Source organism: Macaca nemestrina, chromosome 7 (assembly GCF_043159975.1).
Source record: "Macaca nemestrina isolate mMacNem1 chromosome 7, mMacNem.hap1, whole genome shotgun sequence".
Taxonomy (NCBI): Eukaryota; Metazoa; Chordata; class Mammalia; order Primates; family Cercopithecidae; genus Macaca; species Macaca nemestrina.
Genome location: NC_092131.1, coordinates 6,153,842 through 6,223,875, shown reverse-complemented (window position 1 = coordinate 6,223,875; position 70,034 = coordinate 6,153,842). Strand labels below are relative to the sequence as shown.

Here is a 70,034-nt window from a genome sequence, read left to right as displayed (position 1 = left end):
AGTAATGTCCAACATCTTTTCCTGAGAGTCCGCACTCTACAGTCTGAAACAGGAATACTAAACCTACAGCAAGCATGCCCTAGCTTGTACCCTCCGTACTCATGGCAGACATCATCAATCAATCACCAATCAATCTTTCCCACTAAGCTCATATTAAACAACAGAATCCTTCTCCACACAGTGTACAGGGCAACCATTGGATCAAAAGTAACATGTAAGATAAAACCTGTCAGGTGGCCAACATGGTGAAACCCCATCTCTACTAAAAATACAAAAATTAGCCAGATGTGTTGGTGCATGCCTGTAATCCCAGCTACTAAGGAGGCTGAGACAGGAGAATCACTTGAACCTTGGAGGTGGAGGTTGCAGTAAGCTGAGATCTTGTCACTGCACGCCAGTCTGGGCAACAGAGCAAGACTGTCTCAAAAAAAAGAAAAAAAAAAAAAAAGATAAAACCTCTCTTCCATCTCTGGCCTCCCCAAGGGAAGCCTCCATGAATGGTGACTTCTGACTCCTGCTGGCAAGGAGCCCCAGGCTGCACTGCATCCACGCCTGTCTTCCCATCAGACCAGAACCCCATGACCCAGCCACAAGACCCAGGCCCTGCAAGCACCCTCAGAAAAGTTTGCCAAATTGCTGTCTCTGATGATTCCTTATTTCTGAGTGTGTTTAATGCCAACACCTCCTTAAGTATCAACTCAGATTTCATCTCGTCTGGAAGTCCCCCTAAGATTTCCTCCCCGGTGTGAGTTAGGGATCCCTGTTGTGTCTGTTCTAACAGTCCTGCTCTCCTTCCATTGATCAACAAACACACAGTGTTGTACTTAGGTCGATGCAAAATTCATTGCGGTTTTTGCCATTATTTTCAAAGGCCAAAAACCGCAATGAATTTTGCACCGGCCTAAATATTTGTCTCTGAGTCTGTGAAGACACTGCGACCCTTCTCTGAGCCCAAAACCCCAGGCTAGAAGAAGGTGAGTGAACCTGCAGGGAGAGACAGGCCGACTCACCTGCAAGCAGGCACGGCTCATGCATTTCCTCATTGATCAGATGCATGTTTCTGGAATGCACAGGGATTCCTCCCACGCACCATCCTTGCCCTCTGGAACTTACACGCTGGTGAGGAAGAGACTATTTAAGAGACAGTTATACATGTAATTAAGGGGCCATAAGTAGGAGACTGTTTAAGAAGGGGGCTGCGAAGTGGGGGCTCCCTGAGGCTCTGATGTGTGGCCAGAGCCCACCTTCTCTCATTGGTCTTCTCAACCACCATTTTGCATAGGCCCCAAGAGGGGAGCAGGCCCAAGGGCCCTCAGCCGGGAAAGAGAAGCAGATGCGGGTACCCAGCCCCCAACTTCTCTCTGTGGTCAGACCCCACACTCGCCCTCGAGGGGAAGCACCCGGCGCCAAGCTGGGTCCCCCTGAGTCTGCCTCCAGCTGTGCTGGGGACCAGGAGACCATTCCCTGGGAAGCAAGGTGCCCTGTGGGTGGCAGTCGGCCCCAGGCTGCCGGGGCTGGTGGCAGGGCTGATTTCTTATGCAAGGGTGACTTCAGCTCCATGAAGAGGGTGGGCAGGGGCTGGCGGGGACAGGGGACAGTCCCTACTCCAGCCACACCTCGCCAGCACAAAAAGGTTGGCAGAGGAGTCTCCCCCAGGCCCCTTCCACCAGTGCCACTGGGTTCGTGCTGCCGTTGTGGTGCGGGCAGGCGCAGCGAGCAGGTCTGACAGCTCCCCCACCCACCCTCCTGCCAAATTGTACTTAATTATAATGATAAATGATGGCAGGCATCCACGACCACATCACAGAACATGACAAACACTCCACGTCGCCGAGCCAACAAGCCCCGCTCCCCCCACCGCCGTGTTTCTGAACAGGAGGCTGAGAGGGGGTTATCTGAGGCCACGGCTGGCTCCAGCGGGGCCTAGCCCAGCCTGGACCCTGCCTGCTGGCTCAGGGTAGGTACTACTGGGTAGCTGAGGGCCTGAAGCCTCGCCCAGCCCGGTGTCCCCGGGCATCACCTGCTCCTCCTAGCAAAGCCTGCCTCTGCGCATGAGACAACAGCCCACCGCCCGCGGGGAGGAGCGGAGCGAACACACTCAGCAGCCACTTTCTGGAGCCACGCCGCCCACGCAGGCGTCACCAAGGGGACTCTGAAAGGGTCTGGGGAGGCCACAAAGAGCACCCAGGGTGGGCGAGGCCTGGGGGCTCCTCTCCCTGACCGCAGCAAGTCCTCCTCACTCCACGAGGGTCGTGGGCATTCCTGGTACTGCTGGATGGAGAAAGGCATTTATCTCCCCGGGAGAAGTCCCTGATGTGGATTCCAGCTCTATGGGGTGGAGGAGGGAAGGGGCCTTTGCCTTTCTTCCTAATCATTGCCACAGGCGGGGCTCCGGAACAGTGTGCTGGGGTCCTGGTCCCACCACGTGGCCTTAACACGACTGACCGCCAAGTGCTCTGTGCGGGCGTGCGGCCTCATCCCCACCATCCGTCTGCGTGGTGAGCCTTGCAGCTTCTGAGAGACAATAATAATATGGCAGCTGCCGCGGAGGTGGCCCTTCAGCGGAGATGGGATGTGTTAGGCGGCGAACCAGGAGAGGAAGGGTGACCATGCACATGGAGCTTGTGTTTAAGGGCTCAGGGTCAAAGACGGCCTCAAACATGCATGGGTGGAAATCACCCGAGACGGGAGGCTGAGTGGCAAGGGGCTGAAGAGGGGGCTTGCCAGGGAGGGGAGTTAGCCCAGGCAGGCCCCATGGGTGGCAGGCGGATGGCAGGGAGGAGCTGCCTCCATGCTGGGGAGGGGCAAGAACCTGGCCTGTGGAGATGGGAGCAGAGATGGCAGGTGGGGTCAGTGGAGGGCAGTCACGGGACTTGGGGACACAGGGAGGTATAGCGGGAGGAGAAAGATCTGATTTGCACAACCAAGAGGATAGTGGTTCCACCTGAGAGATGGGGGTGGCCCAGAGAAGCTGGTCAGCAGGGCATTTGGGCTTTCCAACCCCCCCACCAGATGTCTCAGCACAGGCATCCAAGGGGCAGCTGGGGGCATGGGGCAGCCTGACCTCAGCAGGGAGGCCTTGGAGCCAACAGTGTTCAGCGCCTATCCATGTTCAAGAGTGGGCAAGGTGGCCCAGGCAAGGTGAGAGGCAGCGAAGACCCAGGGGCCCCTGGGCCCAGCCCCTGCAGGTCAGAAATGAATGCCCCGAGCAGAACCCCGCGCATCCCGGGTTTCTGGGCTCAGGATGAGCCTACCAGGGAGAAAGGAAACCAGAGCATGAGGTCCCAGGCACCTGGAGAAGAGAAGGTTTCAGGAGAAGAGGTGTAGATAACCATACCGAAGGCCACTGAGAGGCCTGAGAAGGGACCCCTGAGTGGCAGGACAGAGGAGCCATGCCAGTCAGGGCCCGTAAGAGACCCCAGCCCACACAAATCAGGTGACATCAGGAAAGCCTAGTAAAGAGGAGGGTTAGGAAGGTGTGGGAAGGGTGGGGGCACTGCAGGGCCTGCTTGTCTTCCAGGGTAGAGACAGCAGGGACAGCTCCTCCCCACCCAGGCAAAGAAGGATGAGGGGAGGGACGGTTACTGGAGCCTGGAACCCAAGGGTGGAATCGGGTGGAGAGGACCCAGGGAGGGTGGGTCCTTTGTTCAGGGGAGCAGCCAGCTCACGACACTTGGGCAGGGGGTGAGGGTGTTGGAGAATCAGTACCCCAACTCACTCTCTACCCTCAGTGTCTGGGCAAACCCAAGCGGAAGCCAGTGGGCCCAAGTGCCCTCCACCACCACGGGGCAACTGGGACCCCCTCAGGACACGGAGCAGGTAGCAAGCTGTGTTCTTGCAGTGGTTTCCAGGGGTGCACAGCAGCCGTGGGCAGAAGCCTGCTGCAAGGAGGAACCTTGAGTGGAAGACCTCGAATGTAGATTCTTTCACAAAAAGGAGGAAGGAGCTAGTAGGAGCTGGGGAAGCTGAGACTTGAGGGCAGATTTTGCTTTTGTTTTCTAAGTGCCTGGAGAGCATGGCTTCAGGAGCAGAGAGCAGGGACACAGTTGATTTGGAGAAGACATGGGAGGTGGTGGAACTGACAGCGTGATGAGAGGGGGCCGGAGCGGGTAGGTCTGAAGCCAGCGGCCAGGCCATGGGGAGGGCCCGGGTGAGTGTGATGGTTTGGCAGCAGGAGGTGTGGAAGGGATGGTCTGCATCAGAGGGGAGTCTGCGCCCGCCAGCCCTGCCGCCTAGCTCGGTGTGCAGCAGGCTCAGGGCTTTCCCGGGATGGGGTCCTGCCAGTTGGGGGTGGCAGTGAGGGAGCTGAGGACTGGCTCGGTGGAGCCCGCCCAGAGGGACTTGACATGGCAGGGCTGGGTGGGAGGGAAACTCAGAGAAGGTAAGTGGGGGACGGGGGCCTGGGGCAGCAAGAACCAGGTACAGGGCATCCTGAGTTGGGGGTTGGGGTACGGCCAGGGAGATGTTGGGGGACCCAGGCTTCCAGAGGCAGGGCATGCCGGTGTTGATGCAGTGTGGTATGTCACGAGAGGGATGGGGAAGCACACTGGGGAGGGCTGTGGGAGCCTCGGAGCCCAGGACTGAGAGGCCAGGGTGGTGACTGAGGCACCCACAGGGACGTGGAGACTTGGGAGACAGCCAGTGCAGGGTGAGAAGGAAGACTGAGGTAGGGCGGGGGCAGGGTGTGGCTGGTAGAAGGGTGGTCACGAAGTCCTAGGGGAGAGGAAGGCAGAGGTGTGGGGGCTGGAGCCACAAGCAGGTGGCCTGGGGTGGGAGGAGGAGGGGTGGGCCTCCCCAGAGGGGCCGGGAGGAGGGTGTTGACTAGCAAGTTGGGGGGCACTGGATGGGGCACATCCAGGCTCCCTGGGCATCCTCAGCCCACTGCACAGATGGGGAGACTGAGGCTCAGAGAGGCAGAAGATGAGTGTCCACCCCCAAGGCCTAGACCTGCGGGACCCAGAAATTCCTCTCTGAGACCCCACTTCACACACAAGTCCCCCGCTAGATTGTTTCTGCTCTTGTTGCAGGGAGGGAGAGGAACACTGGGGCAGGGGGTCCACCAAGGCCCCTGGAAAGCCCTGCCTGCAGGACCTGGGGGTCGAGGGGTGATGGGGGGGCAAGCCTAGGCCTCGCGGGGTTGGGGAGGGGGCTGTGTCTGTGTGGAGGACAGGGCATGCTGGCTGGGTGGGTGTTTGTGACCGCAGGGGTGCCTGATGTCTTTCAGGAGGAGGCTGCAATTGTGTCTCCAGGCAGTGTGGGCAGTGGGAGGGGAGATGTGGGGGCACGTGGGGTCGGCTGCTGTGGGGGCTCTCTGCAGGGGGCATGGAGGGTCCGGGGTGGCCGGGGCGGGGTGATCTGGGGTGCATCGGCAGCACGCACACACGTGAGCCTGCGTGTGGGAGGAGGGAGGATGCGGGTGGGTGGGAAGTAATTAGCTGGAGCCTGGTCTCCCTGCAGAGCCTGGACGCCAGCCCGTGTCTGGCAGCCTCATCTCTGCCTGCACCGCCCCCCACCCCTCAGTCTTACTGTGGCTCCCCCATCTGCCCCAGAGTCCCCAGCAGCCCACCGGGTACAGTCAGGCAGTCCTCACTAGGGTCCGCCCATCACTGTCAGCTGGGCTGGGGCAGGGGTCAGCACAGAGATGACGGGGGAGGGCAAAGAAGGCTTCTGGTTTATCTCTGAGGTTCACATCCCCACGCTGGCTCCTAGAAGGCACAGGGGCACCACCCAATCCAACCCATGATGGCCCATATGAGAAGCCCAAGGTGGAGGGAAGTGAAAGCACTAGTCCGGATCATACAGCAGGTGGGAACAGAAGCAGTTCTGCGGACCACCCCTGCCCCACCCACACCTCTATGCTCAGGATCCTCTGGGAAATTCAAGCTCCTGGGCCAGCCTGGGGCAACAGCTGGGCTATCTGCCTCAGGCTGGTCCTGTCTCTGCTCCTAAGGTCACGTGAAGCTTACATCTGCCCCTCTGAGGCAGCTCCTCCCCTCTCACCAACCCCAAAGGCAGCTTCCTCACAAAAACAAGGCAAACAAAGAGTTAAGAAAGGCAGGAAGGACTAACCCAGCCAGCCAAGTGCAAAGCCGAATGCCCCAGGGAAACAGGAAAGGGGCCCCAGCTCTAGGCTACAGGCTACAGGGTGGCTCCCAATTGTCCTGGAGCAAGCACAGGCCTCTGGATAGAGCCAGAGGTCATCTAGGACCTGCGAAGGTCATCTAGGACCTTATCTGCCCACACCCCTCCACTCCTTCCCACTCCATTCTATGTGATTAATATCAATTCAGTAACTCTTCAATGCAAGAAGCTAAATTGCATCCCAAACATTTCTCCATCTTCCATCATCATACGGCCATCTGCCCATCTGTCCCTACACACCTCAGTCCATGAATTCATTGGCCCCACCAGCCAGCTGATAAACATCCTGTGATTTATCCAGATGGGTCCATCCATCCATCTGTCCATCCAGCCTCCCATTCCTGTATATAATTCTGTTCATTCATTGATACAGTCAACCACTGGTCCACTGTCATCTGTCAATTCATCCAGTCATCCATGGATTCCTCTACCCACCGATCCACTATCCACCATCCACCCACAGTTCACTCATCCATCCATCCATCCATCCATCCATCAGTAGATCCAGCTAGCCAGCCAGTCAGCCACCCATGTGCCCATCCTAGGACCTTTTGCCCATTCAATCATCCATGGGTCCAGACATCCATCCATCCACCCACTCACCCATCACGAACATCAAGCACTCAGGCCCCTTCAGAAGTCTGAGGAAGGCCAAAGCCCATTTTCTTCCTGGCCTCCTCAATTGCGGCTGACCCCAAACTGTGTGTCCTTTCCCATCGCCTCTAAGCCTGCTGTCTGTGTACAGAGGTTGTTCCGTGGGTTCAGCCTCGGCCTCCCTCCTGGCCTACCAGACAGAAACCAGAAACAGCAAGTGATCCCACAACCACTTCCAGTGAAGCTGTTGAGGCCACCCTGCCCCTGGTCCCTCTGACCACATCCATGCATGATGAGCAGGGAATCTCCAATCCTCAAAACCTCCTCCCTACTTTCTGCCCATGCCCTGGATCTCATTGTAATGGCATCACATCAGCAATCATCACCCTCATGTATGTGGCACTTACTTGGGCCAGATCCTGTTCTGAGCACTCTACACATATCTGCTTAGTTGATCCTGGCCATCACCCAGTCGCCCAGTCATCCTGTGAGGCTGGCAGTGCTACTACCCCCATTTTACAGACAAGGTGCGGAGAGGTTAAGAGATGACCAATGATGCTGATGTTGACTGGGCCCTGCCTATGTGCCCGGCTATGCTATGCTTCACATGCGTTATCCACTTAATCCTCGTGGAAATGGGGTTTCCATTTCCACGAGGGTTAATGCTATCCCCATTTTACAGCCGGGTTCACTGAGTCCCAGTGAGTCATCCAAGGTCACAGACCTGGAAAGCAGGTGTGCCAGAATTTGAACACAGCGGTCTGACGCCAAAGCCCATGCGCTTCACCAGCCAGGTTTCTGCAGCTGCTGCTGTGGCTGAGATGTGCCCTGGAAATGGGGTTGTGGGGACGGTTGATGAGAGCCCAGGAAGCATTGCCCATCCCATCTGCAGGGAGCACAGGGGTCCATCGGACCCAGGGTTGGGGGGTTAGGGGGATTTGGGGTCAAAGCAGGAGTAAAGCCAAGAGGGAGGGCAGGAGGTAAGACAGAGCCAGGGCAGAGCGAAGAAGGCCACTGCCAGGGGCGGAGTGGTGACTAAGCCAAGGATCTAGCCAGGTGATAGGCAGAGGCCTCAGAGAGGGTGAGGGCCCCAGAGAGCCCCCTGGCTGAGTCAGGGTCTCAGAACTGAGTCAACTAATGGGCCTATAACAGGAGTAAGAAGTGCAGGCAGGCACTGGCATTTTCAAAACCTGTTCCAGACCTGAGCGCCGTTTGGGAGGTCTCATCAGAGCCCTACCTTAGGAGCAAATCCAGTCAGGGATACCTCAGGCAGCATTCAGGAGGCAGCAGCAGACACTGGGCACCGCTGATGCCTGGCCTCCCCAAGGCCGTGGGCATCTGGAAGTTGTAACAATTAACTTTTCCTCCTGATTATTAAAATAAGATGTAATACTGCAGAAAGTTTTGGGAAATGAAGGAAAATGTGAAGAAGGAGAAAGACTCATCTGTGACTTGTGCCCAGGAAAGCTGCAGGCTGCTGAGACGTAGCCGCTGAGATCTTAGGAAACCGCTCGGTCAGAACCAGCCTGGAGACTCCGCCAGCCCAGAAATGTGCTCACTTCCCTGAGAGGGCTGTGTAGACGCCTTCTCGGGAGAGGCAGGCTCCACACAGGCCTCCGCTTTTCACATGCTCACTCATTCCTTCACAAATGTTTATTAAGCACCTACTGTGTGCTGGACTGTGGCCTGCTGGGGGATCTCCTGGCCAAGACAGGAGTGGGGATGGTGACAGGCAATGTGGTGAATGGTGGCTTCCAGGCAAGCAGTTTCGAATCCCTGAGACCTCATACGGTACAGTTTTTGAAGATGTGATTAAATGAGGATCTTGAGGTGAAGAGATGATCCTAACTTGTCGGAAAGGGGCCCTAAACACCATCACAAGCATCCCTATGAGAGCCAGGCAGAGGGAGAAAGAACTGTGAAGACAGGCAGAGACTGGAGGGATGCGGCCACAAGCCAAGGAAGGCCAGCAGCCACCAAAAGCTGGAGGAGGCGTCCTTACAGGTTCTCCTCCAAACCTACCTGGGTGAGTACAGTCTGCAGACACCTTGACTTGAGCCCAGTGAAACTGACTTTGGACTTCCGGCCTCCAGAACTGGAAAACAACACATTTCTAATGTTTTAAGCCTCTAAGTTTGTGATGATTTGTTAGTGGTTACAATAGTCAGGGTTCTCTAGAGAAACAGAACCATCAGGCTGTATAGGGAGACAGGTTGAGAGAAACAGAAAGAGATTTATTGTAAGGAATTGGCTCTCCAGATTATGGAGACAGGCAAATCCTGAGATTGACAGGCAAGCCAGGGTCCCAGGATTGCCAACAGTGTGGTTTCCATCCAGAAGGCCAGCAGCCTCGAGACCCAGAGAGGCTGATGTTTCTGTTCAAGTCCCCACTCCCACACTGGCTCCTAGAAGGCCCAGGGGTGCCGCCCCATCCAGCCCATGACAGCCAAGTCCAAAGGCAAGAAAAAGTCAATATCCCAGCTCAGAGACAGACAGGAAGCATTCTCTCTCACTCAAAGGAAGGTTGGCCTTCTTGTTCTATTTAGATCTTCGGCAGATTGGAGGAGGCCCACTCACATTGAGGAGGGCAATCTACTGAGCCCACAGATTCAGATGGGAAGCTCATCCAAAGACACCCTCACAAGCACCCCCGGAATAATGTTTGTGTGAATATCTGGGCACCCTGTGCCCTAGTCAAGGCGACACATAAAAACCAGCCATCAAAGCAGCTGAAGGAAACGAACACAGCCTCGTGTGCCAGGATAAGGAGCTCTGCCTTTGTCCCGAGGACAGTGGGCAGCCATAGAAGCGTATTCAGCAGGGATACATCAGGGTGAGGCTGGGCAGGAGGGAGATCCTGTGTGTCGTGGCTGAAAGAGAGATGGGGAGGAGGCCCGGGCCTGACAGAGGGATGGAGAGACTCTACACAAATCTCTCTAGGAGGTGGGATGAGCAGGTCTGTGTGGTGAGGGAGGGAGAGTAGGGGTGACCAGGAAACCCACAGCGTTCACCTCTCCACCCGACATCTGCACAGACACCCGTCACGGGGATGTGCTAACCTGGCGAGTGTGGCCACCGGACACTGGCCCATGCGTTGGGAGAGCCGCCAGCCCCAGCCTAGGAGTGCTAGCCCTTGAGGGCGTGACCTTAGCTAAGGCCCAGAGCACCTTAAAACTCAGGACTGGGCGGGGTGGGTGGGGGACAGGGGCACTGGGCCTGGGGGAGAAGAGGCTGAAAAGTGCCTTTTTTCCTGAAGAAGACAGAAATCCTCGCCTCACCTCAGCTGTAATAAGCTAATTTTCTCTTCTAAATGGGGCGTAATCAAATTCAGCCCCATAGCCTCATTTCCAGGCAACTTTATTCATTGTTATTTTTATTCCAAGAATTCCTTGGCATTTTCTGGGAGCCACTGAAGTGTTTAATAGCTGCCTAAGTAACGGCATGCCCTCTTTGGAGCAAAACTGAGGAGCAAAGATTCCTAACTGGGGAGGTCCTGGAAGGACATGTGAGGTCAGCTGGCCCAGGTGTGGGAATGAAGACAGGCTGGCAGGACCGAGGGGCACCTGGCTGGCTCAGTGGGCAGGACCCAGGCTGGGCCGGGGCCTGCAGGTGGTTCTGAAAAGCCTGAGAGCTTGGGCAGAGGAAGCAGTCAGGGGCCTCTGGGTTGGTGGGGAGATGAGGCAGATGTGCCATACCTGAGATGCAGAGGGTAGGGGGGGTCCTCAGAGCTCCCACTCCCCATGAAGACAGGGTTCCAGGGAACTGGGGGCTAGCGTCTGCAGCTCGGAATCCCCATTAAGCCCAGCTTTGTGGCCCACAGGCTTCCTGGGGTGGTCCCAGCCCCCAGCAAGGAGTTGCCAGGCCTTTCCCACGCCTTCTCAGAGGCCAGACCACAGGACAGGGTAGAGGAGACCCTGTCTTACTAAGAGTGGGACAGGGTCTGCACCTCCTCTGTATCCAGCACAGGGATGCCAGGCAACAGCAGAGGGCCGAGGATGAGCAGACAGAACAGAGGGCAGCTCCAGAGGCCAGCAGGGAGGCAGCCACCATGGCCGGCGGGGTCTGGGCTGGGGAGGGGGTCAGGGGAAACTTCAAGACAGACCACACCAAGGTGGCGAGTCCACCAGGCCGAGGGGACACTTGGATGTCAATAGCTTAGACACAGAGGAGAGGGCAGTGGGCGGCCGAGATGGACTGGAACTAGTATCGGGAGAGGTTGGTGGAACTTTGAGGAACCTGAGGAGGTTGGAAATGCCGGAGCCGAGAGCCGATGGGGCAAGAGGTTAGGGCTCACCTGGCTAGGGCTGCCCAGCCACTGCTAAGCTCCATGTTCCCCGACCATCCCCTTTGACACCTGTGTCCAGAGAAAGGTCGTCCACTGCCCCCAGCACTATTTTTAGCTTCTCCAGGTCCCCTCCATCCCCACCGCATGTGGCCACTGAGCCCTCCTGGGCTCTGTAAGGAGCTGTGAGACCATGGTGGGTGCGGCCAGTATGGTTCTCATTCATGTTGCTTAAATCATTAACTGGGTCTTTTGTAAGAGTCATCTGACGTTCAGGAAGCCTTTTGATGCCTTTCAAAAGGCTTTTTTATAAGTGTTTCTAATCCTTTTCTCTTAAAAACAGGAAGTTACACTTTGCAACCCTAAACACCAGAAGGTCAGAATTTGGTTGGCAAGGCAGATGCCACAGGCTCCGGATGGCTGTTAAACCCGCCCAGCCCTGGCCCAGCTCTCGGACTGAGGACACAGACAGGGGCCCAGGAGGAAAGGGCTGGGCCCAGACCACCTCGTGGGTGATGCCTCCCCAAGAGAAGATGTGGCACACAGGTCTTCTCCAGGGCCCCTCCCCGGACATCGGACCCCCACTGCCAAGCTAGAAAGCCGGGTGTCATCCTCAGAGCCCATCTTCCTCAGCCCCACCCCCTGCTGCTGCCCTTTCTACTCCCTAGATCTGGCCCCTCCCTCCCTGCCCACTGCCTGGAATGGTGTTCTGGGGCCTTCACTTGCCTGCACAGGGCCCCGCAGGACGGGGTGGAGGGCTGCTTCTCTCCCCTTCCTTCCCACCTTTCATTCAGCTCCAACTCCAAACCACGCTGTGGTTCCCTGGCTACGCCGTTCCCTCACACGTGCTGTTCCTCACCTGGACACCCTCCCTCCGCTTTTCCATGCAGTGAACGCGCTGTTCCTCACCTGGACACCCTCCCTCCGCTTTTCCATGCAGTGAACTCCCTACTCACCCCTCAGGGGCCCCTCCTCTAGCAAGTCTTTCCTTTTCTAGACTCGCTTTCCCCTGGATCCCAGGACCTATGTGCCCTGCCCTGGGCCTCCCTAGGAAAGGAGGGCTGTATCTACAGCCTCTGTGCCTTTCACATCTTCTGTTCAACGTGTCTGTGGGAACTGAAGCAACCAGCTCAACTGATGAATCTTAGCAGGAAACTATTTCACCAAAAGAACTTGGCCTCCACTCCGTCTGTGCCCACGCCACCCCCACCTCCAGAGACCAGCCACTCTTGGCCACATTCCCCAGGGCCAGGCCTGCTGCAGCACCTGCTGTGTAGCAGCTCTGGTCCAGCCAGCCTTCCCAGGGTGGTGGAAACCCAGCTCTGCCCTGGAAGAAGCAGCCCTTTCCCCTGTTGCAGGATCCAGGCAAGTGCTGGGGCCTGCAGGTCAGCCAGGCCAGCAGGGAAATGGGCTGGAGGATGCACAGCCCTGCTGAGGACAGTGTTCAGCATGGACAGAGCTGCCCAAGGCAGTGAAAGGGGGCACCCCATGCCCAGAGGTGTGCCAGTCCTGCCTCATACACCAGAAACGCAGTGAGCATGCATGCCCTCGATAGGAGTTGGATTTGAAGACCTGCCAGCTCGCTTCCAACTCATGAGTTGATTACCTGTTCATTCATTCAACAAGGAGGTGCTCAGCCCTATTGTGATAGATCTTCAGAAGTTGGATCTAGTGGCTGGGGGCACAGGGTGGACTGGGGACAGCGCTTCCTTCCAGGAGCTCCCAGCCCGTGGACTGACAGACCCAGAAATAAACGATCTCTGTCTAGAACACTAAGCTCCATTTCGTCCACCACTGTACCCCACAATACTAGGCACAAGGGCTGGCATACAGCAGGTGCTCAACAAAGATCTGCTGAATGACTAAGTGCTGTAATCGAGGCCCCACTGGGGGCTGAGGAGCTCCAAGAGCATGTGGAGGAAGGAAAGTGAGGAGAGACCTCCTGGAGGTGAGGTCCCCAGGCCAAGCCCTTGACATTTCCAGCTAATGGATCTGCCAGTCCAGGGCCAGCCAGGAGGCAAGGAAAGCAGAGTGCATCCCCGAAGGCACAGGTGGGCTAAGCAATGTGATTGCAATTCTGTGGAGGGTGCAGGAAGACCCTGGGGTGCTGGGCCAAGGAGCAATGGGACCAGATTTGTCTTGTGGAACAAGAACGGGTTGCAACACGTGGGAGGCCCTGGGGCTGGGGACAAGGATGGACCTGAGGGGATGCAGTGGGTTTGGCTGCAAGCGGCAGGCCCAGAATAACAGTGGTTTAAAAAATAAGTTTACCTCTCAAGGAAAAGTCTGAGCTGAAAGGTGCCCTCTACTCCCCCAGGTCACGAGGGCCTGGCCTCGTTCCTGTCTTGGGGACTCCCCAGAGCGAGGCTCCTCCTGGGTGGGTAATCTGCTCCTATCCCATTGGCCAGACAGAGTCACATGGCCACATCTAGCTGTAAGGGATGCTGGGAAAGGAATCTTCCAGGGCAGCCAGGTTCCGGGAGGAATTTTGTTATTAGGGAAGATGGGAGAGAGGCTGTGGAGGGACAACTGTCAGGCTGTATCATGGACACTGATTAGGGAACAGCTCGTGCTTTCCCTCTGGAGGGGAGGCATGGGGCCTGGGCCAAGGGTGGCTGGGGATAGAAGGCTTCTAGAAGGTCCCTGAGTGAGGCTGGGGTGTGATAGGGCTGCCTGTGAGATGGGGAGCACCAGAGCAGCACGGCCAGTGTGGGATTTGGCAGAGGGAGGACTGTGGGTTGAGGAGGTGAGTTGGGCCTTCTTGAGAGTGAGCTGCCTAAGGAACATCCCTTGGAGGTGTCCAGGTGAGGCTGAGGTGTGGGACCCACCTACAGGGAGAGGGCCGTGTTGAGTGATGGCTGGGCCAGGAAAGGCTGGAGAGAGAGGGGACCCTTCGGGGTTCACGAGAAGGAGGGGAAAGTGCAAAGGGTGCCTCCTATAACTCCAAGGAAGAGGCTGGGACCGCTGCGAGACCGGGGAGGGAAACTGTCTTCAGGGACTGTTTCTGGGAGGACAGAGGAAGAGGCAGAGGCTGTCTGGGAGGGGCAGCAGCGTCTCCTTCTCAGTAAGTCCTCCTACAACCTGCCTGAGGGCTCCCTCTGGAAGAGGTGGGGAGGAAGACAGGAAGGGAGGTCCCCAGATGCAGGCCCAGAAGCAGAGCCGCCGACCCACCTGAGAACAGCCAGCCCTTTGCCTGAGGGGCTGGGACAAGGTTCACAGTCTGGTTCACTCCTTGGGACATCAAGGCCCAACTCCCAAGCCTTGACATCCCAGGCCCCTCCCAGGTGACAGCTGGGCTGGGGAAGGGGACCCAGGTCAGCCACCTCACTCTCAGCTCATGGGGGAGGGGTGCTAACCCCAAGTGGGGTCCTATACAAAGGCTTCATATTCACAATCTTATTTGACCCCACAAAAATCCATCCTACAGAAGAGGAAACCGACGCCCAGAGTGGTAAAAAGGCTGCCCACGGTGGCCCACTTAGGTGAGGTGGAACCCTTGGCCGGGTGGTGGCACAGGACAAACACTCCCATTGCCCTTCTGAAGTCAGGGAAGCAGAGGCTCGGAGAGGTGCACAGCCTCCCCCCAGGTCACACAGCAGGCCAGGTCTGTGCCAGTCCTGGTGCAGTCACCCCAGTCACTGTCTTTCTAGCAGGACCCCAGCTAGCAGATTCTAGCAGATCCCCCAGGGAGGTCCAGTTGGTCTGAAAACGCCATAGGGGTTCATCTGGGGACCAGAGAGCTGGAGGGGGGCTGTGTGCCTTCTTCCTTACCCCACTGCTCCATTCCCCTCCTGCCAACAATGCCACAGCCTGGGCTGCCTCCACCACTCCCCATGCAACTCCGGGGGCCTGGCCTGGCCACAGACCACCAGTTCCTGGAAAGACTAACTGTTCCTGGAAAGCTGGAACTGCTGTCTTCCCAGCCCAGGTCGCCTCAACAGTGTGCAGAGGTCAGCCCAAGCGGCAGCCCCGGGCCCCTCTGGGATCCCTCACATTTCCAAGAAAATTGCAAAACATTTAAAAAACAAATGGTCCTCGTATCGCTCCCTCATTGGCCTAAAAAGGAGTATTGGGGAGCGGGAGACAGCTGGGAAGATGCCACAGGAGGCTTTCTAATCCCCCAACCAAGCGCATCCCCAGGCATTCTGCAGCCAGGACACCCTGGGAGCATTCAGGGTAGGCAAGGGAGGGCAGGGAGGAGGCAGCCAGCTCCTGGGGTGGGCACCTCCTGGCGGGAGGGTGGCTGAGACTCTGACGATCTGGAACCTTCTTGCAATGGAATAGACAGAGACTGTTCCCACTCTCTGCTTCCACCTCTCCCAGGCACAGGCCAGCCTCACAGGGCAGGAGCCAGGATCCATTTACCCTGCGGAGTCGGGGGAGAGCAGCTCTCAAGGACGGCCAGTCTTTGGGGGCCTCCCCCTGTGCAAGCCCTTCCCGCTGAGGGCAGGCTGCACCCTCAGCTCCACACCCCAAACGGGACTGGGCAACTGGAGCGGAAACTCCCAGATGCTTGGGTACAGCACACGTTCTCGTGGAACCTCCGTTTCCCCACCCGGGTAGTCCAGAATTTCCCAAAAGGAAGTAACGACGATTTTGAAGGGTATCCAGAAAAAGTTGTTTTCTATTTCAGCAGTTGTTTATCTGTAAGTGTTGAGAACATATATACATAACTAACATATCAAACCCAGGGTTTCAGAATCTATCACGTAAGCCATCAGTATTTATGTTTACAAAGCAAGTTGATTTTTTTAAAAACTAAGCAAATAATCAAGTTGACGATACAAGAATACAACATAAATCAAGTTGTGAGACTCCGCTGGCCTGTATTTTTTGAGCAAGGACTAAAATCTCCCCGTGCCTACATCACTGTAATTTTGCATCTTGTCATGGTAGCCAACCTGGTTGCCTTACTCGCACCAGAGGCCACGCAGAAGCCTGAGGAAAGACGTTCAAAGCAGAGAGAACAAAGAGCTGAGCCCTCTTTGGAGCCTTGGGGCTCTGCCCTTGCTGAAGATGCAGCCCTGGAGTGCTGCCGGTGGAGCAACTCGGAGCAGGACAAGAGGGCTGAACAGGACGGGGCCAGGTGGTCCAGAGCCCACCAGCCTGGCCTGCCTGCCCCCTCCCTGTGGTGGCCCAGGAAGAATCTATTCATTCTGTGAGACTGTCTGTGTCTGCAGAGGCTGGAAGCCCCCGGAGGGTGAAGTTCGTGTTATCAGCCTCCCAGCACTCAGCACCCACCTGGCAGAAAAGGTCTCAGTGGATATAGTTGAATAAATGAAAAAGGGAGTCTGGGGACCTGTGAGCTCTGCCTCCAAACATCCAGTGGGCAGAGGGTCAGCCATGTTTGAAGGGCACCAAAGAGAGCCAGGAAAGCCTGGGCAGCCAGGGACCGTGGGCTCTCTTCCCTCGGAAGTGTGGGAGCAGAGGCTGCCGGGGGCAGGACTGGGAGCTGAGTTGCAGCTCACAGCACTGAGTGGGACCAGGGAGGAAGTAAGTGAGGGGAAGCGGCCCCAGGGTGGGGTTGGGGCAAAGGTGCTGCCATTATTACCCCCCCATGCTGGGGCTCCCATGAGATCTCCTTGTCTGTCCCTCCTCAGCCGCCAGGGCCTCTGGGGCCACAGGCTGGTTCAACTCAGGGCAAACTACACCTGAGAACGAGCAGAGAGGCCATCCTCTCAGCTGGCAAGCCTGGGCCCCAGTGGCCCTCAGAGGACCCGCTGCCCTGCCCCGGGCCCAGCTTGGCCATACTGTCTTCTCTTGCTCATGAAAGAATTGTCATCCCGGACTGGGGGATGCTATCGGGACCCTATAATCCATAGATTCAAGTCCAGAGCCCTGAGCAGGGCCTCTGGGGCCCTCCCGGTGAGCTGGCTGACCCCACCCTGCTCCTGGCCCACACTCCAGGCTCCAGACCCCAGACCCTCAATAGGTTCTCAGGGCTGCCCCATGCCAGGCCCTGCTCCCAGGAACTCACAGAATTGACGACAGAGCCTCATGCTTCAAACCACGCCACACAATAGGTGCCAGGAGAAGTGGGGGAGGGAGGTGAAAGGAGCCTGCAGAGAGTGGCTCCGCGGCAGGGAATTCCTGGGAGTGCAGCTGGTCTGCACAGATGGCTGATGAGGCAGCGGGTGCAGCCTCCCCAGACACTGAGGGTGGGCACAAGGCTGGCAGAGCCGCACCTGCACTCCTTGAACGCACTGCTGTCTGCTGGGCCCTGCACGCCCCTCTGTGAGCTCCCTTCCAGCTCCTGACATGCTTATCCCTGCTCCAACCACATAGAGCCATCTGATTGGCTTAGCTTAGCTGGTATATCTGTTGGGCAGAGTCCAGCCCTCAAGTCAGGTGCCCATCCTCATCCAATCAGAGACCTCCCCTAGCTCCCCAAAGAGCCCAGATCTCCTGGGCGGTCAGGGTAGGTACCAGGCAGGTGAGGGTGTGGAGGGTGCAGTGAGTGGAACTTCTCAGCACCTGAGCTGGGCCAGAGCTGATTGACTTTGATTTCTAAAATGACACCCAAGGTGACACATCCGCAGTGGCAGGGACAGACCTTGGTGAGCCTGGCAGGCATCTTTCAGCTCCTCTATTCCGTGATGGAGTGGTTCTGGGTCTCAGCCAGCAGGGTACCTGTAGGTGGCCCTTGACTCCTGGCTTCCAAGTCCCTTCCCTCCCCTGTGCATCCTGGCCCCCAGCCCCTCCCCAGGCCAGCCCCCTCCTCCCAGCTGCAGCCAGTGCTTTCATTCACCCTCTGAGCATTCACCTAGCCCTTTTTAGGTGAGAGGCTGGGTTCCAGCCCTGAAGGAGAGGAGCCTCTCCCTGCCCCGTGGAAAACCATCAGTAACAGCCACGTCCTAGCCCCTCCACCCGCTCTGCCTCCAGGCTGAGGCAGCCCGGCCAGGGAGTGTTACCCACATCCACATCTGGCCATGGCCTTCCTCTTCCTGATGCCTCCCATGGCTCCCTGTCACCCTCGGATAAGGCTAGACCCCGTGGCTAGACTTGTGCTTGCATTACCTTCCATGGCCAAAGGGATTTTGTAGAGGTGAATGAAGCAGGGATCTTGAGATAAGAGACGATCCCAGATTATCTGGGTGGGCCCAGTGTCATCGCAAGGCTCTGTTCAGTATGGAAAGGGAGGCAAGAAAGTGGGAGTGGCGTCAGACTCCAGGGTGTCGCTGGCCTTGACACTGAAAGGGAGCCATGGGTCAAAGAACGCAGGTGGCTTCTAGAAGCTGGAAAAGGCAAGGGAATTGATCTCCCCTGGAGCTTCCAGAAGGAACACTGCCCTGCCAATCCGCTGTGGACTTCGGACCTGCAGAACTGTAAGGTCATAAATTGGTGTTGTCTTAAGCCCATTTGTTTGAGGCAATTTGCTATTACAGCAACCATAGGCAACTCCTTACCAGGTCCCCAAGGCCTTTCTGATCCAGTCCTGTTGATGTCCCAGCCTTGGAAGAGCCTCTCCCCTCCCACTTGCAGTGAGCTCCTTCTTCCCTGCTCCCGCTCCCCTACTTCCCTGGGGTCACCGCGCCTCTGGCCTTTGCTCAGGCGATCCCCTTGACCTGATACAACCCTTCCCAGGCCTGGCCAGCAGCTCCTCCCCCACATGCCCATCCCAGTGTCTCTTCCTCAGGAGGGCCCCCATCAGCTCAGGGCTTAGCAGTGACCATCCCCAGGCCCTGGATCACCACTCAAGACTCAAGTTCTGCTTCATCGTGGGCCATGTGCCCACCCGGGTGAAGATGGGGTGAAGCCCCTTAGCTGATGGCTCCACCCTGATCTAAGGGCCAAGGGAAGGGCTGGAACTTCAGGAATGCAGAGTTAGCAGGTGCCCCTGCCCTCTCTGGTCCACCTCCCAAGGCTCAGTCACCCCGTCAGAGTAAGTCTTACATGGGCACCCCTGTGTGCCCTCACCCAACTATGGGTTCCTGAAGGCTGGCTCCTGGGTCAGAGTGGGGCCTGTTGCAGTTTGGACTCCCCCAGAGCAAAACCTGAGATGAGGATGTGGGTGCAGGTAGTGAACCCAGGAAGCTCACATGAGAAAGTGAAGATGAGGAGGAGTTGGGGTGGGGGCGGAAAACCAAGAGAGGTACACTAGGCCAGTGGGGCTCAGCCGCTGGGGACCCTCAGATGGGCCCACTCGTGCCCCTGGTGGCTGAGGGTGTGGCCTGCTGAGACAGCCTGCCTGGCATGTTCCTGAGCAGGCTGGGCAGGGATGCTTCCAGATGCAGGTGCTGGAGTGAACCAAGGACACCTTGCCAGGAACCGTCACCTGCTGCTACAGGTCAGCTCAGAGGCTGAGGTCTCGGGAGGGGCATGAAACTCCCTGCAGCAGGACAAGGCCCTACGTCAGGAACAAAAGAGACTGGGAGTATGGATTCCAAGCACACGCACCACAGATCCACAGGAGCCTCCAGAAAAGTCCCTACCCTCTCTGGGCCTCAGTTTACCAGCTGTGAAAGGACTGGCTTTTACCACCTCATATCCTCCCAGAAAAAGAAAGCGAAGGAAAGAATCATGGTGAAGATGAGAAACTGGAACCCTTGTGCACTAAGTCAGTGGGGATGTGAAATGATGTGGCCATTATGGGAAACAGTGTGACAGCTCCTCAAAAAATTAAAAATAGAATGAGCCTATGACCCCGCGATTCCATTTCTGGGTATATGCCCAAAGGAATCGAAAGCAGGCTCTCGAAGAAATACTTGTGCACTCATGTTCGCAGCAGCATCGTTCACAATAGCCAAAAGGCGGAAGCTACCCGTGTGTCTCCCGACAGGCGAACAGATCAACAAAATGTGGAAAATCCGCAGAATGGAATAGTACTCAGGCCTAAAAAGGAAGGACATTCTGAGACGTGCTACAACATGGATGAACCTTGAGGACATCAAGCAAAGTGAAACAGGCGAGTTACTAAGGGACAAATCCCAATAAGAAGCACCTGACGTAGTCAGACTCATAGAGACGGGAAACGGAACGGTGCTGGCCGGGGGCTGGGGGAAGGGCAGAATGGAGAGCTGGTGCTTAATGTTTCGGTCCTTCAGTTTTGTACAATGGAAAGAGTTCTGGAAATTGGTTATCCAACAATGTGAATACCCTTAGCACTACTGAGCTGCTACTTAAAAATGGCTAAGACGGTAGCCAGGCTCAGTGCACAATCCAGGCACCCCAGCTACTCAGGAGGCTGAGGCAGGAGGATCTTTGAGCCCAAGAGTTCAAGTCCAGCCTGGGCAACATAGTGCTCATTGTTTTTCTCTTCAAAAAATGGATAAGATGGTAAATTTCATGTTACATGTATTTTACCACAATTAAAAATTTTAAAAAGGCAGTGGCTTTGAACTGCACCATCCACTCAGACTAATTTTGTACAGTCAAGGAAGTATCCGTTGATTGCTGTATTACACCAAAGCTGAAGGGAACCCCATTCCCAAAGCAGGGGAAAGCAGGGCTGCCCAGTTTGGAGTGGGGTGTGTTAGTCCAGTGGGGTGTGTTAGTCCGTTTTGTTTTGCCATAAAGGAATACTGAGGCTGGGTAATTTATCAAGAAAAGAGGTTTCTTTGGCTCATGGTTCTGCAGGCTGCACAAGCCTGGCCCCAGCATCTGCTCCACTTCTGGGGAGGCCTCAGGAGGTTTTTACTCATGCTGGAAGGCAGAGTGGGGAGCAAGGGAGGAGGAGGGGGTGCCAGGCTCTTCTAAACAACTAGCTCTCCCGTGAACTGACAGAGCGGGAATTCGTTCATTACCATGGCGAGGGCTCCAAGCCTTTCGTGAGGGATCCACCCCCATGACCCAAACGCCTCCCACCAGGCCCCACCTCCAACACTGGGGAATCACATTTCAGCATGAGATTCGAAGGGAACACACATCCAAACCATATCAGGATGGGAGCTCAGAGCCCAGTTTCTCAGCCCCTCACTCTTACCACCACACCGGGTGACCCTTGGCACTTGGAACTCCCATCTCCACACCTCTCCAGCCCCTTCCAGGCTGGTGGGTCTTTGAATCGAGGGCTCCAAAGGTAGACAAATGCATCCTTTCCTGACTTTCCTGGCCAGGGTTGGAAGAGCCCTTTGTTCTCATCTGGAGGTTTCTGAGGGATGAGGTATGACCCACAGAGCCAGGAAGTACGGGTATGGGGGAGATGAGGCAGATGGGACAGTAAGTGGGACTCACCTGAAGGGGCAGCCAGGGCTAAGGGGGCACACGGGCAGCCTCTGGGGGCCCATCCTTCTGAAAAATTCAAAACTCCTGGAAAGAAAACCCCCCTTCCTCCTCTATAGCCATTTCCAGGGATTCCAAGATCCTTCATTTAAGGGTAAGGAAAGCCTTGGTGGAAAATATTTGTTGTTACAAATGGAATGTTTCCACTCGGTTTCATTAACTCCACCGCCCTCCGCCCCGCCCCAGTCCAGGGAAAGCTGGGGATTGCAGGAAAGAGGAGGGTGGAGGAAGAAGGGTGCTCCCACTAAAGCCCTTTCACCTGCAGAATTCAATCTGGAGAGGAACCAACATGCAGGAGTGCCTCTGTCGCCGGGCCCTTATGTGTGTGATGTCATCCGAGCCTCATTCTGCAAGGAGGACTGTCACCCCCATGTCACAGAAGAGGCATCAGGGTCACTGAGCCATTCCTGACTTCCCCAGCATCCCACAATTACATGGCATGGCCAGCACTCAAACACACAGACATCCCTCCGCAACTCCAGAGCACCACAGGCCCTAAAAAGCAATCTCCACGCCGCAGCTTGCCAACCTCTGGTTAGCAACCACTTGATCGTTCCACAAACAGTTGATCAACTTCTCTATCTGGATCTATTTTAATTAGGATACATTTCGGCTACTGTAAGAAATGCCAAAATACCGGGATTACACGGGACAGGCCCCCCCGCACATAGCAGACTGAGCTTCAGCAGTCTAAGCTGGCATAGTGGTGACACGGATTCTTTGCAGCTTGTTGCTCTGTGATCCTCAACACCCAGCTTTCCTTCCATAGTCCCACGGCTGCCCCACTCCTGCCATCACCTCATTAATCCAACAGTGGGAACAGGGAGAAGAAGCGGGGGAAGGCAGCTCTCTTCTCCCTAAGAGCAAGAACCCAAAGTTTCACAGGTCACTTCTTCTGCATCATTGGCAAGGATTTGGTCAGATAACTATGTGTAGCTGCAAGGGAGGCTGAAAACTTGAATCTTTAGATGAGCAGCCATGTGTCCAGCTCAAAGCTGGGATTTCCTTTACTTTTGAAAGAAGAGGAGAAGGGATACTGTGGGGAGCCAGCAATCTCTGCCACTGAGACACAGTCTTCACCCCTTAGCCAGGACCACGGTGAGCCAAGGTCATGGGGAAAGGGTGACTGCCATCTGGGAAGGAGAGAAGTGATTGGATGAGGAATCAGAGGAGGCTTCCTGGGAGGTCCGACATTTGGGCTGAGCCTCGAAGGACAGGTAGGACTTGGGAAGATGAGATGAAAGGGAACTCCAAGAGAAGGTGCAAGTAACCAACTTGTATGGGTGGGAAATTCTAGCTCAGTGAGAGAGCCTGAACTTTGAGCCAGGTGACCCAAGTTTGAGTGCTGACACACAGCCAGCACAGCCATGCCTCGGTTTCCTGAGCCTCAGATGGCTTCCTTACTAAATGGCTGGGGGTCCTTAGTACATTCCCTTGCAGGCCTACTGGGGAGGGCGGGGATGTGGTGGGGCAGCTATGGCAACATTTCCCTTGCAGGGGATGTCAGTTCAGTGTCAAGCAGGGACAGGGGCTGGAGCTGAAAAGGGAAGCAGAGACCCTATCTGGAAGCCCTGAAGGCCAGGCCAAGCAGTCTGGATGTTTTTGAAGAGCTGCAGTCCGTTCCATGGCAGGGCAGCCTCCCAGGCAGAGAGCAGCTCTAAAACATGAAGACATCTAGAAGACAGAGAGGAAGAGATAAGATCAGAGATGTAGAAACCCAAAAGGAGGCAGCTGCAAAGTTCCCAGAGAGACAGCATGGAGGGGATCAGGCCAGAGCCAAGGAGCCCTTCCATCCCAACCAGGCAGTCAGGGAAGACTTCCTGGAGGAGGCAGCCCAAAGCTGTGCCAGCCAAAGCAAGAGCTGTTTAGAGCCCAGGGAGTGGGATTGTGGGGAGGATTTGCCCTGGAGGGGACCAGCCACAGAAGAAGGGACTAGTCAAAGCCAGGCCATGCCCGGGGACAGACAAGCCCCACCACTGCCTAGAGATACCCCTACCCCAGCCAATTTGAGCACATCCCAGAGCACAGGCTGCACCTGGCACCACATCCACATCCCAGCGAATCTTCCCAATGACTTCACAAGGTGGAGATCCTTGCCCAATCAATGGAAGAAGCAGCTGGATCCCAGAGAGGGTCGGCCACTTCACTGAGGTCACACAGCAAGGATTTGGGTCCGGCAGTCAGAACCAGTGTACCTAGCACCATTTGACCCTTCCTGGGGCTGGGGGTGTCATTCAGAAACACTCTGACATTATCATCCTGGTCTCCAGAAGGGGTGAGGAGCAAGAACTGCTCTATCCACATCCCATCCACAGCCATTCCTTACAAGGCAGGGATAGAGATGGAGTTACCCCATTGGACAGAGAAACAAACTGAGGCTCCGAGAGGTGAAGTCGCACGCGTGGGTCCGTGGCCCATCGGTGGCCGGCAGGACCTGAGTCCAGGTCCTTCTGACTCCATGTCCTGATTCTCGGTGATTCTTGCTGAGGCCTTTCTCTCCCCTCCTACCCCTCCTCCCCCCCCAACCATTGCTGTTTTCCTGGCTCCCTCTCAGGGAAAAGAACATGCTCTGAGTCTCTGTTTCCCTGGGAGAAATCCATTTTCAGAATCTGGAGGTGTTGAAATGTGTTCTTTTTTCCTCTCCAAAGAGCCCTTCTTGAGGACAGAGGTGCCCCCGGAATCCCTCCAAGGCCAGCACCGGCCGGGTGGGGGGCGGGGATGCTGCCTGTAGAGGCCAGGTCTCGGGGACCCTTGTTCACCCAGGACAAGGAGCACTGGGGGCACTCCAAGAGCTCAGAGCACACCCTGGTCCCCCAACCCAGGACCACCCGCCCTGGCCTCAGAAGACCCCACTTGCTATCCCTGCCTGGCTCCTGGCGACAGGCTTTGTGGCTCCCAGGAGTGGGACAGTCACTAAGCCTGCCTGGTGGAGGTGCCTGGGGGGTGGTCCGCGGTCTCCACCAGACTGCCACCCTCCCCATGACAGCAGGGCCCCAGTGGTCGCGGCTGCAGGAGTCTCTTGCTGTAAGGAGCACAGCCCTCCCTGTAAGCATCTCCTAATGCCTGCAGAGCCAGGCCCTGGGGAGCACGGGGTGGCGGGTGCAGGGACTGCTTGCCACGTGAGGAGGGAAGGAAAGAGGCTGGGAGGGGCAGGTAGGAAGGGGCACGAGGGGATGAGATAGAAGGGAAGAGGGAAGGAAGGGAGAGACGGGGAGGGCAAAGGGAGAGGAAGGGAGGAAAAGGCAAAGAAGGATCTAGAGAGGGAAGAGGAGGCAGGGGGAGGAAAGGGAAGAGAGAAGGAAGAAGCAGGGAGAGAAAGAGAAGAGAGGGAAGGAAGGAGAGGAAAGGATGGGGGAGGGGAGGTGGCGGCTCGGTGTCCACACACACCATCATTCTTCCTTCAGGCCCTCTGTCCCAAAGCACTCCCCTTACACTTGCCTAAATGCCTCCCTGCCCTTGTCTCTGAAAATGTGCTCTAGCCCAACAGCGGCCCACCTGTCCTGGCCTCTCTACCCAGTGCTTGCATCTCCTGCCCACAGCTTCCTGCAGCTGGACTAAGCCCTTTCAGGGTTCCAGTCCCCTCCCCCAGGCTGCCTCAGCTCCTCCAGGTCCCCACTGTACTCACCTCTCGCAGGGACCCCCGGGAGGCCTCGGTTCTTGGGTCTCCTAGAGCCTATGTCCCAGAATTGTGAACCCGTGTATCCCACAGGCCTGGAAGGCCCATCAAGGCCAACCTACCCAGGACCCACTCCCCAGGCCCCCACAGTATCCCCAAGGAGGGACTCCCGGCCTCCATGTTCAGAAAGGAACTGACAGAGCTGGAGCTCAGGCACAGCGAGTCCATCGCCCCCAAGGCTGTGTCTCCGGGGACAGCGCTGAGTGCCCGGCACCTGCCTGGGGAATGATACAGGCCCCACCTGCCTAGGTGTGGTGCCCAGACCTGGGGACTGCAGCCTTTCTCATCCACGTGGGACACGTCCCAGAGAGTGGCAGCCTCCTCGTCCTTCAGGGTGAGCTCTCTAGGGCTCTCCAAGAGATTCTCCCTCAAATGTACCACGTCCCTTCCCTTCTGAGGGACTTCCATGCTCCTGGCCTCCCAGCAGGTCTCCCTGAGAAAGCTCCTGGCCACCCTGAGATGCCGCAATTTTATCTCCAGGGCAACAGGAATCACTAGAGGACCTGAGGCGACAGCACCGTGGGAGAGATTTGCTTTGTGAGACGAGGGAGGTTGTCACTAGAGACTGGGTCCGTGCCCGTGCTAGGGCCCCAGATGCTGCTCCAGCTTGACTCACAGCACTCAGGTCCAGCCACCAAGGACACCAGGGGACACAGGGCCAGGATGTCCACGGTGACCTCAGGGAGCCCCACCACAGGGTGGCCATGAGGCTATTCTTCCTGTCCCCCGCCCCAAACCCAATGGGAATCCACAGAACCCTCTACATCCCCAAACGCATCACATGAAACTCCAGCAAAGAGATTGCTGTACAGGTCATGAAACTACCTGTAGGAAGCAAGTCCCTGCAGAAGTCCCCAGTACCGTCATCCTGTGCTGCTGGCCACGGGGGTAGACTCAGGACCAGGCTGTGCACGGGTTTATAAGGACAGCTACACAGTCTTCTCTGGGTTACGGCGCCACCTCCTCCTGGACCCTCAGTCGGTGCTCTGGGGCCAGCATCCAAGCCAGCCTGTCATTCCAGCACTCACCTCCCAGAGCAAGAGCCCCCAGAACAGGCCCTGGTCTGGGTCATCAGAAAAGTGAAAGTGCTGCAGGTGCCAAATGGATGAATGGTTGGTTGGATGGATGGATGGATGGATGGACAGGTGGATGCAAAGACAAATGGAAGGAAGGATGGATGGATGGATGGATGGATGGATGGATGGATGGATGGATGGATGGATGGATGGATGGATGCACGGACACGTAGGTGGTTGGGTGGATGGATGGATGGATGGATGGATGGATGGATGGATGGATGGACGGACAGACGGATGGACAGACGGACAGATGGATGGATGGACGGACTGGTGGGTGTGGGTGGATGGGCGGATGGAGGAACTGGTGGGTGGGTGGATAAGTGGATGGGTGGATGAATGGCCTGAAGGCTGGGTGGGTAGACATGCCATCCTGCCTCTCCACCTCTTAGTTGGACTTTGGACACATGCTCCCCTCAAAGAGACTTCATTTCACAGCTCCACAAAGGGCACAGAGATCCCTACTGCAGGATTAACATGTGAAAACACACCAAGCTTAATATGAGTTTGAAAACATCCCTGCTACTTCTGTCTGCCAGGCAGAGTAGTCAGTGCCACTGTCACTGTGCTCCTGAAAAATAACTCAGCATGGATTTTCCAGTCATCCCGGGAACTCCATTTCCAGCATCTTGAACTGCTTAACTGTAACAGGCTCCTGTTCCAAATACAACCACCCGCCCCTCCCAGGAACAGCCACCCCCCAGGAAGGGAAGGGAGACAAGGCTACAGAGCCCTGCTTCCAAGGGATCCCCCACTCCCACCCCAACCCTTCTGCCCACGGAATTACCCCACAGACCAGCTCCCAGGCTCCCAGGGTGAGGCCATCAGAACCATGGAAAAGGGTTCACATCACATACCCATCCCCCAGTCCTCAACCCCTGCACACTCCATCCCACCTCCACTGAGGGGGACTTGCAGAAGAGGAAGAGGCAAATAATTAGAGGCAGAGACTAGGCCTGCCCCCTCTTTCTCTCCATGGCTCACTCTCACCCTTACTCTCTGTCTCTCTACAAAGAGACTGAACCATAGCCCTGGGGGCTACCTTTACAAAGCCCAAGTCCAGTCTCTGTGGTAGAGATGAAGCCACGGACAGCACCTAAGTCTCCTGGCAGGAACATGACCAAGTGGGATGCTGGGTCGTTCCCTGCTTTGTCCCATACATCTGTGCCCTTTGGAATACAAGAGGCCTCTAGCCTCCCACCCTGTCCCTGAAGCTGCCTTCCTACAGCTGTGGACTCCACCAGCCTTGGGTGCGGTTGTGGTAAGAGATGAGGCAAGGATCTGTCTTTCCCTCAAGACAGGGCTAGGTCTGGTCCAGCTGGAGTACCCGGGTGGTGGGTGATCACCATCAGAAGTCCCCGGGTGACACCTTGGCTCACTCGCTGTGGCAGATTGCAAAGAGCCCTAGTCTTCACGTCTCCCTGCACCCAGACCCTTGGCCAAGCAGCCTCGCCAGGCCCTCTGCTCCCATGTGAGTGCTCACCCACGGCTGCCGTGAGCCCATGCAGGGTGAGTAGACGCAGCACAAGTGGCTCCCTGCTGCTCAGGTGTGGGTGCTGCTTCCTTCGTGTGCCTCTGCCGTTGCCATGAGATCAGGCCTGGGCAAGTTTGCAAAAGATCAGAGGTATGGAGCAGAGCACAGCGGCCACCGTCCCAGCCGGGCCCACCAGGGAGCCTGCCCTGGCTGAGCCCTGGACCCACTAAATCGATTCCATGGCACCTGAGAAATGACCACTCATTGTTTCATGTTTATTTGTTAACCAGCATTACAGTGACAAAGATGATGGACAGAGCCACCCAGGCTCTGTCTGATGGACAGCCTGTCTGATGGACAGGCTCACCAGGTAGCGCCACCTGCTCTGAGACGTACCAGCACAACGCCTCATGCAACGGAGGCTGAGGGAGGCTAAGGGCTTGCTCAAGCTCACACTGAAGTTGGTCCAAATCCAGAGGCCTCTTGGGACCTGCCCCCATGGAGAGCTGGCCTGGCAGACAGAGGTGAGTCCAACTCTGCCCTGTCACCCGGGAGCCACAGTCTGGCGAGGAGGACTGGGTTGGGGAGGGGTAGGTATATTTGGGAGTGTGTGGAGGAAGGGGCAGTTGTGTCAAGCCCAATCACTTTCTGCAGCTGGACAACGAGGAGCAGGAAGGCCCAGCCTTCTTGGTGGAAGGACCATCCTAGTCCACTCCGACCACATAGCTACGACTGCCACGGCATTCACGGCCCTTGATGCTGAGGCCAGGTGCATTTCGCCTGCCACCTTTCCATCAGATCCATCGGACACCTGCAAAGGAAAAGCAGTTAACTAAGAGCTGCAGCTTGAGCCCCGTGTGCTGCCCCACCCTCCATCTCCCAAGCTCCCCGTAAACCCGTGAGAAGAAGCTACCATGACTCCTTCCCAGATAAGCAAACTGTGACCCGGAGAGGCTCCAGACATGCCCAAGGCCACATAGCCTCTAGGAAGCACAGTCGGAATTTGAACCCCAGTCTGGGATTCCAAGCATCCCTCAGAAAGGCGTGGTCCTCATGGAATGGCCCCGGCCTACTGGCATTGGTGCCCCGGCACAGTCCAAGGCCCTTGGAAATGCCATTCTCAACATGTTTGCCCTAAAACAACTGCCAGAGAACTTCAGGCCCTGCGTCTGTCTTGAACCTGAGGCCCCGGTCATAGACGCTGTCACAGGCCCAGGTCGTAGCCTGTGCCATGCAGGCTCTGGCTGCCTTCTCCACCAAATGGGAAGTGCTTCCTGTCAGCAGCCGCCTTCCCCCACCCACTGTGAAATTCCCAAAGCAAAGCAAACAGCCATGATTCCCAGGATGCCGAGGCTCACCTCTGTCCCCCAAATCCCGAACATCTCCTGAGGACCATGGACACCTCCAACTTAGCATATGTGCCCAAAAAACTCAGCAGCCTCCCCCATAAACCTCTTCTCCAGGGTTCCCTCCCCATTGTGCAAGCCAGAGGCCAGGTCCTGGCGTCCCCTCCTCTTGGCCTCCCCACTCCCCACATCTCCACCTCCCCTCCCTCACCAGGCAGACTCCTTCTGCCCCCAGACTACCCTGGTGAAACATCTCTTGCTAACTTGTGAGTGTGAATTGTGGGGTCAGACCTTAGCTATGCATCCATAGGTAAATCACTTCACCTCTCAGAGCCTCAGTTTTGTCATCTGTAAAATGGGGATGATAAAAACCTCTCTATATCCTTAAAAGGTAGAATTTTCTGGCACACGTCATAACTTCTCAAGAAAGAGCAGCTTCTACTATTGTCACTATCCTTGCAGTGAGTGCAGTGAATGTGTGTGTGTCTGAAAGCATCTCTCCCCATCCAATCCAGGATCTGCTCAGTTTCTGTGAGTGAGGACCTTTCTCTCCCAGAGATGGGCACAAGACCCAGATCCGACCAAAGAGAGCCAACCCCCTCTCTCCTGTTTCCACCAGATTTCTGCCATGGGAAATGGTGCTTTCTCTTCTGGGGATGGCCAGGACAGGTGCTACAAGGACTCCATGAGCCAGAGCTCCTGGGGCCATCTCGCCCATGTGCGGAGAAATCCACCTACAGTGACGCGGATGCAGCAGAAGGCAGGAGCTGACAGCCTGCGGGCCAAGGTGTTGGCTGCACCTGGTGAGTGCCTGGATGCACCTGTTGAGTGCCTGGATGCAGCCGTGCCTGAAGGCATGGCTCCTCCTGGACTTTTCACTGACTGGAGCCAGTACATTCCTTCTTCGCTAAAGTTGCTAAAGTTAGCAACTTTGTGGATTAAGTTGCTAACTTTGTGGATTAAGTTTCTGCCACGTGCAACCCTAAACGGTCCTAACAAAACACATGAATGGGGGATAGGAAAATGCTTGGGACCAAGAGGTGTCACAGAGTTGGGCTTCTGTGATGGAGAAGTTCTGTGACTTATTATCTGGCAGGGCCCTGGCAGGAATTTTGTGGGGAAGGAGTGGCCAAAGGTGGTGGGCCCCTGGCCATAGCTTGTGAAGTGCCCAAAAGCAGGAGTCGTAGCACTGGCCCACAGTGCTGGCTTATGTTGGGGACTCAGTGCCAGCTGCCACTATTTCCCTACGGAGCACTCCGGTGCCGTGGGCACCATTCTGGGGACTGTGCGAACGTGCCCCCACCTGTCCTCATAACACCCTGCCTGGGAGGTGGGCTTGGATGTGCCATCCATTTTACAGAAGACAAGATGGAGGCACAGAGTTCAGGTCACTTGCCCAAAGTCACCCAGTGAGGATGTGGTGGCGTGGGAGTGAAGTGGCGCCTGTGCCGGGACACACAGCTGCACAGGCACAGCCTCCTCTTGTCCTTTGCTGTCCCCCACCTGCTCAGAAGGTACCGCAAATGACTCTTGTCCCCCTGCGAGAAGAGAGCCCACAGCTTCCTACCCAAGCAGGTGCAGCTACCACAGGTCCGTTCCCAGGCGCCGGACTTCAAAGAGGAGAGTGGCAAAGAACCAGAAGCCTGTCCCTCTGCCCATGGCCACCTCCTGAGACGCCTCCCAATTCGACCCCATTTGCCAGGTGTCCCTGCTACCTGCTGGAGCACACCCATCCCACCCTGCCCTGCCCCTGGGTCCTGACAGGCTGGGGGGCTCCTCGGGGGCAAAAATGTGCCTGAGTCCTTGTGTGACCAGAGCCCCTCCATGACCAGTGCTTTATTGAAGGGGGCCTCCCTAAATGTCAAACGGTTCAGGAGGACACCTGTCACCACAACACAGCCCTGGGCCTACAGTGTAGCATCATCAGTGAACACACCACCACACACATCACTGTCACCTGTCACAGGCATCTCCGAGCCACGGGTGACGGCAATCGAGACTCCCTCTCCTCCCTGAGCTCTCTCTGTACACCTCGTCTCACTAACTTCACACAGCCCTGGGACGTCTGTGCTCTGAGGATCGCAAGCTTCAGGCTTCAGCCAGAGCCCTGTGTGCCTCCCAAGCAGAGGGGCTGGGTTTCTGACCTGGCATGGCCATGCACAGGCATGTGTGCGGCTCCACTGCACAGCCCGTGTTTATCTTTTGGACACTGGGAGTCATAGCCAATCAGACTTTACCACCAGGGTAATCAGGGCAAAACCTGCGGCTGTTCCATGGCCCAAGCGGAGGACACTGTGGCTGTACTTTGTCCCCATATGGGAAGTATGTCCTTCCTCTTGTTTTATTTTTTCTTCTCACTTGTGGTATCTTCTGGCATTCCAAAGCTTCTTAGAGGAATCCTGAAATCCACTCTGGAACAAGGCTGGGTTTAAGTAAATAGACACACACACACACACACACGAACTCACACATGCACACATATAGACTTTACACTTGCCCCTCATGTCATGGTGAACACAACACATTCAAACATTAGGCCCGCCTCTCCAGTGAAGAAACTGAGGCTCAGAGAAGCACATGGACTTGGGATGCCTATCTGCTGGTCAGGTGAACCCCACCTTTTTCCAGAGAGGATCACAGATGGAAAGGAGGGACTGACTCGCAAGGTGGCCCTCCAGCCAGCCTCAGGGCCCAGCTCAGAGCAGGGTCTGTCTTGGCACAAGTAGCCCAGCATCCCAGTGCCCCACCCAGCTCCAGGCGGGACACAGGCACCCAAAGGCAACCTCTGGCAAGGCATTGTCCTGTGCCCTGGGATCTGGCTGAGCACCAGGGAGCACAGCAGCACTCATACCAGGAACGAGTCAGAGCCCAGGCCGGGCTGGAGGGCCCTGAGCTGCAGCAGGAAGTGGGCAGACAAAGGCGGTACTGGGTGGAAGTGGCAGAGCATGAGGCCAGGTAGGACCAGCACTGGGGCACCTTCATCCTCAAGTGGGGCTCTCAGCAGCCGCAGAACAGCAGGCAGGGCCAGAACAGGGTCTCCTAGAACTTCCTAGAACCTTCTGGCCTGCAGAATGACTGCATGGGAAAGGCACTGGAAAGTCGCCACCCAACCCACACCTGATGCAGATGAGACCTGAGAAGGGGCCAGAGATGCCCAGGGTCACACAGCAAGTAGCCAGAGCACTGCCTCCTAGGCCTTCTCCTTTCCTTGGCCGGGAGCCCCAGACCTTCTCCAACCCCCAAATGCTGCCAAACACCCCTGCTAGATCCAGGCCCTGGGGCCCTGACAAGCCGTCCTGGCTGGGATCCCAGCCTGCCCAGTCACCCCAGAGTCCTGCCACCTCCCCCATGCCTGCCTCAAACTTTCAGAGGGATGAAGATCTGTCATGTTGAGGACACCTCTCAGACCGGAGCTCTGGGTCCCTCGGCCATCTCCCGCCCCATCCCCTGCAGGGTGTCCCCATGCTCAACCTAGACAAGCGTGTGGATAGAAGAATTCATTTTTGAAGCAAATGAGAAGTGTAAACACCTCCATGGGAGGGCCCAGGTACCCGGGAAGACCTGTTTAGCCCAGAAAGGGAAACAGATTGGCCCGGTGACCAGGTGACAGGTGCATTCACCAGACACCACGCCCCAAGGGGACTTCCCAGGAAGTGTTGTCTGCTCACAGCGGCAGGTCCTGACCAATGGTGCTCAGCCCTGGCTGCCGACATGCTGCCCCAGCTCACTGCTGCAGGTGCACGAAAGGACAGAGTGAAATACCCTGAGTTTCTCCCCAAACAAGAGTTTTCAGTAAGTACACACTGCACTCATTTACTCCATTCACAAAGGTTTATTGGGTCCTCACCCGGTGCCGGTTCGGGTTAGTCACTGCAGAGGATCCATCTGGGCCAGTGTGGGAGGGGCAGGTCTGGAGTCCAAGACAGACTGGAAACCAGGGGTGAAACCCAGGGGCTGTGGAGGCTGCCATGCCGAGGACAGCTCCGGGAGGACTGCTGAAGAGGATGACTAGCGGGCAGGGAGTGGGGTTCAGCCATCTCCCGGGAGCTGAGAGGGCCCAGGTGGAGGTGAGGGCAGTGGAGAAGGAGGAGGAATGGGGGTCTCCAGGTAGAAGAAGGGAGCAGGGAATAGCATGAGCGGAAGCCCAGAGGAAGGAAAGTACCCGGAGGGTCTCTGTGCTTTAAGAGGTCAGTGGAGGGGACGGAAACAAAGGGCCAGTGGTGAAGCAGGGTTGAAACCCAGGCAGCAAGAACACTGAGGCACACACCTGTCGTTCACCAGCACTCTCCTCCAGGTGTGCACCAGCTCCTGCCCGAAGCCTCAGGAGGTCCTCCTGCAGGGGAACGCAGGGCCACCAGGACCCACCCCACCCGAGGGAAGTCTCAGTGACAGCCTCTCTGGGCCCTGGGAGCTGCTCTACTGGAATGGAGAGAGAGACTGTACCCATTGCAAACCCGTCTACCATGCCCCGCACTGGGGCAGTGAGGTGGCGAGGGCGGGGGGGCTCTGCACCAGGGTTCACCAAGCCCTACCTTTCAAGGGCAGACTGCCCCAGGAGGGTGCGTTTGGGATCAGAAGGCCATCCAAAGGCCAGCCCTCCCCTCGCTCTGCCAGGGCCCTGCTGCCTGTCCCCTCCCTGCCTCTCTCCAAGTTGTTCCTGGACACCAAATGGACCCCGTCCAACTTGTCCCTCCTTTTCTTTCCCCTGCCCGCCCCCTGCTGGAATTGTAAGAGGGCAGACAGAAAGGGAGGCAGGGGAGGCCCAGTCAGGTTGCAGGGCAGGAGAAGCAGCCCCAGTTCAAACTCTGCTTCCCCCACAGCAGAGCCTGCCAGGCCTCTGGGGGCCGAGACCTCTGGGTGATGCCTGGTGCTTCCCTGAGTCACAGGTGGAGCTGGGCCTTTGGCCAGTACTCTCCCTCCTGACCACTGGGACAGGACAAGACAGTAGGGGCAACAGGTAGGAAGGGCCAGGTCTAAGGTGAGCTGGGGGTGCAGCCCTAGAGAGAGGAAGGAAGGAGGGACAAGTGTTGCTCCGGAGGAGAGAGGGTTGAGAAGAGGGAAAAGGCGACCGGAGTGGGAGTTACTGAGCCAGGTTCTGTGTCCCAAAGGCCAGTATCACCTGCACCTTGGGTCTGTCCTCAACTGCACAAGAGGCTGCAGGAGCCAAATGGGCCTTCCAGCCTTGTCCAATATTATGGAGTCCGGAGGTATGGAGTATAGTCTGTGGGCCCAAGAAGCAGCCATAGATCCCCAGAACAGATGACAGCCCTCAAGAAGGGCTGCTTCCCTGAGCATCCCTGGGGCTAGAAAGAGTGTGGATCAGGTGCTTCTTATTGGGCTGGGCCTGCAGAGGGGACTAGAGGGGCCAGTCTTACAGCCACCCAGACCATTTCCACACACATGCACATGCGCACACACACTTGCACACACACACACTTGCACACACATGCATGCACATGCCACCAGATCTCAGGCAGCACAGAAAGGCTCTCCCAGCCTTAGGTGGCTTATGCATTTTCTGAAACTAACTGTGGAAAAAGGGCTTGGGGAACTATCCTATGTGCCTGCACCAAATGCTGTGTGGGTGGGGGCAGGACACAAGCCCTACACTGAAACCTCCCAGAAATCAGGGAGTCCGAGCTTGAGAGATTGTCCAGTAAAAGTTGGAACCCTCAACACCCCTTGACTCTGCCCAGGAGGGGCAACCTCAGAAGTCCCCCCAAACCTCCTCTCAGAGACCTGCCGAGTAGGAGGCTTCTCTCTCTACTCTCCTCCCCGCAAAAAAGAGGCCAGAAAAGGGGATGACCAGCTAACTCACAGGTGCCCTGATGGAGGGCAGCAGACAGGGGGCCTTCCAAGGAGAATTCCCTAGCCCACCTGAAAGACCCCTACCCAGAGTGGTGAGGGGCAGCTTGGGAGCATTGAGGCAAGGGGGAGAGACCAGGCTGGCTTCCCTCTAGGTGGTAAGTTCCTGGGGTGTGCGCCCCTGCCCCAGACAGCAGAGAAATCGCCGGACTGGGAGATGGAGAAGAGGGGCCACTTTCTCATGCCACCCCGCCGCCAATCCTCCAAGCACACTCGGGCGCTTGACCTGCTGAAGCCTGGAGCCACAGGTCCAGTGGGGAGCTCACGGGACAGAGGGCCCTGCCAGAGCCACGAAAACTGGAGGGGGGGACCTCCGCCCAAGGCAGGCGTCTCCGCGCGCCCGCTAGGGCCCTGGTCCTGTGGTTGGCTTCTCCCGACACGTTCCTTCGCTGCCGAAAGCGATTCGCCCGCGCCCTATCGAGCCCAGCCAGCTCCTACCTCGGCCCGGGCGGCTAGCGCGGTCTGCGTCCCGAGAAGAAGTTCCGCGGCAGGTCCCGGGGCGGCAGACGCACGGGACGCTGGCGGCGGCGGCTTCGGACTTGGGCTCAAGCCCCGCCGCTCCAGACAAATCGCCGCGACTGCTACAGTGTCCCGGGCAGTTCAGCTCCCCAGACGGGGGACAGACCCTCCTGGCCTGGTTCAGGCTTTGCCCTGGGGGACACAGCGGTCCAATGCGAAAGGAGACTTGCTCCCGGCCTCTGGGACCCTAGGTCAAGGCACCTCCCCGCCCCGCCGCCCTTGAGCCCAAGTCGCCAACCCCGCGCCGCGCGCAGCGAGGGATCAGAAGGTCTCGGACGCCGCGGCAGGGCCGGCCAGGGCCCCACGGGTTAGGGAGTTGCCCCGCACCCCTAAACGCTCAGCACCCATTTACGGTTGAAAGTACGCACTTGACGCGTCCGGGCGCCTCCGCGGTGAGTCGCGCCGCCGCGCTCGGGGTCCGCGAAGGTGGCTCAGTTCGGGCGCTCCAGTCTCGACGTTCCCGGGGTAGAGAGCAACGTCCGGGGACGAACGGGACGGGTGCGCCCAGCGGCCGGGGCTGCGCTGGGCGAGGCAAGCGGCGAGAGGGGAGCGCTCCGGCGTTCAGGCAACAGCTACCCCTAGTGGGAGAGCCGCCCGGGGCCGGCGCCGCCCCGCGCCCGCTGCCCCGCGCCCCACGCCCGTGGCGCCCCGCGCCCGGGTCGGCTGGGGGCGCAGGGCCGGCGCCGCTTTCCCCAGCCCTCCGGTCTCCGGTGCCCGGCGGTAACCCGCCAGCGGGCTCTGCCCTCCGCACCTCTCAGCCGGGCCCCGGCGGCCGCTGACCCAGGAACCGCGGCGCCCCGCTGGAACGAGATGGGACGGGGCGGGCGCGGCCAGGGCGGCGCGGGCTGGGGCAGCGCGCGGCAGCCTCGGGCAGCGGCGGGGGGCGCGGAGCGCGGTGTGCGTGGCGGGGCGGTGCGGGGGGCGGCCGTGTGCGAGGCGCGAGTGTGAGCGCGCGCGGGAGGCGGGCGGGCGGGCTCCGGCAGGCGAGCGGCGCCCGCGGGCGAGCCGGGAAGGCGGCGGGAACGCAAAGTTGCCTCCTCGCGGGCCAGCGTCCTCGGTGGGGCGGGAGCCGGGGCCACCGAAGCGGCGGCTGCGGACCCGGCCTCCCGCGGCACCTGGGCAGCGGCCCCGCACGAGCGGCAGCGGCGTGGGCGGCGTTGGCGGCGGCGCGCGGGAAGCGAACCGGAGCTCCGGCGCGGCTCGGCGGCCGCCGGGGAGCTCGGCTCAGGTGCGCGGCGAGGGGGGCGCGGGCTGGAGCCAGGCGGCGGGGACCAGGGCGGCGTGCAGCGCTCGCGCCAGCTGGAGGACCTCCCCAGCGGACGCCCAGGTCCCGGGTCGGGCTCCCGATCCCCAGCGGCAGCGGCGACCGGAGTCCCCCGGCCCCGAGAGCTGGCTGCGGGGCCCGGGCCCGCCCCCACCGGCCCCAGGCCCGGCCGCTCCGCCCTCCGCCCGCCTGCGCCCGCCCTCAGCCCACGATTTCTAGGGCATTGGCCGCGCCGCTGGGTGATCCCTCCGGGCTCAAGTTGCAAGGGGGCGGGCCGGGCCGGAGGTGGAGTCTCCCGCCAATTGAAGCCTCGGCTATAAATTGAACTCCCTGCACTGCCGAAGCCCAGATGCCTAGCCAGGCCGCGTCGCGGTTGGTGGTCGGAGAGGGCGAGGGGTCCCAGGGGGCTTCGGGGCCTGCAGCCACCATGCTCCGCTCCCTGCTGCTTCACTCCTTGAGGCTCTGCGCCCAGACCGCCTCGTGCCTCGTGCTCTTCCCGCGCTTCCTCGGCACGGCCTTCATGCTTTGGCTCCTCGATTTCTTGTGCATCCGCAAGCATTTCCTGGGCCGCCGCCGCCGGGGGCAGCCCGAGCCCGAAGTGGAGCTCAACAGTGAAGGCGAGGAGGTGCCTCCCGATGACCCGCCCATCTGCGTGTCCGACGACAACCGCCTGTGCACCCTGGCGTCGCTCAAGGCGGTGTGGCATGGCCAGAAGTTGGATTTCTTCAAGCAGGCTCACGAGGGCGGTCCGGCGCCCAACTCCGAGGTGGTTCTGCCCGACGGCTTCCAGAGCCAGCGCATCCTCGACTACGCGCAAGGGAACCGCCCGCTGGTTCTCAATTTCGGCAGCTGCACCTGACCACCGTTCATGGCGCGCATGAGCGCCTTCCAGCGCCTGGTCACCAAGTACCAGCGCGACGTCGACTTCCTCATCATCTACATCGAGGAAGCGCACCCCTCCGACGGCTGGGTCACCACTGACTCCCCCTACATCATCCCGCAGCACCGGAGCCTGGAAGACCGGGTCAGCGCAGCTAGGGTACTGCAGCAAGGCGCGCCCGGCTGCGCTCTGGTCCTCGACACCATGGCCAACTCCAGCAGCTCGGCCTATGGCGCCTATTTCGAGCGTCTCTATGTCATCCAGAGTGGCACTATTATGTACCAAGGTGGCCGTGGCCCCGACGGCTACCAGGTCTCTGAGCTGCGCACTTGGTTGGAACGCTATGATGAGCAACTGCATGGCGCTCGGCCCCGGAGGGTGTAAACATCCAACGGACAATTGACTGAACTTGGTGGGCTGGGCCTTCGAGCCTTCGAAGCCCACATGCAAGCGCCTCAAACCAAGTCACGCTTGGTGAGGCCCCAGTGACACTGATGTGCTGAGCCACCATTTCAGACTGAGTCTGCACCTCGGCCAAATGAACAGTCTCCCCTACCTCCCTGGGACTCTGCTTCTGTAACTGTGTCATTCACACCTGCCTGGCTCACTGGAAATCCTCTTCTGAGCGCGGGATACGGCTTGCCCTTGTCCGTATGCCCCCAGGACTTTGCCTCTACAGCATTTTCTTACACCCGCTCCCCAGCGTGCCCTCAGCCAAGTGCTTTGGCCGGGTGCTTCCCGCAGCACACAGACACCTTGGCCACGCCTGCCCGCCCTGAGCGCAGATGGGTTCCAGGAGACTCTCAGCTCACCTGAGCTAGTTGCCTGGCACCCACCTGTCGCGCGGGGAGAGGGGGTTCCCTGTTGCTTTTGTGTCTATTTCCTATCCCTGGTAGGGGAAGGGATGTCGGGGATGGGGAGGGGGTGGGCAGGGTAGTTTCCCCCACTTGTTTTGGGTGCACAGGAGCCCCACTGCTGATGACGAACTGTCTCTAACTGGTCTTGACCACGAGCTAGTTCTGAATTGCAGGGGCCTCAAAACAGCACCTAAACCTTGAGGGGGAGAGTGCTCTGGGTTTCCGTGGGGGAAGCCACCTTAAATGGGAGGGAAGTTGGGGTGTCTGCTTTGGGACCACAGGAAGATAGCTTGAGAGGCATTGGCGAGGTTCGCAGCGCCCCAGAGAGAGAGAAAAAGCCGAGACTCCTGGGGAATGATGTTGGGGTGATGGAGTCCGGGGAAAGAGAGGTGGGGGAAGAGCCTGAGGTCCCCAAGTGAGGGGAGTCCTAGGCAGAGCTGCTGATTGTGGGGCTGGGAGGTGGAGGGCCCCTGATTCGAAGGCCATTTGGTGAGTGTTTTGCTGGAAATATTTCTTGTATATAAACTTCTTTCAATCTACAATAATAAAGGCTTGAAGTAAACTGCTTTCTGGTTGCCTTTGGTCCCTTTATTTTCTTTTCCCTCTGAATAGCGGCAGGAATTAAACACAAATCCCTCTCTCGCGTCCCCATAGTGACCTTGGGAAGGGGAGCGGGAAGGAGCCTAGGCTGGCAGCGGCGCTGGAGGAGGATAGAGGAGGAAGAGGGTCTGCGGCGGCGCCCGGGGCTCTCCTACAAGCGCACGCACACACCTGGACGGGGAGCTCAGCTGCGGAAGAAGAGCGAGGTAGCGGAGCGCCGCGGGATCCTGGAGAGCCGCGGGAGAGGCAAGAGGGTCCTCTCTTCCTCCCGCGCGCGCGCACACACACACCGAACAGATGCAGCTGCCCCTGCAGCCGCCCGTCTAACTTAACTGAGTATCCGGCGGTGTGTGGAGGGGGTCGGGTGAGGTGGAGGGCGAGAGGGTCTTTGGACCCGGTACAGCCCTGCTCCCGACCGCCGCAGGCACCACTGCGCACCTGACTGCTCCCTGGCTCCCTTCCGGCACCTGCAACCTCGCCTCTGGCCCACCCGCTCCAGGCTGCTCAGGTCCGCGGGAAGCGCGCCGTGGCAGAGGGGCGCCCACACTGCAGCTGCGGCTCTTACTGCCGGGCCAGCGTGCTGCTGGGTGTGCCCCCTGCCTAGGACCCCCTCCTCCTGTCCCTCCTCCGCTTCCCCAAGGTCCAGTCAAACCCCACCACCCGCTCTGGGCTGGGAAGCAGAGGTGGGAGACCACTGGGATGAACAGAGAGACCAGGGAGAGGGCAATGGTGGAGTCCAGGGCTGAGGCGGGGATTCGGGTCCTTAGGCACAGGTCCCCGCCTGCAGTCACGGCCAGGGGCTCCGGCGCAATCTCCGCCCTCACTGTCTGGCCTGCTGCGCCCGGAGTGAGGGCGACCCCGGGGGCGCGGGATTAGCTTGGCCCGCAGCCCCTGCGCCAGTGAAACCCTGAACAGGAAGTGAGAGCCTAGGGACACAGTGAAGGGCGCTGAGGCGGGAGTGTGCGGATCCAGGTGAGGGCACTGGGCCCCTGAACTTCCCTGGCGCGCCGGGACAACGGCTGGGAACCCAGGACTTTCAGGTTTGCCTGGGGTGGGGGTGAGTAGTGTCGGTTTGCGCGCTTGGATGTGAGCGCGGGTGCACATGGCAGGGTTGGGGAGGGGCGCGGCAGGCAGGATGGAAGAGACGCCCCCGTTCAGCCAAAGCCGTCCCCAGTTCTGCGCCCAGCCTCTACGCTGCTCCTCCGTAAAAACTTTTTGGAACTGACATCCTAAATTGGTGGATTTTTTTTTTCCTTTAAAAGTATCTCAATTGAAAAATAACTTTAAAGAAAAATTTGGCACCCACGAAATTTCTGCATCTCCTCCCCACTACCACCACCCCCTACCCTACCTCCGCGAACGCTCCTTCTCATCCCGAAACCGCCAGGAAGAAAAGGAGATCGCGGCGGGGACGCGGCCCGGCGCCTGGGAGAGCCCTGCCTGACCTCCCCGCCTGCGCGGCTGGCAGGGACTGGAGCTTGGTGGCGCGGAGGGCGGTCCGGGACAGCGTCAGCCTCCCGGCCCAGCAGAGACCGCTCCAGCTGCTCCGCGTCCCCACCGGTGGCTTGGGGGTCTCCTGGGACGCGCCAAACGACCTCCCCTACCCGGAAAGCCCGCGCCCCCTGGGCCTCCTGGAGCTTCCCAGATGGAAACTCCGAAACGCGCTTTCGCGCCGCAGCGCCGGGACCTGCAGCGCCAGCCACTCCCCGCACGGGCCGCACTCGCTCTGGTCGCAGCTCCAGGGAAGTCCCAGAACCCCCACCTTTTTATTTCTTTCATCTTCTTCCTTCCCTTCCTCCCTTCTTCCCCTTCATCTTTCCTTTTCTTTCTCTCTTACTTTCCCTTCTTTTTCTGTTTCTTCCTTTCCTTTCTTCTCTCTTTTCCTTGAAAATGTCCTCTATGAAAGCAATGCACGCTCATTGCCAATATAACAGAACTCCGGGAAGGAACTAAAACCAACCCAAGGCGACTCTTCATGAGTGTGGAGCCCCTCATTCCACACTCGCCTGTCTGTGTCCCTCTCCCTCATGAGTGTGGAGCCCCTCATTCCACACTCGCATCTCTGTGTCCCTCTCCCTCACACTTGCAAATACATATTTTGAAAACAAGGGCAGGGTGATGTTATCCTTTTGTAGCCTGCCAGTATCTTCTGACTCCCAGGGCACCCCTTCTTTCCTGCACCCTTCTTTCCATGCCCATAAATAAGTCTTGAATGGCCGAGCCTCGCACTCAAATGGATGAACAGCAGGAGTCCATGGGTGCGCATCCCAGATGTTAGGGATGTTTCATTATTACAAACAAAGTCGGGGTGAGCAGCCTATAAGCGCAGCTCTGTACCCCGTTACCCCAGCTAGTAACATGTCTTAAAGTGAAGCAGCTCCGAAGAGAAGTATGTACACCTTTAAAGATACCTGTTTTGCCACATTTTCTGGAGCTGCCTTCAGGAAGCCTGTTTGACTTTTATTGTTTTGTATTTTCCTATTGCTCCCTCTCTCTCCTTTTATTTTTAAGTGAAAAATTACAAAGACAATGGTTGAATCCATCCTCCATATTAAATTTTAAATACAGAAGAACAGAGCAGAAAATGCAAAGCCTCCCTCAGAGCGGGAGCTTTCAAACTATTCATCAGGGCCCAGCAGCAGGGCATGAAATCAATTTATCAGCTCAAGTCAAGCATTTGGAAGGATGAAATAAAATAAACACAGTAAGAATAGCAGCGTATATTTCACCTAGGGTAGCTGGAGTTTCTGCAACTTTGGCTTCAGTTATACATATCATGTGTGAGTGTGTGTGTGCCTATGTGTATGTGGGAGTGTATGTGTGAGCATATGTATGTGTGTGTACCAGGTGGTTGAAATGAAGCGTATTTCTCCTGAGGGATCGAAAATGTTTGCAAGCCACCACCTGATCATCACCATTCCTCCCTCAACCAGGACAGCCCCTGTTGACTGTTGGGTGTGTTTCTCTCCAGATTCTATTTCACATATTGATCATCTGATATGTCATATTCTCAGATGAGAACAAGCACATTCTCAGACATATTTTCCCTAATTGGGATCACGCCACATAGTGTTTGATGACACCCCCCCCCCCACACACACACACACACTCTGTTCTCATGCCTCTCCCACCCTGGCCCCCTCACCTGTCAATCCGTCTAATCCGAGCAGGTCTTCACCTGCAGGCTGATTTGTGCCTGGCACCATCCGGATGGCTGAGGCCCCTTGAGGAATGCTGGGATCAGTGGGGAGCAGGGTGAGGAGACAGCCATTGCTGGTGTCGCAGTCATCATCACCCTCACAATTAGTATCTTTTCAAGGTCCAGTGTGGCCTTAGCAGATGGTTTAGCCTTGAGCAAGGAGAGGGAGGAGGGGCATTAAAAGAGTTCATAGAAAGGGTCTTATTTGCCCCTTGAAGGCACAGATGGCTTCCCGGGACGGCATAGATAGAAGGAAGGGCATCCCTGGCAGAGGGCACTGCCAGTGCAAAGCCCTGGAGGCCTGAAGGCATATGTCGTGTTCAGAAAGCAAGGAGTCCCCAGTGTGGCTACAAAGCAGCAGGGTGACAAGGGCAGTAAAAAGGAGGAGAGGCAGAAGGGCCCAGCCAGCTTGGGAAGAGCCTTAGGAACCAGCTTGCAACTCTGCTGAGCCTTTGGGGACAGGAGCCTCAGACAGGAAGGTGGGGCAGGCAGTCAGATGGGGAGGAGCCATGGGAGGCCCGAGGATGGGACTAGGGGCACATCCATCTACCCACCCCGATGAGGGTAGGCAGGTGTACTTTCAGGGCTCAGGCTGGCCTCTCCACCTTCCACCCAGCAACTCTCCTCTAGGAACTTACCTGGAGGGAATAACCAAACTGGTAAACAAAGGGGTGAAGAGGTACCAGGAGGTCCATGGACCCCTCTGATCCACCTGCAGGGGAGCAAGAAGAGTAGGAAGTGACATTGGCGCACTTGCTCCAGGGGCCAAGTGCTACGCAAGTGAGTTATCAGGACGGCCTGATTTGGTCATCCTAACACTCCTCTTAGATGAATGTGATCACTCACCCCATTTCACTGATGAAGACACTGAGGCTCGGCATGTTTGGAGTGAGCTGGGCAAGGCGTCACGGGCTGACCTGTGTTCCTCCAAAGACTTTGTTCCCCAAAAGTCTTTGTTCCCCCAGAAGTCATGTTGAAGTCCTAACCTGCATTTCTGAGGAAATGAGGGTTATTTGGACATAGGGCCTAGAAAGAGGTGAGAATGTTGAAATGAGGTCATTAGGGTGGGCCCTGATCCAACATGGCTGGTGTCCCTATAAGAAGAGATCAGGATACAGACACACAAAGGAAAGGCCATATAAGGACACAGTAAGAAGGCGGCCATCTACAAGCCAAAACAGACCTCAATAGAAACCATCCTGGCTGACATCTCGGTCTTAAATTTCCAGCCTCCATAATTGTAAGAAAATTAATTTCTTTTGTTCAAGCCGCCCACCTGTGGTATGTTACTATAGCAGGCCCAGCAAACCAATACCAAGGTCATATACTAGAAAGTGGTTTTGACCATAAGCCTGTCTGACCCCAGTGTCTGGGGGTTTCACTTCAGGCTCCCCAGCATCCCTTCCAGAGGCTAAAACAACTCAGGACACTGAGATTTTGCACTCTAGGGTGACAGGAAAACTCAGCTTATAGGACAGCAGGTCCGAACTGGGGCAGTGAGTGTGTGTGCTCTTTTTTAAGTATCTGCAGAGACACTCACACACATACAGCTCTAGAAAAAATGTACCCCGAGGTATTCGCAGTAGTTGTCTTTGTGTGGGTGGGATTATGAGCGTTTTCTTACTTTCTTCTTGTTGCTTCTATGTAGCCTGTGATTTTTCTATAGTGAATGTGTATTCCTCTTATGGCAGAAAAATAAAATGCAAAACAGCAAAAACAGTGGCTTTGGTAAGTGGAATCCTGGAGGCAGGGAGGCCAGGGCATGAGGCAGACACAGGTTCAGGCTGGAGATGGTGAGTTCCGGGCTAGGCCGAGGGTAGGAGATAGGGGGGTGGGGCCAGGGGAAGGGAAGAGGGGGCAGGGTGGTGCTGTGGCAGTGAAAGGCTTGGGGGGTTGGGGGGATGGCAGGGGTAAGGGCTGCTGAATAAAGTACAGGACACCCAGTTAAATCTGAATTTCAGATAAACAATTAATACAAAATGTTTCTAGTATAAGTATACCCCATGCAGTATCTGGGACACACTTGTGCTAAACAATGATTTGTTGTTTATCTGAAATTCACATTCAGCTGGACAGTCTGGGTTGTTTGTTTATTTTTCTAAATATAACAGCCCTGAGTGGAGGAAGAGTGGACAATGGTATAATCTGAGGCCCTGGGAGGAGCAGTCTCAGAGCTCAAAGGATGGGTTGAGAACAATGAAGCCATGGTCCCTGAGGTCTTCAGTTCCAATTTCCAGAAATGGTTGAATGCCTGTGGCCAGACAGAGGCCCCCAGACTCTCCAGAGACTGCATCTGATGACCTGGGGCTAAGGAAGAAATGACCATCAGCACAGCCAGCTACATAAGCTGCAGGGCTCAGTGCAAAATGAAAATGTGGGGTCCTTTTCAAAAAGCAGGGGAGGGTGCCACTAAAGGTACCAAATATAAAGCCTTTTCCTTTCTTCCATGGCATCTCAACTTGTCATGGTGCTTATTTGCTATATAATTCATTATAAACAAAGAAAAAGTAACATTTTAAATTATGTGTTAGTCTGGGTTATCCAGCGAAACATAGCTAATGGGGGGGGAGAGAGAGAGAGAGACACTTCAATTTACTGCAAGGAACTGGCTCATAAATATGACCCCAAAAGCAAAAATAGACAAAGGAGATTGCATCAAACTAAAAGGCAAAAGAAACAATCACCAGAGGGAGGAGGCAACCTAAAGAATGGGAGAAAATATCTGATGAGGGGTTTATCTCTGAAGTATATAAGAAACAAAAAAAGTTAATTGCAACCAAACAAATAACCCAAATTAAAGAAAGGGCAAAGGCTGAAGCTGGTGGCTCACCTGTAATTCCAGCTTTGAGAGGTTGAGGTAGGAGGATCGCTTGAGGTCAGGAGTTCAAGACCAGCCTGGGCAACATGGCAAGACCCCATCTCTAAAAAAAAAAAAAAAAAAAAATCAACATCTTTCAAAAAGAAAACATACAAATGGCCAACAGATACAGCTGACCCTTGAACAATACAGGTTTGAATTGCAAAGGTCCACTTATCTGTAGAATATTTTCAATCAAACACAGGTCAAAAATACAGCATTTGCAGGATGTGAAACCTGCATATACAGAGGGCTAACTTGATTTTTTGTCTATTTGAGTTCCACAGGGCCAACTGAGGGACCTGAGTACACTCAGATTTTGTAAATCCGCGAGCCCTGGACCCAATCCGCTGTGTACACAGAGGGGTGAGCATATGTGAAAACAAAAATGCCCCACATCACTAATCATCAGGAAAATGCAAATCAAAACTACAATGAGCCATCATCTCACACGTGTTACAGTGGCTGTCAAAAACCAAAAGAGACAGCAAGTGTTGGCCAGAATATGGAGAAAGATAACCCTTGCAACACTGTCAGTGGGAATGTAAACTGGTGTAGCCAATATTGAAAAAAGTACGGAGGTTCCTCAAAATATTAAAAATAGACTACCGTATAATCCAGCAATTCCACTTCCAGGTATATATCCAAAGGGAATGAAATCAGTATGCCAAAAAACAGCTCTGCCCTCCCAGGTTCACTGCAGCACTATTCACAATAGCCAAGATACAGAACCAGCCTAAATGTCCATCACTGAATAAATAAAGAAAATGTGATACATGTATGTAACAGAATAGTATTCAGCCATAAAAAAAGAATGAAATCCTGTCATTTTTGACAACATGGATGAACCTAGAAGACATCATGTTAAGTGAAATACACCAGACACAGGAACACAAATACCGCACAACCTCGCTTACGTGTAGAATCTAAAAAAGTTGAACTCATCGAAGCAGAGGGTAGAAGGGTAGTTACCAGGGGCTGAGGGTGGTGGAGAAACGGGCAGATGTGTGCTTGTCCCTGGGCTGAGCACTGTATAGGCAGCAGTGGACGCTTGCCACCACAGTGCACCAGTGACTCAGGGAGGTCATGGCCAGGGCTGGGCAGAGGAAGGTACCAGGGAGACGTAGCTGTATATACAAAGGCCAAGAAACTGCAAAACACGTCATTCAATCAGAGATGTAATGCAGGTGCGTGCCTGTATGTGATGTGTGTGTTGTCTGTGTTCATGTGTTCATGTGTGTAATGTGCAAGTATCTGCACATGTGTGTGCTTTTGTGCATATGCATGTGTGATTGTGCATGTGTGTCTGCATGTGTGTTCATGTGTGAGGATGTGTAATGTCTAATGTGTACATGTCTTTGCACATGTGTGTGAGCACGTATAGGGGTATACCACATAACATCATCACTCTCTACAGCCTTGCTGAGTCCCTGATGCCCACCAGGCCTGTCCCTGTCCCCAGTGCCATCCCAACAGAGCAGGCAGGACAGCTGGAGAAACAGAAATCAACAACACAGAAAGCCTGAGAGGTGGGAAACCCAAGGAGGGAGGTGAGGGAGGGCTTCCTGGAGGAGCTGTATCATGAAGAAGAATTGGGGGAAAACCTCCGGGATGGAAGAAATGTCGTGTATGGAGCCTTGGCAGCGAGGGCCATCCTGGCAGGTGTCGACATCCTGGCAGGTGTCGGCAATGGCAGTGAAGTCCACGAGACCAGGGAGGGAGAGGGCAAGGACAAAAGGTGAGGCTGGAAGACACTGTATGGAGTTGACCCTTTACCTTGAAGGCCCAGGGGAGAGATAGGAAAGCGCCATGCACATAAGCAGAGGGGGAAGGAGGAGGGTATCTGTGCTGAGAGGCTGCTTCTACATCATGATGGCCTAATCACCTGAAGGAAGATGCTGGGTTCCAGCTCCATCTTGGCCGCAGCCCTGTGTTCCCTGGCCTGGACTTCCTCCTCCACTTTTTGGAACTACTGGGCCCAATCCTGATACTCTGGGCAGAGTTCAGGACTGCCAAACACAGCAGTGAGGGCAACACCAGGCTCCAGGTCCACATTCACAGCAGTGAGGGCAACACCAGGCTCCTGCTCCACGTGCACAGCAGTGAGGGCAGCACCAGACTCCAGTTCCACGTGCACAGCAGTGAGGGCAGTGCCAGGCTCCAGTTCCACATGCACAGCAGTGAGGGCAGCGCCAGACTCCAGTTCCACATGCACAGCAGTGAGGGCAGCGCCAGGGTCCGGCTCCACGTGCACAGCAGTGAGGGCAGCAACAGGCTTCAGCTCCACGTGCACAGCAGTGAGGACAGCACCAGGCTCTGCCCCATGTGTACTACATGTCCCAGCCCCCCAGCACTCTCCCTGGAGAAAGAACTTGAGCCCTCTCTAACCACCCCTGCCTGTGGCTGCACCCCGACCTTCACAGCCATCCCAGTGGGGACCCATCCTCCTCTAAGGGCAATACAGAACCAGAAACCACAAAGCACTATTCTTGTATGGAATACCCTGAAGGCCCAGAGAAGATTCCACTTAAAAGTTCCACTGGTTGCAGGAGTTTGCCTACTGTTGGTCTTCCCAGATTCATCTCTAAATTCAATGCAATTCCACACAAAATCCCAAGAGGGCTATTTACAAGTGTATCCCAGCATTCACATGAAAGAGTAGGACCAGGCGTAGCCAGGAGAAATTTTGGAGAAGAAATAATTGGAGAGACATTATGCTCCCATTCCTTCCTTTGACAAATATTTATTCAAGGCCTAAAATGAGCCAGTCATGATTCCTGCTCCACGGGAAACAGTACCAGCAAAATCCCACCCAAATGGAGCTCACACTCAGCTTAGGGGAGAACAATAATAAACACATAAGCTTTGGGTGGTAATAAGAAGTCAACATTAAATAGTTTGAAGGTGTTATGAAGAAAAATAAGGTCAGTGATTTTGTTATTTATTCATATGCAATGGATCACCCCAAAACACAGTGGCTTAAACCAACAGCAAGGATGTTATCACCATTTCTTGAAGCTCTGGAGGCTGACTGGGCTCTGCCGGATGGTTCGTGCTGGAGGTTTCTCTCAAAGTTGCAGTCAGATGGCTGTTGGGCTGTGTCATCTCGAGGGCTTCACATTTCTGGTGGCCTTGGCTGGCTGGCTGCTGGGAACTCCCGAGGCCTGAAGCTGGAATACCCACATGGTATCTCTCCAGGCAACCTGGCTTCCTGACCACAGGTCAGCCTGCCCTCTGTGTGAGCATCCCAAGAGAATCCACGGGTGGCATTGTGACAGCTAAGCCTCAGAAGTTACAGAGCATCACTTCTGAAAATTCCATTTGTCCGGGCAGTCACAGGAGTCTGCCTGGCTCCAGGTAGGGGGCATGGACCCCCATTTGATAGAAGAAGTCCCAAGGTCACACTGTGGAAAGAGCATGGGGAAAAGAAAGATGGCGGCTGGCACCTTTGGAAAAAACATTCTGCCAAGTCCAGCATAAGGGAACAGAGCGACTTACAGTCAGAATGAGGAGGCCCAGCAACACGCAGAATATACAGGTAGACCGCAGGATAGAGCAGAGCCCGCAGAGAGGCTCTTCAGCATGTGGGGGCGCGGCTTGCAGCAGAGGGACTGTCAGTCATCAGCGGGAACGAACGTCTGCTCCATAAATCTCCTGGGGACCAATGAGGAGAAAAGCACAGTGGAGGAATCCCACGCAATCCTCAGAAATAAGTAGCCCGTCGATAAAGACCTGAATATGAACAACAAACTGCTCTAACTTCTAGAAAAATACATAGAAGAGTATCTGTGTGCTGCAACAAGACACCACCTCACACCCATCAGGATGCTACTATATTTTTTAGAAAGACAGAAGGTAAGTGTTGGGGAGGATGTGGAGAAATTGAAACCCTTGTGCAGTTTGGTGGGAATGTAAAATGGTGTGATAGAAAACAGTATGGAGGTTCCTCAAACCACTAAAAATAGAATTGCCATATGATCCAGCAATTCTACTTCTGGGTATATACCCCAGAGAATTCAAAGCAGGGTTTTGAAGAGATATTTGTACACTCACGCTCATAGCAGCATTGTTCACAGTAGCTAAAATGTGGGAGCAACCTAATATGGTTTGAATGTCCTGCCCAAATCTCGTGATGAATTGTGATCCCCAGTGTTGAAGGTGGGGCCTGGTGGGAGGGGTTTGGGTCATGGGGGCGGATCCCTCATGGTTGGGTGATACCCTTGCAATAGTGAGTGAGTTCTTGTGAAACCCGGATGTTACAAAGTGTGGCATCCCCCACCCCTCACTCTCTTTCTTGCTCCAGCTTTCACCATGTGAAATGTTCGCTGCTGGTTCACCTCCACCATGAATAAAAGCTTTCTCAGGCCTCCCCAGAAACAGATGCTGGCACTATGCTTCCTGTACAGCCTGCAGAACCAGGAGCCAGTTAAACCTTTTTCTTATAAATTGCCTAGTCTCATGTATTTCTTTATAGCAATGCAAGCACGGCCTAACACACAACCCAAGTGACTGGTGAATGGATAAACAAAATGTGGTCTCTCCATACAATGGAATATTATTAATCCATGAAAAGGAGTAAAATCCTGACACAAGCTGCAACACAGGTGAATCTTGAAGACATTATGCTAAGTGGAATTAACCAGACACAAAAGGACAAATACAGTATGATTCTACTTACATGAGGTACTTAGAGTAGTCAAATTCATAGGAACAGAAAGTACAATGCTGGTTGCCATGGGTGGGGGCAGAGAGAGAAGGGAGAGTGGAGAGCAATTTAATGGGTGTAGAGTGTCAGTTTTGTAAGATGAAGACAGTTCTGGGGATTTTTAATTTACCACAATTAAAAATTATACATAGACATGCATACATATATATAATAAATTGTGTGTATATATAACAAATTGTATATGTATATACAACTTTTTAAAATAATGTCTTCGTGGTGTTACATAATCTTAGGATAGGGAAAACTGTCCTATTTAAAACAGGAAAAAAAGCACTCATAAAGGAAATATTGCTATATGACCAAATTGACATTTTCTCTGGAACAGAAGATGCTATCACAAAGCTGGGACATGCACTGCATTTCCCCTGTCCCTGCACACCTGTGGTCACCTCTGCATCTCTCTGCCCTATGAGACAGGTGGTCGTCTGGACTCTCCAGCCACAGCTCTCTTCCTTGGGCCCTGTGGGAGGGCTTGGGACTTGGCCAGCAGGAGCCCAGGCAGGAGGCTGTAGGGCTGAGAAGGGCCAGGTGAGGAATCTTAGTCCCAGGACCCTTCGACAGCACCACGTGGGCTTGCATAAGACCAGCTGGGCAGCTTTCTGCACGCAGCTCCGTCTCCTTCCAGACCTGGGGATGGCAGGGCTGTGGCTCAGTGCCTGCTTGGGGAACTGCAGCAGCCCCTGTTGGTTTCTCAGTGCCTTTGCTGTTAGTCCCTCTCTTAAACTCTCCTCAAAAACCAAATTTGAGGGTGCCAGTTGTTTCCCTGTTTGTTAGAAAGGGATAAGGCCAACACTGGAAGCATATTCCTGGCACACGTAAGCCATGGGAGGATATGCAGCCAGCCCTCTGTATCTGCAGATAGCTCTGCATCCTCAGAGTCAACTAGCTGAGAATCAAAAATATTTTTTAAAATAAATAATAATAATAGGCCGGGTGCAGTGGCTCATGCCTATAAATCCCAACACTTTGGGAGGCCAAGGCAGGTGGATCACCTGAGGTCAGGAGTTCAAGACCACCCTGGTCAATGCAGTGAAACCCTGTCTCCACTAAAAATACAAAAATTAGCCAGGCGTGATGGCATGCACCTGTAATCCCAGCTACTCAGGAGGCTGAGGCAGGAGAATGCTTGAGTCAGGGAGGCAGAGGTTACAGTGAGCCAAGATCGCACCCGTGCACTTCAGCCTGGGCGACAGAGTGAGATGTCATCTCCAAATAAATAATAATACGAGTTTGAAATATACCCTTTAACAACTACGCACATAGCATTTACATTATATTGTCTATTACAATCTAGAGATGATTTAAAGCACAGGGAGGATGTGCATAGGTTATAAGCAAATACCATACCACTTTAGATCAGGGACTTGGGCATCTGTGGATATTGGTATCTGTGGGAGGCCTGGAACCGATCCCCCAGGATACCAGGGATGTCTGCACACAGTGAATGTCTACAACACAATAGAGAGACGACAGAGTGAAAACTGCTGACTGCCTAGTGAAAAAGGGAGTGGCCCACAACCACACGTCGGGGAGAGCCACCTTCCACACTCAGCAAAGATGTCCCATCCTAATCCCCAGAAGCTATTTTTGTGTCACCGCGTATGGCAAAAGTGGCTTTGCCGATGTGGTGAAGTGGACTTTGAGATGGGGAAAGCATCCTGGATGACCTGGGTGGGCTCAGTGTCGCCACAGAAGTCTCCATAGCAAAGGAAAGAGATTTAAAAACACTGCACTGCTGGCTTTGAAGATGGAGGAAGGAGGCACGAGCCAAGGAGAGGTGTCTCGAGAAGCTGGGAAGGGAGAAGAAAAACATTCTTACCTAAAGTCTTCAGGAGGGTGCAGTCCTGCCGACACCTTGCTTTGCCCAGTGAGACCCGTGTCAGACATCTGGCCTCCAGAACTGTAAAAGAGTACAGCATCTATGTTGCTTGAAGCCACTAAGTGGTGCTGATTTGTTTCAGCAGCAACAGGAAACTCATACACCTTCACCAGGAATCATGGAGAAGCAAACAAAAATGACAAACATGACAATGGCACACATTCCACACCAAACAGGTGACACCGAAGGGTCCAAGACACAGAGAAGCTGGAGTGCAGGACAGGAGGCTCGCTTGGGAGAACAGCTTAGCAGCATTCCAGGACACTGGACGCGCCCACACCCACAACTTGGCGAAGCTACTGTGAGCCCTGTAGCCCAGTGTGGTCTCAGGGATGGCCCCCAGTAGCCACGCATGTGTGGGCCCCTCCCACATTGGTGCTGGGTGAGTTTGTGTCTTGCTTTAACCAGGGGAAGGCACAGCCTGGGTGTCTGGGTCCGGGCCATAGGGAAGCCTGGCAGTTTCTGCTTTCATACTTCTGTGGACCCAGAACCCCAATGGATGGACCAGCTACTCTGCTGGAGTGGCCACGGGGAGAGGGAGAGAGGCCAAGCCATCCCAGTGTCCCCCTGAGCCTTCCACTCTAGCTGCCATCTGACTGTGAGTGAGACCAGCAGAACAGCCTGCTGACCCCAGTTAAGCCACAGAAGCAAGACAAATAATCAACAGGTTGCTTTAAGCCACTGAGTTCTGAGTGGTCTGTTAGGCAGCATTAGGAAATCAGAGAATCTGGACCGGGGACCTTCCCCAGAAGCACAAGGAGAATCCCCCCACTGGTGAAGCCCTGGAATGGCATGCAAGGGGTTGGGCGTAGTTGGGTTCACCTGTGGTCTACAGAGCAGTGGACTCCTCACAGCAGCTAGGATGAAGGAGCTGGATCAACACGTCCCACCATGGGTGAGCCTCAGAGGTATCACATGGCTATTGGAGACTCCATTTATGTGAAATTTCCAGCAGAGATAAATCCAGAGACAGAAAGCAGATTGGTGGTTGTCTGAAGGGGGACTCCGGGTCAGGGGGCTGGTGTACTGCTTAATTGTATGAAGTCTCCTTTAGGGGTGCCAGAAATATTTCGGAACTAGATAGAGGTGACAGCCACACTGCGTTGTGAATGTGCTGAGTGCCTCTCAAGCATACACTTTAGAATGCTTAATTCTATGTTGCGTGAATTTTACCTCAATAAAAGAAAATTATGTGGAGTGGAAAAAGCCATTTGCAGAAGGATATGTGCGAACCGATGTGTATGAAAAAGTACACAAATAATCTCAAATGGATTTATGGATGTACACAGTAAAAACATAAAAACATCTACAGGAAATGTGGTAATCAACCTCAAAAGAGTGTCTCATCCAGGGAGAGAGAGGGGAATGAGTTCTGAAAGAGGATGGGGCAACGGCGAGGGAGTGGGGTTCCAGCCGAATCAAATGTTTATTTCCTGTTTAAAAACCAAAAGCAAATGTTGCTCTGCATTGAATCTGAGTAGTGGGCATGGATGGGGTTATACTTTTCGGTATGTTTGAAATATGTCATAATTTAGCATAGAAAACAGAACCCAATCCCATTTCCCTGTTCTCCCAAAAAAGAGGCACCCTGGCGCTGGCACGTTGTCAGGCTTCTCCGAGAGGCTCTTCTGTGGGAAGATCTCAGGCCCTTCTCGCCCAGGGTGGTCCACAGGGCCAAGGTTAGGGCGGGCAGGCTTGGAGGAGCTCACCCCAGGAAAAGCTGACACATGGTGCTTTCTGCAGCTGGGCCCCCTAAGTGCATCTTTACAGCAGCACTCCAAAGAAGGCCTGATTATAACTCCCATTTTGCAGATGAGGAAACTGAGGCATGGGCAGTTACATGACCCAGGTGGCAGGAGACAAGCTGGGATTCCACCCCAGGCAGCTGAGCTCCCAAGGGCACGCCTGACTGCATTTACTACCCTGCCTGGCATCCCAGACACTGTCCCGCCTGAGTCCAAGTGATTGCACACGTCTGCCTGGGCTGCACCTGAAGTCCTGGGGGTTGGCACTTCCTTTTCAGAATATGTGCCGCCCTCACCAACCCACTGTCTGTGAGCCTCATGTCTACAGACTTCCAGCACCCACCCTCAGATGAGCCAAAGGAAGAGGAAATAACAGGTGAACCCCACAACCCCTGGAGGCCCCCAGATAGGGTCTGAGGACTTTGAAATTGGCTCAGTGATCACCTTTGACTCCTAGTCCAGACAACTCTCCGCTGTGACTCCTGGGGTGCCTTGCACTCACTGTCACCCACAGACATGTACAAGGAGGGTTTTCAAGCCACTCCTCTGAACCTGGTGGACAGCCACTGAGCTGTGAGCCTGGGAAGCCCCTGACAGCACTGCACAGGCTCTGAGTAGCAAGTGCAGGGGACAAGCAGCTGCTGTCTCGCCATGCCTCAGTTGTCCTCCCCGGTGAAATGGGGATGGTCCTGCCTGCCTCAGTGGGTGTGTAAGGACTGAATGGGCTGGTACCTGCAAAAAGCTCCCGGAGCAGTACGTGGTAGCCGGCCTTGAAATTTCTATATGTTGCCATTACTGATCAGGAGAGGCCTGGGCTGGACATTGGTGAAGCGTTTGCTCTCAATTTTGCTGCCACCATCAGTGTGCTAAGCTCCTTCCCTCCTAGACCCAGTGCTCACATGAGTGCAAGGGGTGAATAGACAGCCTGGAGCCAGAAGAGCTGCCCAGACTCTGCCCTAAGGCTGAAAGCCCTCCCTCTTCCTGGGCCAGCTGGGATCCCTGGAGAGCCTGATGTTCCCAGAGCCCCTGTCCCCTCTGCTGTAATCCCTAGCAGAGCCTCATGGGCAATCCCCCCAGCTGGCCCTGCCTGAGCTCCCTGGCTGTCCCCCAGCAAACATCCACAGAGCCCTGTGAGGCAGGATTCCTGCAATGGGGTGTCCATAGTGCTCACACTGCCAGGAAGCTGCAGAGGTGGGATTTAAGCTCAGGGCTGTGGACCTCTGAAGCCCCACTCCTTCCTCCTCCTAGGGAAAGAGCACAGTCACCGCTGCATTCAGGCTCTGGGGCCAGGTTGCCAAGGCTGAATCTTGCGCTACCACTTATGAACTGTGTAAGCAAGTAAGAGCTTGTTCTGTCGTGCCTGTGTCCATATTTGTAAAAGGGAGGACAATAGTAGCACTGATATCAAAAAAAAACAAAAAAACAAAAAAACAAACTCATTCTTTTTCTATGGCTGCATAGTATTCCACGGTGTACGTGTACCACATTTTCTTTATCCAGTCTATCGTTGACAGGCATTTAGGTTGATTCCATGTCTTTACTATTGTGAGTAGTGCTGCTATGAACATATGTGTGTATGTGTCTTTATTATACAACAATTTATATTCCTTAGGGTATGTACCCAGTAATAGGATTGCCGGATGGAATGGTATTTCTGTTTTTAGGTCTTTGAGGAATCGCCACACTTTCTTCCACAATGGTTAAACTAATTTACACTCCCAGCAACAGTGTATAAGTGTTCCTTTTTCTCTGCAACCTCGCCAGCCTCTGTTATTTTTTGACTTTTTGATAATGGTCACTCTGACTAGTGTGAGATGCCGTCTCATTGTGATTTTGATTTGCATTTCTCTAATGATCAATGACGCTGAGCTTTTTTTCATATGATTGTTGGTCGCATGTATTTTTCTTTTGAAAAGTGTCTGTTCATGTTCTTTGCCCACTTTTTAAAGGGGTGGGTTGGCTGTTTTTCTGGTAAATCTGTTTAAGTTCCTTATAGATGCTGGATATTAGATCTTTGTTGGATGCATGGTTTGCATAAATTTTCTCCCATTCTGTAGTTGTCTGTTCACTCTGTTGAGAGTTTCCTTTGCTATGCAGAAGCTCTTTAATTAGATCCCATGTGTCAATTTTTGCTTTTGTTGCAATTGCTTTTGGCATCTTCATCATGAAATCTTTGCCCATCCCTGTGTCCTGAATGGTATTGCCTAGGCTGTCCACCAGGATTTTTATAGTTTTGGGTTTTACATTTAAGTCTTTAATCCATCTTAATTCTTGTATATGGTAGAAAGAAGGGGTCCAGTTTCAATCTTCTGCATATGGCTAGCCAGTCATCCCAGAACCATTTATTGAATGGAGAGTCCTTTCCCCATTGCTTTTCGCCAGGTTTGTTGAAGATGAGATGGTTGTCGGTGTGCAGCTTTATTTCTGGATTCTCTATTCTAGTCCATTGATCTATGTGTCTGTTTCTGTACCAGTAATCATCTTGTATTCTTTCAAATATTGTCCAGGCCACTTGAGAAGGAAAAGCAGCCAGTGGCTATCAGGAAGAGGGAGCTCAGCACAATTCCTAGAGTTATAAATTGTCTTTGGATGCCTGAGTAAAAAGGGGCTTAGAAAGGAATTTGTCCAAGACCCTCATCTTACAGGGGATGCCTGATGTCTGAATGCTGTTGTGACAGGGCCACCCAGCAGCCAGTGGTTCGAGCTGGGATGTGATACCCACTAAAGCCTTCTCCTGCTACATCCCTGCAGCCCCCGGCTGGCAGCAAAGGTGAGCAGCAGCACTTGTAAGAGAAAAATTATAAATAAGTGAGACTTTCTAAAGCACACAGAGGCAGGAAGAAAGCAGAGCAGTCACCCGGGGGCTGTGTCACAGAGTCTGGCATGCTGTGAGCCTGATACAAGTGAAAAGAGGTTCTCCGCAATGCTGGGCTGGAGCCATCCCTGCAAGGTTCTTTCCCCTCCCTCTTGGAGGGAAAAGGGCTTTTCTTTACCTAATGACTTTCTTTCCATAGCCATAATTTGGGCAAATGTACTTCCTGACAACAGGCACATCAGCCTGGGGGCTTCTGGGGCTCCTTACACCCTGTGCCACACAGGAAGGAGGGAAGCGTCTGATCAAGTGGCCAGCTGCAAAGAGCAGAGTCCTGGGCCAGACAGTGGGCTCCAATCCCTGCCCTCGAGGGGTCGGCTCTCGGCGGTCTGGTAGCACTAGTTTCATCTGGAATCTCTCAGGGCCAACCTGGTTCTTCCCACGTGTCCTGGGTCCCTGCTCCACACCAAGCCCAAGGCCAGGATGTTGAGCACCACTGAGTCAGGCTGGAGGAGCTGGTCTAAGGGAAAAAGCTCCCTCAGTGCTGTAGAGAGAGAGACCTCGGTCAGAGTGGTCTCTACCTGGGATCCAGGTGGGCCAACACTGGATGGCTTTGCCCCATGAGACAGTGAGGGAAAATATGTCAGAGATGTGGAAGGAATAGAGCAGGCAAGAAATGGGGCTGCAGTGGCGGGGGAGGGGGGGCAGCCAGGGGCAGGGATTTGGGCAGAATAGAAGATGGGAGTCATGTGGATCTGGCTTGTTCAGAGCCCAGACCTGGCACCTGCCTGCTAAGGTGACTGTGAGTATTCGTGGGAGAGAATGCAGGCAACCGGCTACACAGAGCAAGCGCTCATGGAAGGCCAGCTGCTATCACTGTGGCGGAGGGCCTGCCTTGGCTTCTCAGCAAGATGTCTTGCCAAACCCATTAAAAGGCTCACTCTGGGCCGGGTGCAGTGGCTCATGCCTGTAATCCCAGCACTTTTGGTAGGCCAAGGCGGGAGGATTGCTTGAGCCCAGGAGTTGGAGACGAGCCTGAACAACAAAGTTGTTCCACAAAAAATCAAAAAATTAGCCGAGTGTGGTAGTGCATGCCTGTAGTCCCAGCTACTTGGGAGGCTGAGGCAGGAGGATGGCTTGAGCCCAGGAGGTCAGGCTGCAGTGAGCTGTGATCATGCTACTGCACTCCAGCCTGGGCAACAGAGTGAGACCCTGTCTTTAAAAAAAAAAAAAAGATCGCTCTGACCACAGTAGGAATCTATCTGTGGCAGATGGCGGGTGTCTCCACTGAGGCCCATGTGCCCAGTCACCACCTGGTCATCTAAGGGAAACTGAGTCAGGGAGCACCAGAATGCCCAGAGAACCATAGGAAACAGCATAAGATTTACAGGGTTTAGGAATATAGGGGATCCCCGGGACCCAAGGTAAGAGGATCAGTGGGAGACCCTGGACTGACAGACCCTGCGGACAGGGGAGGACCTGGGCCCTCCCAAAGTTGGGAGAGCTTGCAGCTGAGGGTGAGGGAACTAGGAGCCACCACCCCCATCCCAAAACTGGGCTAGTCAGCAGACCCACCCCCATCCTTCAAACAGCCCTCCTTTGAGGCTGGGGTGACTTTCAGCTGCCTACCTGGGGCTTCTTGTTTTCAAATATTCAGAAACAGCTCCTGGGGCCCATAGCAGACAACGATTTCTGATTATTAGATGTACGTGGATCTAAGACGTGGAGTTCAGAGCCTAGGGAAGAGTTTCCCTTTCATGCAGAGCAGACTCTGCAAGGGCACCAGAGACCCCGCATTTCTGAGCACACGGCCCCCCATGCTCAGGTGCAGTCTCAGCATCACACGCAGACACATGCTACATTCCAACGTACAAGCACAGACAACACACGGGCCAGGTGTGCACACAGGCACACACACCTCCCACACACATGTGCACACACCCTCATGCCCTCACACAAACCCTCACACCTGCACACACCACACACACACATGCATACACACACACACGGCCCCTTTTACTCAAAGCCACAGACTTCCACGCTCAGGTCCCGCACCTCCCCTCTTCTCTCCTTCCTCCCTAGTTTTTTGGAACAGAGCCTGGGGGCATCTGGGTGAGGGTGTTGGGCCCTGAGTTAGCAAACTGAATCCTCACCTGAGAGGACCAAGAGTGTCCAGAGCTCAGGGTGGAGTGGGGAAATGCTCCTTCCTTGACTAGAGGCAAAAATGCTGTGATACCCTTAGAAGAATCAGAGCCAGTTCTGACCACTTCTCCCAGAATCAGGTAACGGCTCGGGAAGCTACGCTCATCATTCCATACGTCCATCCAAACACCACAGTCCATACATCCGTCCCTCTCTCCTACCCAAAGTCCAGTGGGCTGCAGCAAATATTTTGGCGACCCCTCACTCCGGGCTGGGCCCTGGGACTGCCGTGGCGGGTCCCCCAGTCTCAGTGTCCCCTTAGCTGGAATTCGGGGAGCCCTGCAGTGGCTGGACTGGGCCGAGGCTCAGCCAGGTCTGCAGATCCGGGCGTCTGTGCAGTCCTATGGGGGTCGATAAGGAAATGGGATTCCTTTCACATAAATATGATTTGCACATCCTGGGGACTCCATCTGTGCAGCAAAACCCTTTCTCCCCCGAGGCTGGAGGGCGGGGCCGACGGGGCGGGCAGGGGTGGCGCGAACCAGCACCCACGTTCCCCGAGGAGAAACATTTTTATCACTTCCGGAAATATGATCGAGCTGTCAAAGCTCATGAACTCCGCTAGTAAATTGTGAAACAGACGTCTCAGTTCTGTTCGGAGCCGCAGAAAACATGACAGCTGTAATCAATTAGGGTGGTTCCTGCCTCTAGCGCCGGCTGCCTCGGATTCCAACAGCATTCCTGGCGACTGTGAGCGCCTCAGGATGCGGACCCTGGCCCAGCGTCCTGCTGCCTGACTCCTCCGAGCTGGGGCCGTCCACGGGCTGGGGGCGATATGACAGCAGCCTTTCCGCAGTCATCGCCTGCAGGCCTGGCGCCCTGCACGGAGGAAGAGGCCTCGCTCCAGGCACCCTCCCGGACGCGGAAAACTCTCAAGGCACCCTCTGTTTCATTGGCCACGGCTGGGCCACGTGACTCTCCAGAGCCAATCACCTGCCAGCACAGTAGGCGGCTGCTGATTGGCCTGGAGTCGTGGCGGGCAGTAGCCATTACAGGCACTTCCGTGGGTGTTTAGTGCGGCCCCTTCCCCAAATCCGTGTCCTAAGATGGAGATTTTAATGGAACTGGCTTTCACTTGCCGCAGCACCGTCTCCCTCCTTTCTTCCCTCCCTTCTTTCCCTCCCTCCCTCCAACAATGAGCCGCCTTTCCTGTAGGAAACTACCTCATTCAGTGTGGAGAAGGGGCCAGTCCCAGCCCCACTACAGGACGGGGAGCCTGACCCAGCCCCGGCTCCTCGGGCTGCCTGGGGATCGGCTAGATGGACCCTTGGGAGATCTCGTCTGCTGGGATCATAAACTGTAACAAAAATACAGCCCCAAGAGCTTCTTGTCCCGCACATGCAGAAGCCAAGGCAGAGGCACAGAGACCCGGAAGATGGACAAAGACACTGAGCTCCTGTAACACCCTGAACTCCTAGACTCAGCAGTACCTGAAGCCAGAGCCACACACTGAGCTCCTCATTTTGGAAGCCTGTTTTTTCTTTGTTTGTTTTTTCCTAAAGTAGTCTGAGTTGTGTTTCTGTCATTTGCAGTAGTCCATGAGATACATTGTGGCTGTGTTTAGTCCATGAGATACATTGTGGCTGTGTTTAGTCAATAGACATTTATTGAGTGCCTGTTGTATGCCAAGGTCCATGCTGGGCGCTGAGACCAATGAGTAAAACCCGCTTTCCCCATCCAAGCAATTGCATCTCTTTCCTCTTTCAGTGGCAGACATTAACCGCTCTGTCGCCACTCTGCGCCAAGAATCATTCTTGATATTTTTCATACATTTTCTCACTTATTTGTTACAGCAGTGCAGTTGGACTGCCACGTAGACCCTTGAACTTGCAGTCCAGTTGGGTAGAGGCAGATGTGTCAACCCCCAGTGGAAGAGCCTTGCTCACAACAGAGTAGTCACAACAACTCTGTAGGGCTGGTCAGCAGGGACGGTCTCAGAGGAGACCAGTGTTGACGGATGGCCGAGAGGTGTCCAGGGGATTACAGGGGCAGGCATTGGCCCCAAGCAGAGAAAGAGCAGACCCGAAACGGGAAAAGTTGCAGAAAATCCATGATAATCTTGTAAAATCTGCATGGTCTCAGCTACAGACAGACAGACATATGCCTATGTACGCAGTGTTCGTATGCAGAGAGAAAAGATGGAAGGGAATGCAACAAAGTTTTCACTGGGGTTCTCCCTCGTGGGTGGAATTGAGGTCATTTTCATTTCATTTTCTAGGCTCTTCTGTGTTTTCCAAGTGTTCTATAATAAGTTTTAGAATAAGTAAAGCAGCCTGGGATCCACAGCACAGGGCAACACCGTGGCCAGCACCGGAGACCCTCTGGGGGCACCTCTTACACCAGCCATGACTGCAGTCACGAGTTCCACATGAGCCTCCACTCACCTGCAGCTGGGGACACCTAACAGAGCCTCAGGAGGCCCCTTGTCTCTCCTCCTACCCCTCCCCAAGGTCTTCTCCATGGAAATCCACTCTGCATTACATGTCAACCCAAAGTTTCTTCCCAGCACAGTAGAACAGAGCTGGGGACACTTGCTCCCGTTCACACCAGGGAGGAGGATCCTAAGACCTGGCCACAGCCTCCGGGAGAACTTGGTGGGCCAAGCACCCGTGCCCACAGTGGGAGCTCCCCTCCCTCCTCTGTTCCACCCCTGGCCTCCACTACACCCCCTGGCCACTTCCCAAATAAAACTGCACCGAAGCTTGGTCTCAGGCTCTGCCTTGGGGGTTCCTGCTCAAGGCACAGACCCCCACCACCCTGTCACATGCCGGTGTCGTCCTAGCTTCTCTGCACAGTTGTGTCCAGGAGTCCCTGACACCAGTTCCGTAGAGAAGGAACCTCCCTGTCGTCCTGGGTAACAGGAAGTTATCTTGTGTCCAGAAAAGGTCATCAGGGAACTGTTCTGCATTTGCCTATGCCAAGGCAGAAGGCTGGGGGATGGAGAGGGGCAGGTGAGCAAGGCCTGGACTCAATCCTGGAGCAGTTCTGCAGCTGAGGAGAGGTCAGAAGTGTTCCTGTCCACAACAGAGGTGCAACTAATGTGACGCGGCCCCTGGGTGCATGGGTGAACTCTGCCCAAGGGGAGGTGTCCAAGTTGACCCATAAAAGCAAGTAAGCAGGACAGCATCCCAGAGAGCAGCAACATTCAGGACAAAGGCCTGGGCGTGGGAGGAGGGCTGCCAAGGGCCTGCCCCTGCCCCATTCTAAGAACAGCGGGCCTGGTACCTTTGGGCTGGGGACACAAGGTGGCTGCCTGGAGACCTGGGCTTAAATCTCACGATGAAGACTTTGGACGTTTCCTGCAAGCAACAGGAGCTCAAAAACAGGGCTGGAGGAGCTCAAGGCAGGGGGATCCATGGAGTTCAAAAGAATCCATAGGGATTATCCAGATCTGGGGGCCAGGCACTGGGCTCGGTAATGCGGCTGCTTAAGTAATGGGGATTTGCCGTCTTCCAAGAACACTAATACGATAAATGCTCTCGCAGCTTAAACCATTCTCCGCGCTGTCTAATTGTGCTTTGACGACGCCAAAGGCCTTGGAGGCTCGCGCAGCATTTCAGGACTGCTGTAAATACCCATTGTTCCTGTACAGTGAGCTGCGGAGAAAAACATGCGTGTGTTGTCGGGGCTTTGTTGGCGGTGCTGGTTGCTTAGATTCAGATGAATGCTCCACCACTCCGAGGGGGCGCGGGCAGGATTTAGAGGCGGCAGGGCTGGCTGGGGTTTCTTTCAAGCGCTTGCCAGCTATGGAGCCATGGGCAAGCCCTGTCATTCCTGAGGCTGACGCTGGGCTGGAGTTCTGACTGGCACCCCCACTCCCTTATTGATGTGTGACCTGGGATCACCCCACTACCCCAGGCCTCAGCTGCTGCTTCTGTAGAATGGGAACAGTAGTCCCAACAAAAGCCACTGTCTCTAGAGAGGGGGACATGAAAGAAAATAGCTATCCTGTAAAAAGCCCAGGGGATGCATTCTCCCAGCTATGGTTATCAATGTGTTTTGCAGGACACCACTGGAGTTCTCTGGGACACCTTAGCTGCTGCCACCACCTCAGACCTGGACCAAAATCCCTTCCCGGGCCTAAGACAGTGTCGTCGACTGCACACTTGCCTGCTTGCCTGCCTTTCTTCCTTCCATTCTTTCTTTCTTTTCTTTCCTTTTTGTTCTTTCACCTCAGTTGCAGAAGGTGGAGTTAACCCGATGCCTCAGCCCACAGCTCATGGGCATTACTGGTGCATGCACAGCCCCCTGCTCACTGCTTGGAGCCCCTTCCCCCTCACTCCCCACAAGGGGCAGCCCTGCCCACGTGTCTGATGTGCTCAGTTTTCATGGCATGTGGTCGACAGACTGGTTCTTGATGTTTTGTCTGTGTGCGGTTCCAATGTGCAGAAGCAGCGCTGTGTGGTAGCTCAGTGCTTTTCCTTGCACGTCTCCACTCGGCTGGCTGTTTCTCACATCCCTCGGTGCTGCGGTGTCTGTTTGGTCCTGGCTGCTGCTCAGTTTCCACGGGGCACATCCACCACCTCTCACCCCCCACTCCCACCCCCACCAGCACCTGTGCGAGGGGCATCCTGGTACATGCCCCCTCACCATTAGAATACTTCCAGGAAAGGATTGCCGCATGCAGGGTGGGCACGGGGGTCACTCACCTCGAATGTCTACAAAACGTCTGCACCAGTCTGCATGTACGAGAGGAGGCTCAGAGCAGTCCTAGATCCCACGTCCCCACCAGCACTGGCCTTCCTCTTGCAAAAGTGACATTTGCAATTATGAAAGAAGTAGTCGTTATTCTAGCTCACATTTAAAAGGGCTTACTATGTGTCAGGCACTCACGTCATCAGCCCAGCAGCCCCAACAGGGAGGTGTTTCCCTCACCCCCATTTACAGCGGGGGAAATTAAGGTTTGGAAAGGTTAAGGGCCTCATCCAGTGCTTCCAACCCATTTCTCTCTGCACTCCCAAGTCAGAGAAAATGACTGGGAGGAGAAGAGACCTTGTCCAAGGCCACAAAGGGGACTGGCCCCATAGCTGGGACGACATCCGCTGGCTGCCTGCCCGCCCTGACCATTTTCCTGTTTCTCAGAGCACACTGCCCAGGCCTGGTGGTGGGTGGCGGGGAGGGATTAGAGCAGTGACACACTACTCGGGACTTCAGCCTTGGTGGCAGGCTCCCATCTGCCGCCATCCACACCCATGGAGTGCATGCCCCACACTCCATGCCCCTCCAGCTTAAAGGTAATGGAGAAGCCAGCTACTTCCCATGCAAACCACTTTCCCTTGGAAAGAGTTGAATCCTTTTCTCTCTTTCGAGGGGAAAGCCTACAGCTCTGACACCAACTGTGTGCCAGGAATGATTCCTGATACTTGTCGTGCATTTTCTCGCTTATTTGTAACAACGTGACAGTGAAACCAACATTATTAGCTCCATTTCACAGACAAGGCTGCAGAGACTCAAAGGGGTGTCTGGGCTCACCCAAGGTCGTACAGCTGGCCCATGGGATGTCATCAGGAAGAGCTGGGAGTGGGTGCCACAGAGTCCCCTAGAACCAAACCGGCTTGTCTTCCCTTTAGGACCTAAACTGTGGTTGGAGGAGGCGCTAAGGCTGGAGAGGCAACACTTTGCACCGGAGACCACACAGCAATCAGGGGTCAGCTGGGAGGTGATGACTGGCCCCCAGCGAAAGAGGGGAAGCCACAGGTGGGCTCCATCGGGGGCTGTCTCCGGGGACACAGAGGCCAGACTCCCAGAAGGCTGCCAGGCCTGCTTTCAAATCCCTGCCCCTCAGAAAACCCAGTACATCAAGTGCACCAGCACTCCATCCTCTAGACCTGGGCCCCTAGATGCTTCCACCTGCCGAGGAAGGACCAAACGCCTCCATGCACTTGTCCTGACTTGAGACTCCAAGAACAAAGCCAACTTGGATTTGAGGTCTGTCAAGGGTGGCCTAAAGCTGTGACTTGGGGTGTCTCCTGAGCCAGGACACTGGGGCACAGATACGTGATGGCGTGATGGGGTCATGGCAGTGCTGTCTGCAAAGAGAGGACCTTAGACACTCAGGTGTGGCTGTACAAGATCTGGCCCTGACTTGGCCTCTCTAAGTTGTGATCTTGAGGCAGGCGTTCAGAGGTCTGGGTCTCACTGTCCTCGCCTGTCTCATGGGGATGCTCGGCCCTGCCCCAGGGTGCTTGTAAATGTGAAGTACCATCATGTGCATCAGGGCAGCCAGCCCCGAGCGGGTCAGATTTGGGGGGATTTACTGAATGGCTCCTCTCTAGCAGGCCTGGCACATACCCCTGGAAACAAGGAGCATCAAGACCACATAATCCCCGTCTTCCTGGAATTCAGCCCAACCAGGAGGACAAATGGAAACCACACACCTCCACAGGCCCCTCCTGCCCAGGTCTGGAGACAGAGTGAGGACATCATCAAGGGTTTTGTCATGCCTGTGCTGCAGCTTGACCCTTTCTTCTGTTCAAACTCGCTCCTTCCCCTTTCTTTTCACAGGGGTTGACCCTAATAAACATCTTTCACCCAAAATCCATCTCAGCATCCACTTCCAGACAAACCAACCTGAAACAGTTGGCACCAGGAATGGCCCAGGAAAATAGATGAAGAAGTGGCACCAAGGCTCCATCGCTGGTGGGAGACGTGCAACCGGCGCAGCGTGAGGGCTCCGTTCGCTGTGAAGAACTGGGAGTGGCTGCCGGCAGGAGGGACGCTCTGACAAGAGTCCTGGACAGGGAGTTGGAGATGCCTGGAGGCACAGGAGGTGCGTGGACGGCAGGGCTGAGGCTGCTGCCGGGCACCGCAATGCTCTCCAGACAGCAAGGAACTGCTGAGGGTGAGGAACAGGCAACTGGAAACCAGTACGAACCCAGAGGGCCTCTTTGAAGCCCTCACCTCTTGCCAGGGCAGGACAGAGGAAGCGAGGACCCAGGAGTCCGAATGACTGAAGTTTGAAGAAGGCTACAGGCCCTGCCCAGGTAGGTCTGTTTTGCCAGACCTGGGAACAGGGACCCTGACATGTGGGACAGAGGCAGATGCTCCCAAAGACTCTGGCTCCCCAGGACCCGGGACCTTCAGAGACCGCAGAAGCACCTCCTCTCAGGTGCCAGCCAGCACTCCCCTGCACCAGAAGACAGTGCAGAGGGCAGCCCACCCTCCCCCACCACTAAGCCGATGGGCATGTGCTGGGCCTGCTAATGCAGGAAGCAGACTATGCTCAAAGGAGCCACGGGACCTTCACAGCCAGCACGTTCTGACCAGGGCCAAGGGCGTACAGCTAGGACTGCAGTGTGATCAGAGACGTGGAAAGTAAAACTAGCCGAGAGGAGTCTGCTAACTCTCTCCCTCTCTTCCAAGACACACAACCCAGGGGATGGTCAAACTCAAGTGTGGGTGGCTGCTGGGAGCCTTGGACGCGATCAAAGCGGAAATGCCAGGATTGCCAGGCACACAGGAAGGAAACAACTCAAAGGCTCAGGGAAGTGGACACATTGGAATGGACACACCATGTCAGGCCAGAAGGACACCAGTGACCATTTTCCAGGGAAGGGCCCAGAAGACACATCATCTGCCGAGACCTGAGGAGCACCTGCGTCGATCGCTACAACATCGATGGTGAATTGTCATGATGGAGACCAGGGCTGATGTCAGGCAAGGCTCTTACAAAACAGGGCTCACAGACAGCAATGGAACGGGGGGACCCATGTGCTAAAGGCCGGGAGCCCGATTCCCCAGGAGCTGGGACTTTGCCAGCATCACGATGACCAGCCAGAGTGTAGGGCAGCCACAGGAGCCCAACCTGCAGAGAGTGATGACCTCAGGGCCAGAGCAAACAGAGGGACAAGGACATTTCTTAGTTTGTGCCAACAAAGGAAATCAAGTATGGATGAACCAAAGGCTGGGGGAGGTCACAGCAAGAAAAAAGTCACAATCTATTGCCCAATTTCCATACCTCAGTCAAGTTTTAGATCCATAACTCATTGGCTGAAGAGGTAAGTGGGCTGCAAGAAGGGAAGACCCTACCATATCATAGCAACTATATATGGTAACATTTTGCCCAATTTTTCCCCCAAAGGGGCCTATGGTCATTTAGTCAGCTAATAATGCAAAGGCTAATAGTGCCAATAATCAAACATTCTGAGGTCTGTTGGAGACCAAACCTGAAGTGACTTTGACACTAGAAACATGAGGCATCCATCCCCCTGGCCCTCATGGAGTGGGGGCTGATAGGCATCAGGTCAATGGTGGAGCCCTTTCCAAGAGCCACCTTACTAGCAAGCCACTGAGTCACTGGGAATTGATTTCTTTGACCCCCAAACAGATAGCTGGAACCGGCACACTTAACAATTGGTGCGATTCCCACCTTGCATCCTTGGTCTGTGGGGTGAGAGCTATTGAAACGGGGAAGGCCAAGTGGAAGCCTTTGAAACTAACTCCTCCTTGACCAGCATAATAAATCAGAAACAATAGCACATCCCAGGAAAGAAGGATAACAGAAATTAGCACCACCTTTAAGGAGATAAAGGGTGCAGGGGTGCTGGTTCCCATCATGTCTCTTTTTAACTCACCAAATCTAGCCTGTGCAAAACCTACAAGATCCTAGAGGGTGTTGTAAACTACCTCAGCTTCACTAAGTAGGAGCCTGGATCATATCACTGCACCAGAGGTGGTACCTTTGCTAGAGCAGATTACGGTGGTCTCAGTGGTGTGGTATGCAGCCACTGGTTTGACAAATGCATTCCTTTCTATCCCAATCAAAAAGGAGGATCAGAAATAATTCACATTCTCATGGAATGGAGAAAAGTATACATTTACAGTTAGCCCCAGGGCTGTGCTAGTTCTCCTACCTTCTGTGATCATAAAAGCAGGAGAGTCTGGATCATCTTGATGTCCCACAAAAAAGCATAGTGATCTGTTTCATTAATGGCATCATGTTGATTGCACCAGATAAGCAAGAAGGAGCCAGACCACCAAAGGCCTTGGTAAGATCCATATGCTCCAGAAGGTGGGAATTGAATTCCCTGAAGTCTCAGGGGCCTGCCATGTCTTTATCCTTTTTAGGGGTGTCATGGTCAGGACATCCTTCCAAAGTGAAAGTCAGATTGTTGCAGCTTGCATCTCTTTACAAAGAGGAAGGACAGTGCTGAAGAGTTCAGATTCTAGGGGGAGCATACCTCACACACCTAGTAATATTGCACCAGCCCACATCCTGGGTTAAGCACAAGGCCACTAGCTTTGAGTGGGGCCCAGACTGGGAAAGGGCTCTGCAGCAAGTTTTGGGAAAGAGCTCTGCAGCAGGTTCAAGCTGCCGTGCAAGCAGTCCTGTGGCTCAGGCCATAGGATGTGGCAGACTCTACTGGGGTGGAGGAATCTGCAGCAGGAAAAGATGTCATCCGAGTTTATGGTGAACTGAAGTAGGAGAATCACTACATTGGCCCCTGGGCTTCTGGGGCAAGACCGTGCCATTTGCACTTTTTGAGAACAATTCCCAGAGTGTCACTGGAGTGCCATTCTGTCTCTGTCTAATAGAGACAGAATGCCTGAGCAGGTCACGCCAAGTGGCCATGCAGCTTCAACTGCCCACTCGTTGGGTCTTCTATAAGACCCAATGAGTCATAAGGTTGGGCAGGCCAGGCAACAATCTGTCATGTGGAAGTGCTACCTTCAGGATTTAGCAGAAGCAAGACCAGAGGGCACAAGCCTCACGGGCAGGTCACCTGTGTCCCAGGGCTTCCAGCCCCTTCTCTCTGCCCAGGCCAGTGACTGTGTGGAGCAGGAAATGCTTGAAGGTGGTTTACAAATGGGTCCATTCTGTTTGTGAACTCAAGCCAAAATGGATGACAGCTGCACTACACCCTCGCTTAAGATGGCCTCAAAACACTGTGGTGAGGGAGAGTGCTCCCAGTGGGCAAAGCCTCGGGTGGCTATCCATTCTGTGTGGAAAAGGAAGCAGCCAGAAGTTACAGAATCTGTGGGCTTATGGGCAGCAACAAGTAGCCTGGCTGGTTGATCAGGATATTGGAAAGAACAAAATTGAAGATTAAGGACAAGAAATTCTGAGGTAGAGATGGGATGTACCTATGGGAGCAGATCATGTAACACATGTTAATCCCATCAGAAAACACCACCCTGATAGAGGCCCTCAACATCCAAGTCCTCTTGACAAGATGACCAGCCATTTGACAGCAGCCAATCTCTGTCCCTCATCCCCGTGCTGGTATGATGGGCACGTGAATGAAGTTATCATGGGGACCAAAATTGCAGGAGACGCATGGGCCCGACCGCATGGACTCTGACTTATCAAACCTGATCTAGCTACTGCCACCCCAAGAATATCCAGCTTGACTGCGTGTAGAGACCATTGCCGACCTCCATGTGGCACCGTTCTTGGAGGAAGCCAACCAGCCAAGTAGAGGCACCTTGACCACCTGGGCACTTCCACTTTAGAAGAGTGCAGTGAACTGAATGCATGTCCCCCAACAATATTCGTATGTTGAAATTCCAACCTCAAAGGGGATGATATAAGGAGGCGGGGCCTTTGGGAGGTGATGAGGTCACAAGAGTAGAGCCTTCATGAATGGGATTAGTGCCCTTGTTAAAGAGGCCAGAGAGAGGTCCCTGACCCCTTCTTCCACATGAGGAGACAGTGAGAAGATGGCTATCAATGAGGAACTGGCCCTCATCAGACACCAAATCTGCCAGCACCTTGATCTTGGACTTCCCAGCCTCCAGAACTGTGAGAAACAAGTGTCTTTTGTTTATAAGCCACCCAATTTGTAGTAGTTTGTTGTAACAGCCCAAATGGACTAAGACAAAGGGGTCAACGGTTTGTTTTCATAGAAGACACACCTACTCAGGTGTAAACTGGCCTTTCCTACCCTCAGCACCACCAAGCAAAGCAAGAGCTTTTGTAGTGTTTGAGCCACCAGCGCGGGACCCCACGTAACATCACTATAGACCAGGGGACCATTTTGCAGCTAAAGAATTGTAGGAGAGAACCCAGGACCATGGGGCCCACTGGCCCTATCACAGAACACCCCATTCAGAAGCTGCAGGCCTGACTGTGTTGACATTGCCAGTCAAAGACTCCACTGACCACCAGAGTTTGGCTGGCAATGCCAACATGGTCAGGTTGCAGCTTCTGAATGGGGTGTTCCAGGGCAGGACTCAGTCACATGGGGGTCATCCTCCAGGACAAGCAGATGCATTGTGTCTGCCTCTGACAATGTACACCTGACAGGTGGAACAAGCATGTGGGCCCACAAGGGATACAAGGGACAGAAGCAGGAGGAATTCCCTCATCATCATTCATTGGCCCACCGGGAACTTGGTGCTTCCATTCCCACACCTCTGTGTTCTGCAGAGTCAGGGATCCTCATTCCCCAAAATGACACATTTCCACCAGGGGACACAGAAAGCGTCCCATTGAATTACAAGCTATGGCTGCAACCTGGGCAGTTGGACACCTCATGTCCATGGATCAGCAGGCAAGCAGCATGACCTGCCTGGGCAGGGGTTAGTGATGGATCAACAGGAAGAGGCAGGCTCCACAGTGGAGTCAGATAAAGCACGTGGGTCTTGGCACTTTTTGCCCAGTAGTGACCCTGAGTGAGTAAGGGTGACAGCCCTTGGCCTGCCAAAGACGTGCTGGCCAGGACCTCAGAACCCTTGGGGAAGAGGGTCTGAGTCACGCCCCTGGCTAAGCCATGAAAGCCAGTGGTGCTGACACACAGCAAGAGGAGAATCTAAATGGAGAACGGCAAGGGGAGATGGTGGCCTTCCTGAGGCCACCTGCAGTGCGGGACTTTCCTGTA

General features: G+C 55.0%; 1 protein-coding gene and 3 long non-coding RNA genes across 4 annotated transcripts in view; 1 reads left to right on the top strand and 3 right to left on the bottom strand.

Annotated features, from left to right (window-relative positions):
• LOC105467398 (uncharacterized) overlaps positions 1–7,574 on the bottom strand; it is a 9,602-nt gene extending 2,028 nt beyond the window's left edge. The window contains exons 1-2 of the long non-coding RNA XR_978802.2: positions 7,460–7,574; positions 1,011–1,116 (exon numbers count right to left, since the gene is read on the bottom strand). This is a non-coding gene — a long non-coding RNA (uncharacterized lncRNA). The remainder of the gene's footprint in view (positions 1–1,010; positions 1,117–7,459) is intronic.
• Positions 7,575–36,610: 29,036 nt separating this feature from the next.
• LOC105467397 (iodothyronine deiodinase 3) lies at positions 36,611–38,243 on the top strand. The gene has a single exon (XM_011716980.2). It carries the CDS (start codon positions 36,808–36,810, stop codon positions 37,720–37,722), a length of 915 nt encoding a protein of 304 aa, XP_011715282.2. The 5' UTR covers positions 36,611–36,807; the 3' UTR covers positions 37,723–38,243.
• A 4,388-nt stretch (positions 38,244–42,631) lies between these two features.
• LOC105467396 (uncharacterized) lies at positions 42,632–47,993 on the bottom strand. Its single transcript, XR_011625325.1, has 4 exons — positions 47,858–47,993; positions 44,825–44,915; positions 42,841–43,020; positions 42,632–42,706 (listed from the first exon to the last, which is right to left on the bottom strand). It is a non-coding gene; the product is annotated as an uncharacterized lncRNA (long non-coding RNA).
• An 8,539-nt stretch (positions 47,994–56,532) lies between these two features.
• Positions 56,533–59,029, bottom strand: LOC139364078 (uncharacterized). The gene is made up of 3 exons (XR_011625324.1): positions 58,377–59,029; positions 57,643–57,749; positions 56,533–56,557 (listed from the first exon to the last, which is right to left on the bottom strand). It is a non-coding gene; the product is annotated as an uncharacterized lncRNA (long non-coding RNA).
• Positions 59,030–70,034: the final 11,005 nt, after the last annotated feature.